Raw genomic sequence first — 72089 nt, 5'->3', positions numbered from 1 at the left:
TGTATCCTGTAACTCCCCTCCTGTCCCAACCCTGTACTATAAGATATGTATACTAAGTACATTGTATCCTGTAACTCCCCTCCTGTCCCAATCCTGTACTATAAGATATGTATACTAAGTACATTGTATCCTGTAACTCCCCTCCTGTCACAACCCTGTACTATAAGATATGTATACTAAGTACATTGTATCCTGTAACTCCTCCTGTCCCAACCCTGTACTATAAGATATGTATACTAAGTACATTGTATCCTGTAACTCCTCTCCTGTCCCAACCCTGTACTATAAGATATGTATACTAAGTACATTGTATCCTGTAACTCCCCTCCTGTCACAACCCTGTACTATAAGATATGTATACTAAGTATGTTGTATCCTGTAATTCCCCTCATGTCCCAACACTGTACTATAACATATGTATACTAAGTACATTGTATCCTGAAACTCCCCTCCTGTCACAACTCTGTACTATAAGATATGTATACTAAGTACATTGTGTCCTGTAACTCCCCTCCTGTCACAAATCTGTACTATAAGATATGTATACTAAGTCTATTGTATCCTGTAAATTCCCTTCTGTCCTAACCCTGTAGTGTAAGATATGTATACTAAGTATAGTGTATCCTGAAACTCCCCTCCTATTACAACCCTGTACAGTAAGATATGTATAAGTACATTGCATCCTGTAACTCCCCTCCTGTCACAACCCTGTACATTAAGATATGTATTCTAAGTACATTGTATGCTGTAACTCCCCTCCTGTCACAACCCTGTACTATAAGATATGTATACTAAGAACATTGTATCCTGTAGCACCCCTCCTCTCCAAACCCTGTACTATAAGATATGTATGTGAGGTGCATTGTATCCTGTAATTCCCCTCCTGTCCCAACCCTGTACTATATACATACTAAGTATATTGTATCCTGTAACTCCCCTCCTGTCCCAATCCTGTACTATAAGATAGGTATGCTAAGTATATTGTATCCTGTAACTCCTCTCGTGTCCCAACCCTGTACTATATGATATGTATACTAACTACATTATATCCGGTAACTCCCTCCTGTCCCAACCCTGTACTAAAAGCTATGTATACTAAGTACATTGTATCCTGTAATGCCCCTCCTGTCCCAACCCTGTACTATATGCATATTAAGTACCTTGTATACTGTAACGCCTCTCCTGACCCTACCTTGTACTATATGTATACTAAGTACATTGTATCCTGAAACTCCCCTCCTGTCACAACCCTGTACAATAAGATATGTATACAAAATACATTTTAACCTGTAACTCCCCTCATGTCCCACACCTGTACTATAAAATATGTATACTAAGTACATTTTATACTGTAACTCCCCTCTTGTTTCAACCCTGTACTATAAGATATGTATACTAAGTACATTGTGTCCTATAACTCCTCTCCTTTCCCAACCCTGTACTATATGTATACTAAGTACATTATATCCTGTAACTTGCCTCATGTCCCACCCCTGTACTATAAGTTATGTATACTAAGTACATTGTATCCTGTAACTCCCCTCCTGTCACAACCCTGTACTATAAGATATGTATACTAAGTACATTGTGTCCTGTAACTCCCCTCCTGTCACAACCCTGTACTATAAGAAATGTATACTAAGTACATTGTGTCCTATAACTCCCCTCCTGTCAGTACTCTGTACTATAAGATATGTATACTAAGTACATTGTATCCTGTAGCTCCCATCCTCTCCTAACCCTGTACTTCTAGATATGTATGCAAAGTGCATTGTATCCAGTAACTCCCCTCCTTTCACAACCCTGTACTGTAAGATATGTATACTAAGCACATTGTATCCTGTAGCTCCCCTCCCCTCCTCTCCCATCCCTGTACTATAAGATATGTATGCGAAGTGCATTGTATCCTGTAACTCCCCTCCTGTCCAAACCCAGTAATATATGTATACTAAGTACATTGTATCCTGTAACTCCCCTCCTGTCCCAACCCTGTACTATAAGATATGTATACTAAGTACATTGTATCATGTAACTCCAGTCCTGTCCCAACCCTGTACTATAAGATATGTGTACTAAGGACATTGTATCCTGTAACTCCCCTCCTGTCACAACCCTGTACTATAAGATAAGTATACTAAGTACATTATATCCTGTAACTCCTCTCATGTCCCAACCTTGTACTATAAGATATATATACTAAGTACATTGTATCCTGTAACTCCCATCATGTCCCACCCCTCTACTGTAAGATATGTATACTAAATACATAGTATCTTGTAACTCCCTCCTATCACAACCCTGTACTATAAGATATGTATACTAAGTACATTGTATCCTGTAACTCCCCTCCTGTCACAACCCTGTACTATAAGATATGTATACTAAGTACATTGTATCCTGTAACTCCCCTCCTGTCACAACCCTGTACTATATGTATACTAAGTACATTGTATCCTGTAACGGCCCCTCCTATTCAACCCTGTACTATAAGATATGTATACTTAGTACATTGTGCACTGTCACTCCCCTCCTGTCACTACCCAGTACTATAAGATATGTATACTAAGTACATTGTATCCTGTAACTCCCCTCCTGTCACAACCCTGTACTATAACATATGTATACTAAGTACATTGTATCCTGTAACTCCCCACCTGTCCCATCCCTGTACTATAAGATATGTATACTAAGTACATTGTGTCCTGTAACTCCCCTCCTGTCACAACCCTGTACTATAAGACATGTATACTAAGTACATTGTATCATGTAAATGCCCTCATGTCCCAACCTTGTACTATAAAATATGAATACTAAGTACATTGTATCCTTTAACTCCTCTCCTGTCACAACCCTGTACTGTAAGCAATGTATACTAAGTACATTGTGTCCTGTAACTCCCCTCCTGTCAGTACTCTGTACTATAAGATATGTATACTAAGTACATTGTTTCCTGTAACTCCCCTCCTGTCCCAGCCCTGTATTGTAAGATATGTATAGTAAGTACATTGTATCCTGTAGGTCCCCTGCTCTCCAAACCCTGTACTTTAAGATATGTATACAAAGTGCATTGTATCCTGTAACTCCACTCCTTTCACAACCCTGTACTATAAGATATGTATACTAAGCACATTGTGTCCTGTAACTCCCCTCCTGTCATAACCCTGTACTATAAGAAATGTATACTAACTACATTGTGTCCTATAACTCCCCTCCTGTCAGTACTCTGTACTATAAGATATGTATACTAAGTACATTGTATCCTGTAGCTCCCATCCTCTCCTACCCATGTACTTCTAGATATGTATGCAAAGTGCATTGTATCCTGTAACTCCCCTCCTTTCACAACCCTGTACTGTAAGAAATGTATACTAAACACATTGTATCCTGTAGCTCCCCTCCTCTCCCAACCATGTACTATAAGATATGTAAGCAAAGTGCATTGTATCCTGTAACTCCCCTCCTGTCCAAACCCGGTACTATATGTATACTAAGTACATTGTATCCTGTAACTCCCCTCCTGTCCCAACCCTGTTCTATAAGATATGTATACTAAGTACATTGTATCTTGTAACTCCCCCTCATATCCCAACCGTGTACTATGAGATATGTATACTAAGTACATTATATCATGTAACTCCAGTCCTGTCACAACCCTGTACGATAAGATATGTGTACTAAGGACATTGTATCCTGTAACTCCCCTCCTATCCCAACCCTGTACTGTATGTATATTAAGTACACAGTATCCTGTAACTTCCATCCTGTCCCAACCCTGTACTATATGTATACTAATTACATTGTATCCTGTAACTCCTCACTTGTCAAAACCGTGTACTATAAGATATGTTTACTAAGTACATTATATTCTGTAACTCCCCTCATGTCCCAGCCCTATACTATAAGATATGTATACTAAGTGCATTGTAACCTGTAACTCCCATCATGTCCCACACCTGTACTATAGGATATGTATACTACGTACATTGTATCCTGTAACTCCCCTCCTGTCACAACCCTTTACTATAAGAAATGTATACTAAGTACATTGTGTCCTGTAACTCCCCTCCTGTCACAACCCTGTACTACAAGATATGTATTCTAAGTAAATTGTATAATGTAACTCCCCTCAAGTCCCAACCTTTTACTATAAGATATGTATACTAAGTACATTGTAACCTGTAACTCACCTCATGTTCCACACCTGTACAATAAGATATTTATACTAAGTATATTGTATCTTGTATCTCCCCTCCTGTCACAACCCTGTACTATAAGATATGTATACTAAGTACATTGTATCATGCAACTCCCTTCCTGTCACAATCCTGTATAATAACATATGTATACTAAGTACATTTTGTCCTGTAACTCCCATCCTGTCACATCCCTGTACTATATGTATACTAAGCACATTGTATCCTGTAATTTCTAATTGTATCTAACTCCTATCTCAACCCTGTACTATAAGATATGTATACTTAGTACATTGTGCACTGTCACTCCCCTCCTGTCACAACCCAGTACTATAAGAGATGTATACTAAGTACATTGCATCATGTAAATCCCCTCCTGTCACAACCCTGTACTATAATATATGTATATTAAGTGCATTGTATCCTGTAATTTCCCTCATGTCCCAATCCTGTACTATAAAATATGTATACTAAGTAAACTGTATCCTGTATCCTGTAACTCCCCTCATGTCCCAACCCTGTACTATAAGATATGTATACTAAGTACATTGTATCCTCTAACTACCCTCGTGTCCCACCCCTGTACTATAAGATATGTATACAAAGTACATTGTATAATGTAATTCCCCTCCTGTCACAACCCTGTACTATATGTATACTAAGTACATTGTATCCTGTAACTCCCCACCTGTCCCATCCCTCTAGTATAAGATATGTATGCTAAGTACATTGTGTCCTGTAACTCCCCTCCTGTCACAACCCTGTACTATAAGACATGTATACTAAGTACATTGTATCATGTAAATGCCCTCATGTCCCAACCCTGTACTATAAAATATGAATACTAAGTACATTGTATCCTTTACCTCCTCTCCTGTCACAACCCTGTACTGTAAGCAATGTATACTAAGTACATTGTGTCCTGTAACTCCCCTCCTGTCCCAGCCCTGTATTGTAAGATATGTATAGTAAGTACATTGTATCCTGTAGGTCCCCTCCTCTCCCAACCCTGTACTTTAAGATATGTATACAAAGTGCATTGTATCCTGTAACTCCCCTCCTTTCACAATCCTGTTCTATAAGATATGTATACTAAGTATATTGCATCTTGTAGCTCACCTCTTCTCCCATCCCTGTACTATAAGATATGTATGTGAAGTGGACTGTATTCTGTAACTCCCCTCCTATCCCAACCATGTACTATATGTATACTAAGTACATTGTATCCTGTAACTTAACTCCTGTCCCAACCCTGTAGTATAAGACATGTATAGTAAGTACATTGTATCCTGTAACTCTCCTCATGTCACAACCCTGTACTATAAGATATGTATACTAAGTACATTATATCCTGTCACTCCCCTCCTGTCCCAACCCTGTTCTATAAGATATGCATACATAGTACATTGTGCCCTGTAACTCCCCTCCTGTCACAACCCAGTACTATAAGAGATGTATACTAAGTACATTGTATCATGTAAATCCCCTCCTGTCACAACCCTGTACTATAATATATGTATATTAAGTGCATTGTATCCTGTAACTTCCCTCATGTCCCAACCCTGTACTATAAAATATGTATAATAAGTAAACTGTATGCTGTATCCTGTAACTCCCCTCATTTCCCACCCCTGTACTATAAGATATGTATACTAAGTATATTGTATCCTCCAACTACCCTCGTGTCCCACCCCTGTACTATAAGATATGTATACTAAGTACATTGTATAATGTAATTCCTTCCTATCACAACCCTGTACTATATGTATACTAAGTACATTGTGTTCTGTAATTCCCCTCCTGTCACAACCCTGTACTATAAGACATGTATACTAAGTACATTGTATCATGTAAATGCCCTCATGTCCCAACCCTGTACTATAAAATATGAATACTAAGTACATTGTATGCTTTAACTCCTCTCCTGTCACAACCCTGTACTGTAAGCAATGTATACTAAGTACATTGTGTCCTGTAACTCCCCTCCTGTCAGTACTCTGTGCTATAAGATATGAATACTAAGTACGTTGTTTCCTGTAACTCCACTCCTGTCCCAGCCCTGCATTGTAAGATATGTGTAGTAAGTACATTGTATCCTGTAGGTCCCCTCCTCTCCCAACCCTGTACTTTAAGATATGTATGCAAAGTGCATTGTATCCTGTAACTCCCCTCCTTTCACAACTCTGTACTATAACAAATGTATACTAAGTACATTGCATTCTGTAGCTCACCTCTTCTCCCAACCCTGTACTATAAGATATGTATGTGAGGGGGATTGTATCCTGTAACTCCCCTCCTATCCCAACCCTGTACTATAAGATATGTATAGTAAGTACATTGTATCCTGTAACTCTCATCATGTCACAACCCTGTACTATAAGATATGTATACTAAGTACATTATATCCTGTAACTCCCCTCCTGTCCCAACCCTGTACTATAAGATATGTATACTAAGTACATTGTGTCCTGTAACTCCCCTCCTGTCCCATCCCTGTACTACAGGGTATGTAAACTGAGTACATTGTATCCTGTAACTCCCTTACTGTCCCAACCCTTTATTATATGCATGCTAAGTACATTGTATACTATAATTTCCCTCCTGTCCCATCCCTGTACTATATGTATACTAAGTACATTGTGTCCTGTAACTCCCCTCCTGTCACAACCCTGCACTATAAGATATGTACACTAAGTACATTGTATCCTGTAATTCCCCTCAGGTCCCAACCCTTTACTATAAGATATGTATCCTAAGTACATTGTATCCTGCAACTCCAATCCTGTCACAACTCTGTACTATAAGATATGTATACTAAGTACATTGTGTCCTGTAACTCCACTCCTGTCACAACTCTGTACTATAAGACATGTATACTAAATGCATTGTATCCTGTAAGTTCTCTCCTGTCCCAACCCTGTAGTATAAGATATGTATGCTAAGTATATTGTATCATGTAACTCCCCTCCTATTCCAACCCTGTACTGTAAGATATGTATAAGTACATTGCATCCTTTAACTCCCCTCATATCACAACCCTGTACATTAAGATATGTATACTAAGTACATTGTATGCTGTAACTCCCCTCCTGTCACAACCCTATACTATAAGATATGTATACTAAGTACATTGTATCCTTTAGCTCCCCTCCTCTCCAAACCCTGTAGTATAAGATATGTATGCAAAGTGCATTGTATCCTGTAATTCCCCTCCTGTCCCAACCCTGAACTATATGTATACTAAGTATATTGTATCCTGTAACTCCTCTCGTGTCCCAACCCTGTTCTACAAGATATGTATACTAAGTACATTATATCCTGTAACACCCTCTTGTCCCAACCCTGTACTAAAACATTGTATCCTGTAATACCCCTCCAGTCCCAACCCTGTACAATAAAATATGTATACTAAGTACATTGTATCTTGTAACTCCCCTCATGTCCCACCCCTGTACTATAAGATATGTATACTAAGTAAATTGTATCCTGTAAATCCCCTCCTGTCACAACCCTGTACTATATGATATGTATACTAAGTACATTGTGTCCTGTAACTCCCCTCCTGTCACAACCCTGCACAATAAGATATGTGTACTAAGTAGATTATGTCCTGTAACCCCCCTCCTGTCACAACCCTGTACTATATGACATGTATACTAAGTACATTGTATCATGTAAATCCCCTCCTGTCACAACTCTGTACTATAAGATATGTATACTAAGTACATTGTATCCTGTAACTCCCTCCTGTCCCAACCCTGTACTATAAGATATGTATGCAAAGTGCATTTTATCCTGTAACTCCCCTCCTGTCCTAACTCTGTACTATATGTATACTAAGTACATTGTATCCTGTAACTCCCCTTCTGTCCCAAACCTGTACTATAAGATATGTATACTAAGTACATTGTATCCTGTAACTCCCCTCATGTCCCAACCGTGTAGTATAAGATATGTATACTAAGTACATTATATCCTGTAACTCCCCTCCTGTCCCAACTCTGTACTATAAGATATGTTTACTAAGTACATTGTATCCTGTAACGCCCCTCCTGTCCCAACCCTGTACTATATGTATATTAAGTACACTGTATCCTGTAACTCCCCTCCTGTCCCAACCCTGTACTATATGTATACTAAGTACATTGTATCCTGTAACTCCTCTCTTGTCACAACCATGTACTATAAAATTTATATACTAAGTACATTATATCCAGTAACTCCCCTCATGTCCCAGACCTGTACTCTAAGATGTGTATACTAAGTACATTGTAACCTGTAACTACCCTCATGTCCCACTCCTGTACTATAAGATATGTATACTAAGTACATTGTCTCCTGTAACTCCCCTCCTGTCACAACCCTTTACTATAAGATATGTATACTAAGTACATTGTGTACTGTAATTCCCCTCCTGTCACAACCCTGTACTACAAGATATGTATACTAAAAAAATTGTATCCTGTAACTCCCCTCATGTCCCAACCTTGTACTATAAGATATGTGTACTAAGTACATTGTAACCTGTAACTCCCCTCTTGTCCCACACCTGTACTATAAGATATTTATACTAAGTATATTGTATCCTGTAACTCCCCTCCTGTCACAACCCTGTCCTACAAGATATGTATACTAAGTAAATTGTATCCTGTAACTTCCCTCATGTCCTAACCCTGTACTATAAGATATGTATACTAAGTACATTGTATCCTGTAACTCCCCTCCTATCTCAACCCTGTACTATAAGATATGTATACTAAGTACATTGTGCCCTGTATCTCCCCTCCAGTCACAAACCTGTACAATAAGAGATGTATACTAAGTACATTGTATCATGTAAATCCCCTCCTGTCACAACACTATACTATAATATATGTATAGTGCATTGTATCCTGTAACTCCCCTCATGTCCCAACCCTGTACTATAAAATATGTATACTAAGTACAATGTATCCTGTAACTTCCCTCCGGTCAGAAGCAAGTACTATAAGATATGTATACTAAGTACATTGTGTCCTGTAACTCCCCTCCTGTGAGTACTCTGTACTATAAGACATGTATACTAAGTACATTGTTTCCTCCCCTCCTGCCTCAACCCTGTAATATAAGATATGTATACTAATTACATTATATCCTGTAACTCCCCTCCTGTTCCAACCCTGTACTGTAAGATATGTATACTAAGTACATTGCATCCTGTAACTCCCCTCCTGTCACAATCCTGTACTTTAAGATATGTATACTAAGTACATTGTATGCTTATCTCCTTTCACAACCCTGTAATGTATGGTATGTATAATAAGTACATTGTATCCTGTAGTTTCCCTCCTCTCCAAACCCTCTACTTTAAGATATGTATGTGAAGTGCATTGTATCCTGTAACTCCACTCCTGTGCCAACCCTGTACTTTATGGATACTATATACATTGCATCCTGTAACTCCCTTCCTGTCCCAACCCTATACTATAAGATATGTATACTAAGTACTTTGTATGCTGTAACTCCCATCATGTCCCATCCATGTACTATAAGATATGTATACTAACTACATTATATCTTGTAATTCCCTCTCCTGTCCCAACCCTGGACTATAAGATATGTATACTAAGTACATTTTATCCTGCAACTCCCCTCTTGTCCCAACCCTGTACTATATGTATATTAAGTGCACTGTATCCTGCAACTCCCCTCCTGTCCCAACCCATTAATATATGTATACTAACTACATTGTAACCTGTAACTCCTCTCTTGTCAAAAACCTGTACTATAAGATATGTATTCTAAGCACATTGTATCCTGTAACTCCCCTCATGTCCCAACCCTGTATTATAAGATATGTATACTAAGTACATTTTATCCTGTAACCCCCCTCCCGTCACAACTCTGTACTATAAGATATGTATACTAAGTACATTGTGTCCTGTAACTCCCCTCCTGTCACAACTCTGTACTATAAGACATGTATACTAAGTGCATTGTATCCTGTAAGTTCTCTCCTGTCCCAACCCTGTAGTATGAGATATGTATACTAAGTATATTGTATCATGTAACTCCCCTTCTATTCCAACCCTGTACTGTAAGATATGTATAAGTACATTGCATCCTTTAACTCCCCTCATATCACAAACCTGTACATTAAGATATGTATACTAAGTACATTGTATGCTGTAACTCCCCTACTGTCACAACCCTGTACTATAAGATATGTATACTAAGTACATTGTATCCTATTGCTCCCCTCCTCTCCAAACCCTGTAGTATAAGATATGTATGCAAAGTGCATTGTATCCTGTAATTCCCCTCCTGTCCCAACCCTGTACTATATGTATACTAAGTATATTGTATCCTGTAACTCCACTCGTGTCCCAACCCTGTTCTACAAGATATGTATACTAAGTACATTATATCCTGTAACACCCTCCTGTCCCAACCCTGTACTAAAAGGTATGTATACTAAGTACATTGTATCCTGTAATACCCCTCCAGTCCCAACCCTGTACTATATGTATATTAAGTACAATGTATCCTGTAACGCCCATCCTGTCCCAACCCTGTACAATAAAATATGTATACTAAGTACATTGTATCTTGTAACTCCCCTCATGTCCCACCCCTGTACTATAAGATATGTATACAAAGTACATTGCATCCTGTAAATCCCCTCCTGTCACAACCCTGTACTATATGATATGTATACTAAGTACATTGTATCCTGTAACTCCCCTCCTGTCCCAACCCTGTACTATAAGATATGTGTACTAACTAGATTATGTCCTGTAACCCCCCCTCCTGTCACAACCCTGTACTATATGACATGTATACTAAGTACATTGTATCATGTAAATCCCCTCCTGTCACAACTCTGTGCTATAAGATATGTATACTAAGTACATTGTATCCTGTAACTCCCCTCCTGTCCCAACCCTGTACTATAAGATATGTATACTAAGTACATTCTATCCTGTAGCTACCCTCCTCTCCCAACCCTGTACTATAAGATATGTATGCAAAGTGCATTTTATCCTGTAACTCCCCTCCTGTTCCAAATCTGTACTATATGTATACTAAGTACATTGTATCCTGTAACTCCCCTTCTGTCCCAACCCTGTACTATAAGATATGTATACTAAGTACATTGTATCCTGTAACTCCCCTCATGTCCCAACCGTGTAGTATAAGATATGTATAATAAGTACATTATATCCTGTAACTCCCCTCCTGTCCCAACTCTGTACTATAAGATATGTATACTAAGTACATTGTATCCTGTAACTCCCCTCCTGTCCCAACCCTGTACTATATGTATATTAAGTACACTGTACATTGTGTCCTGTAATTCCCCTCCCGTCACAACCCTGTACTACAAGATATGTATATTAAGTAAATTGTATCCTGTAACTCCCTTCATGTCCCAACCTTGTACTATAAGATATGTGTACTAAGTACATTGTAACCTGTAACTCCCCTCATGTCTCACACCTGTACTATAAGATATTTATACTAAGTACATTGTATCCTGTAACTCCCCTCCTGTCACAACCCTGTCCTACAAGATATGTATACTAAGTAAATTGTATCCTATAACTTCCCTCATGTCTAACCCTGTACTATAAGATATGTATACTAAGCACATTGTATCCTGTAACTCCCTTCCTGTCACAATCCTGTACTATAAGATATGTATACTAAGTACATTTTGTCCTGTAACTCCCATCCTGTCACAACCCTGTACTACATGTATACTAAGTACATTGTATCCTGTAACTCCCCTCCTATCTCAACCCTGTACTATAAGATATGTATACTAAGTATATTGTGCCCTGTAACTCCCCTCCTGTCACAAACCTGTACAATAAGAGATGTATACTAAGTACATTGTATCATGTAAATCCCCTCCTGTCACAACACTATACTATAATATATGTATAGTTCATTGTATCCTGTAACTCCCCTCATGTCCCAACCCTGTACTATAAAATATGTATACTAAGTACAATGTATCCTGTAACTCCCCTCCTGTCAGAACCCAGTACTATAAGATATGTATACTAAGTACATTGTGTCCTGTAACTCCCCTCCTGTGAGTACTCTGTACTATAAGACATGTATACTAAGTACATTGTTTCCTGTAATTCCCCTCCTGCCTCAACCCTGTAATATAAGATATGTATACTAAGTACATTATATCCTGTAACTCCCCTCCTGTTCCAACCCTGTACTGTAAGATATGTATATTAAGTACATTGCATCCTGTAACTCCTCTCCTGTCACAATCCTGTACTTTAAGATATGTATACTAAGTACATTCTATGCTTTAACTCCCCTCCTTTCACAACCCTGTAATGCAGGGTATGTATGCTAAGTACATTGTATCCTGTAGTTTCCCTCCTCTCCAAACCCTGTACTTTAAGATATGTATGCGAAGTGCATTGTATCCTGTAACTCCACTCCTGTGCCAACCCTGTACTTTATGTATACTATGTACATTGTATCCTGTAACTCCCTTCCTGTCCCAACCCTATACTATAAGATATGTATACTAAGTACTTTGTATGCTGTAACTCCCATCATGTCCCATCCATGTACTATAAGATATGTATACTAACTACATTATATCTTGTAACTCCATCTCCTGTCCCAACCCTGTACTATATGATATGTATACTAAGTACATTTTATCCTGCAACTCCCCTCTTGTCCCAACCCTGTACTATATGTATATTAAGTACACTGTATCCTGCAACTCCCCTCCTGTCCCAACCCATTACTATATGTATACTAACTACATTGTAACCTGTAACTCCTCTCTTGTCAAAAACCTGTACTATAAGATATGTATTCTAAGCTCATTGTATCCTGTAACTCCCCTCATGTCCCAACCCTGTACTATAAGATATGTATACTAAGTACATTGTGTATTGTAACTCCCTTCATGTCCCACTCCTGTATTATAAGATATGTATACTAAGTACATTTTATCCTGTAACCCCCCTCCCATCACAACCCTGTACTATAAGATATGTATACTAAGTACATTGTAACCTGTAACTCCCCTCATGTCCCACACCTGTACTATAAGATATGTATACTAAGTACATTGCATCCTGTAACTCCCCTCCTGTCACAACCCTGTACTATAACATATGTATACTACGTACATTGTGTCCTCTAACTCCCCTCCTGTCACAACCCTGTACTACAAGATTTGTATACTAAGTAAATTGTATCCTGTAATGCCCCTCATGTCCCGACCTTGTACTATAAGATATGTATACTAAGTACATTGTATCCTGTAACTCCCCTCATATCCCACCCCTGTAGTATAAGATATGTATACCAAGTACATTGTATCCTGTAACTCCCCTCCTGTCACAACCCTGTATTATAAGATATGTATACAAAGTACATTGTGTCCTGTAACTCCCCTCCTGTCACAACTCTGTACTATATGTATACTAAGTACATTGTATCCTGTAACTCCCCTCCTGTCCAACCCCTGTACTATAAGTTATGTAGACTAAGTGCATTGTGTCATGAAACTTCTTTCCTGTCACAACCCTGAACTATACGACATGTATACTAAGTACAATGTATCATGTAAATCCCCTCCTGTCACAACTCTGTACTATATGATATGTATACTAAGTACATTGTATCCTGTAACTTCCCTCATGTCCCAACCCTGTACTATAAAATATGTACACTAAGTACATTGTATCCTGTAACTCCCCTCCTGTTACAGCTCTATACTATAAAATATGTATGCTAAGTACATTGTATCCTGTAACTCCCCTCCTGTCCCAACCCTGTACTATAAGATATGTATACTAAGTATATTGTATCCTGTAACTCCCCTCCTCTCCCAACCCTGTACTATAAGATATGTATACTAAGTACATTGTAACCTGTAACTCCCCTCATATCTCACACCCATACTATAAGATATGTATACTAAGTACATTGTATCCGGTAACTCCCCTCATATCCCAACCGTGTACTATAAGATATGTATAGTAAGTGCATTATATCCTGTAACTCCCCTCCTGTCCCAACCCTGTACTATAAGATATGTTTACTAAGTACATTGTATCCTGTAACTCCCCCCCTGCCCCAACCCTGTACTATATGTAAATTAAGTACACTGTATCCTGTAACTCCCCTCCTGTCCCAACCCTGTACTATATGTATATTAAGTACACTGTATCCTGTAACTCCTCTCTTGTCAAAACCCTGTACTATAAGATATGTATACTAAGTACATTATATCCTGTAACTCCCCTCATGTCCCAACCCTGTACTATAAGATATGTATACTAAGGACATTGTAACCTGTATCTCCCCTCATGTCCCTCACCTGTACTATAAGATATGTCTACTAAGTACATTGTATCCTGTTACTCCCCTCCTGTCACAACCCTTTACTATAAGATATGTATACTAAGTACATTGTGCCCTGTATCACCCTCCTGTCATAACTCTGTACTACAAGATATGTATACTAAGTAAATTGTATCCTCTAACTCCCCTCATGTCCCAACCCTGTACTATAAGATATGTATACTATGTACATTGTAACCTGTAACTCACCTCATATCTCACACCTGTACTATAAGATATGTATACTAAGTACATTGTATCCTGTAACTCCCCTCCTGTCACATCCCTGTACTATAAGATATGTACACTAAGTACATTGTGTCCTGTAACTCCCATCCTGTCACAACTCTGTACTACAAGATATGTATACTAATTAAATTGTATCCTGTAACCCCCCTCCTTTCACAACCCTGTACTATATGTATACTAAGTACATTGTATCCTGTAACTCCCCTCCTGTCTCAACCCTGTACTATAAGATATGTATACTAAGTACATTGTGTCCTGTAACTCCCCTCCTGTCACAACTCTGTACTATAATATATGTATACTAAGTACATTGTATCCTGTAATTCCCCTCATGTCCCAACCCTGTACTATAAAATATGTATATTAAGTACATTGATCCTGTAACTCCCCTCCTGTCACAACCCTGTACTATAAGATATGTATACTAAGTACATTCTAAGTAACAAATACTATTTAACTATCAAGCAGAATCACACTGATCTGAAACAAATAATGTAAAGATCACGTATCTCACATATATAGGCTCCTTTGTAATATCTAATGTCTATAGTTAATGTGCAAGTATGTTTCATCTAATATATTTAAAAATGATGTGCTATCTTTTATTGTATATTCGTTCTTGCATGTGAAAACATTCATTGTTGCTCTGTAATAAGCTACTGTAAGCAAATGTAATATGCTAAGTGTCTCTGGAGATTTTTTTCCTTGGTCTCCCCTGAAAATTGGCAGCCAGCCAGGTGGACATCCCAGTGAAATAAATAAAATCTAGCATCTAATGCAGAACATTTAACTTGACTAATGAAGGTGTTTTACAAAACGATGTAACCCATATTTTCACAAAGTTATATAACTGTTATTATTTTTGGAAGTGAATGTTTGCATCTAAATGTGTTATTAAAATTGTGGCGATTTGTTTTCATCCTATAATTTCTCGAAATGTGCAGGTAATTTTTAGAGCTTTTGTCCTTGGACCGCGTTGCAATAGCTTGACCTGCTGCTTAGAAACACCTCATGGAATAGGCTGAGAGTTTCAAGCAGCTTGATGTCATGGAAAACATGCCCAAACTTCAAACCACTGTGTTTGGAATTCTGGATACTGGCATAATAGTCCTTAATCCTAATCTAAGACAGCTGAAAATGCAGGCTGATATGACTATCAAAGAGATAGGCCAAATTTCTTTTTGGTACACTGACCTACTTGAGAAACTACCAGAAGGAAAGACTCCACAAGTCAGAGCAAATCAGGAAAGAGCACCACTAACTTCATTTTTGTCAGATCCCCCCCCCCCCCGCACCATGGACCCATCACATGAGTCCTCCTGTTTCCACAGTATATCACTAACTTCACTGCAGCCATAAAAGTCCATTAATGCCATATGTCATGCTGAAGATCTTGCCATTTCAGCTCACCATAAAGATGTTCCTTCCACATAAGAGTCATTACAACAGCAGCCACAAACTGATTCATCTTTGAGAGGATTATAGCCTTTCTTCCAAGAAGATTCAAACATTAGAGAACTTAATATCACTTTTTTATAGCCCATTATACTCAAAGTTTATTACCAGAGGCAGGACTCCACAGGTGAGCCTCACAATGACAAAGTGTGAGGACTGCAGTTGTGAGAGATGGTAACTAGTTGTTAGAGGAAGTATGCTGGCCTTTAGGATAAATAATGACTTCAAATATGAAGGAGTAGTTGTACTGGATGGGGACTATAAGGCGGAAGGATCCCTGAAAAGCAGTGAGAAGTCCTTTTCCACATAGTAGAAAGACAGTGTTTCATGCTTAAAGACTTTTAGTCACTTAATAACTCTAAACAACCTGTACATACCTTTTATCCTCTTTAACTCATTCCCTCCAGTAGAGCTCTTTTGAGTGTATACCTTTAACTCCACCCTTTAAAAAATGACCTTAAAATTCTAACAAATACTTATTGACAGAGGTCATATATCAATACAATTGTGTTTGCATTCATATATTCTTCAATATAAAATATTCTGTTATCTTGTGTGTATCATGGTTTTGGAATTATTAATGCAAATATGAACAGGCAATATTTGACGCCTAGAGGAGCAGTAGGAGGTGACTGCAGAAATGCCTGGAGAAGTCACTCGGCTGCAATGAGTTAACACAATAATTCTGGACAAAACCAAAAAGTAATGCGGAGGCAAAGGCCCAAAATCAATAACAGATTTTAATATTATAAACATATGAACTTGCTAGTATAGCATGATTTGGATTAGTATGCATTTTCAGAAGGACTTAAGCTCTGAAACTCAAATATCTGTCATTATTTAGTGGCTTCATTCTTCAGCAGTTTGCCAGAAAAAAACAAATTCTATGAGGAACAGACAAAAGTACAACACAAAAATATGTACATTCTTATCTGTGTGCAAAAGCATTTTTCTCAGTTAAAGACTTATTGACTTGATAATTGTTAGGGATATCTCTGACATAACCCTATTGATGTCAAAGTGTAAATGTCAATGAGGTGATTAAAATATAATGTACTAGATGGCTTTACCAATGGGGAAAGATCAGGATTTCGTATATGCATTAATGCGTCATATTGGAAAATGTTTTGTGCGAAGGATGAGGGAATAAGTTCATAGGTAATCAGGAAACATCTCATCAAGGAAACCATTGAAGAGCATACGTCAACACCCCCAAGACATGGCCTTAGGTAATCAGTAAACATCTCCACCAGGAAACCATTGAGGAGTGTACAGGAGGGGATTTACATGATACAATGTACTTAGTATACATCTCTTATAGTACAGGGTTGTGACAGGAGGGAGTTACAGGACACAATGTACTTAGTATACATATCTTATAGTACAGGGTTGAGACAGGAGGGGAGTTACAGGATACAATGCACTTAGTATACATATAGTACAGGGTTGTGAAAAGAGGGGGGTTACAGGACACAATGTACTTAGTATACATATCTTACAGTACAGGGTTGTGACAGGAGGGGAGTTACAGGATACAATGTACTTAGTATACATATCTTATAGTACAGGGGTGGGACATGAGGGGAGTTACAGGATACAATGTACTTAGTATACATATCTTATAATAAAGGGTTGGGACATGAGGGGAGTTACAGGATACAATTTACTTAGTATACATATCTTGTAGTACAGGGTTGTGACAGGATGGGAGTTACAGGACAAAATGTACTTAGTATACATATTTTATAGTACAGGGTTGGGACATGAGGGGAGTCATAGGATACAAAGTACAATGCATAGTAAACATCTCATAAGAAAACCATTGAGGAGCATACCTCAACACTCTCAAGACATGGCCTTAAGTAATCAGTAAAAATCTAAAGGAAACAATTGAGGAGCATACCTCAACAACCCCAAGACATGACTTTAGGTAATCAGTAAACATCTCATCAAGGAAACCATTTTTGCAGCATACATCAACACCCCCAAGACATGGCCTTAGATAATCAGTAAATATCTCATCAAGGAAACCATTGAGGATCATAACTCAACACCCCTAAGAGGTGGCCTTAGGTAATCAGTAAACATCTCATCAAAGAAATCATTGAGGAGCGTACCTCAACACCACCAAGACATGGCCTTAGGTAATCAGTAAACATCTCATCAAGGAAACCATTGAGGAGCATACCTCAACAGCCCCAAGTCATGGCCTTAGGTAATCAGTAAAATTCTCATCAAGAAAAGCACTGAGGAGTGTACCTCAACACCCCCAAGACATGGCCATAGTTAATCAGTACACATCTCATAAGAAAACTATTGAGGAGCATACCTCAACACTCCCAAGACATGGCCTTAAGTAATCAGTAAAAATCTAAAGGAAACAATTGAGGAGCGTACCTCAACAACCCCAAGACATGACCTTAGGTAACCAGTAAACATCTCACCAAGAAAACCATTTTTGGAGCATACTTCAGCACCCCCAAGACATGTCCTTAGGTAATCAGTAAATATCTCATTAAGGAAACCATTGAGGAGCATAACTCAACACCCCTAAGAGGTGGCCTTAGGTAATCAGTAAACATCTCATCAAGAAAACTATTGAGGAGCGTACCTCAACACCACCAAGACATGGGCTTAGGTAATCAGTAAACATCTCATCAAGGAAACCATTGAGGAGCATACCTCAACACCCCCAAGACATGGCCTTAGGTAATCAGTAAACATCTCATCAAGAAAACCATTGAGGAGTGAACCTTAACACCCCCAAGACATGGCCTTAGGTAATTAGTAAGCATCTCATCAAGGAAACCATTGAGGAGCATACTTCAACACCCCCAAGACATGGTCTTAGGTAATCAGTAAACATCTCTTCAAGGGAACCATTGAGGAGCATACCTCAACACCTCAAGACATAGCCTTAGGCAATCAGTAAACATCTCATCAAGAAAACCACTAAGGAGCGTGCCTCAACACCTCCAAGACATAGCCTTTGGTAATCAGTAAACATCTTGTCAAGGTAACCAATCAGAGGCATACCTCAACACCCCCAAGACATGACCTTCGGTAATCAGTAAACATCTCATCAAGGAAACCATTGAGGAGCGTACCTCAACACCCCCAAGACATGGCCTTTGGTAATCAGTAAACATCTCATTAAGGAAACCATTGAGGAGTATACCTCAACAGCCCCAAGGCATGGTCTTAGGCAATCAGTAAACATCTCATCAAGGAAACCACAGAGGAGCGAGCATACCTCAACACCCCCAAGACATGGCCTTCGGTAATCAGTAAACATCTCATCAAGAAAAGCATTGAGGTCTGTACGTCGACACCCGCAAGACGTGGCCTTAGGTAATCAGTAAACATCTCATAAAGAAACCATTGAGGAGCATATCTCAACAATCCCAAGACATGGCCTTAGGTAATCAGTAAAAATCTAAAGGAAACAATTGAGGAGTGTACCTCAACAACCCCAAGACATGACCTTAGGTAATCAGTAAACATCTCGTCAAGGAAAACATTTTTGGAGCGTACTTCAACACCCCCAAGACATGGCCTTAGGTAATCAGTAAATATCTCATCAAGGAAACCATCAAGGAGAGTACCTCAACATGTCCAAGACATGGCCTTAGGTAGTCAGAAAACATCTCATCAGGAAATCATTGAGAAACGTACCTCAACACCCCCAAGACATGGCCTTAGGTAATCAGTAAACATGTCATCAAGGAAACCATTGAGGAGCATACCACAACACCCCCAAGACATGGCCTTTGGAAATCAGTAAACATCTCATTAAGGAAACCATTTAGGAGTGTACCTCAATACCCCCAAGACATGGCCTTAGGTAATCAGTAAACATCTCATTAAGGAAACCATTGAGGAGCGTAACTCAATATCCCCAAGACATGGCCTTAGGTAATCAGTAAACATCTCATCAAGGAAACCATTGAGGAGCGTACCTCAACACCCCCAAGACATGGCCGTAGGTAATCAGTAAATATCTCATCAAGAAAAGCATTGAGGAGAGTACCTCAACACCTGCAAGACATGACCTTAGGTAATCAGTAAACATCTCGCCAAGGAAACCATTTTTGAAGCATCCTTCAACACCCCAAAGACATGGCCTTAGGTAATCAGTAAATATCTTATCAAGAAAACCATTGAGGAGAGTAACTATACACCCCTAAGAGGTGGCCTTCGGTAATCTGTAAACATCTCATAAAGGAAACCATTGAGGAACATACCTCAACACCCCCAGAACATGGCCTTTGCTAATCAGTAAACATCTCATTAAGGAAACCATTGAGGAGTGTACCTCAACACCCCCAAGACATGGCCTTAGGTAATCAGTAAACATCTCATAAAGGAAACCATTGAGGAGCATACCTCAATACCCCCAAGGCATGGCCTTAGGTAATCAGTAAACATCTCATCAAGAAAAGCACTGAGGAGTGTACCTCAACACCCCCAAGACATGATATAAACAAAAAGAAGGGAACCAACGCTTTTTATAAGCACTCCCTGACCTGTCCAAACATAAAACTGAAATTTATGGTACTGGAGCAAGTCAAGCCTGATGCCAGGGGGGGTGATTGGGAATCAACTTTAGAATATCGAGAACTCCTCTGGCAATTAAAGTTAGATGCTGGGAGACCCCCTGGGCTCAACGGTTTGATCAGTATCAAGCCGCTATTGAAACTAAGAAGGGCAAGACTTTAGTTTGACATTCCCCACACAATTACTTATGGCAGGTACTCATACACATGGGCATGATTTTCACTTAATGCTACACTATACAAAGTCTATGTTAAGGAAAGACCTATTGTACAGCATAGTTTAACTTGGTTAAGATATAGTGTTCTTTTTCCAGCAGGGTTGTCAACAAGACCAAGAAAAGGAAAATATTGTCATACCCATACTAGGCATTAGCCTTATATTATACTTACACGAACAACAGTTGGTACGTCAAGTCACTCCATCTTATCCCAATTTTCAAAAGAAGTGCAACTTTTTGCACAAAGCAAGTTTTATCACAAAGTTAAACACTATGGAAACAGTGCACAATGTTTTGTTTATTTTTAAGCTATTAGCATTTTTAGCAGTGACAGATGCATTAATGCATTATTTTAAGCAATCTATTATATATTTTTTTATATATTTTGTTTTAAAGGAATTTTTAAGCATGTGGAATAGTGCATAGTCTCTTTAAAATGTTAATTGGTAGTGCTTTCTAATTAACGTAGGATTTTCAAGGTATATAAGACACCTGATTCAACAACATGGTGTCACTTGATAAAGCTCAGAATTCCTCTGAGCGAAAGCGCTTGTGTTTTATTATTCTGTGGTTCTGAATAAAGGAATTATTTGAATTCGTTTGGTGCCTAACTGGATTTACTGAATCTGCCTTGGTGAACTTACAACAAGCTGTTCCCATTTCCTGGCTGTGTGTGCATTTACTTCCTAATCAGTAAACATCTCATCAAGGAAATCATTGAGGAGCGTACCTCAACACCCCCAAGACATGGCCTTAGGTAATCAGGAAACATCTCATCAGGAAACCATTGAGGAACGTACCTCAACACCCCCAAGACATGGCCTTTGGGAATCAATAAACATCTCATTAAGGAAACCATTGAGTAGCGTAACTCAATACCCCCAAGACATGGCCTTAGGTAATCAGTAAACATCTCATCAGGAAACCATTGAGGAGCGTACCTCAACATCCCCAAGACATGGCCTTAGGTAATCAGTAAACATCTCATCAAGGAAACCATTGGGGAGTGAACATCATCACCCCCAAGACATGGCCTTAGGTAATCAGTAAACATCTCATCAGGGAACCATTGAGGAGCGTACCTCAACACCCCCAAAACATGGCCTTAGGTAATCAGTAAACATCTTGTCAAGGAAACCATTGAGTAGCGTACTTCTAATCCCACAAGACATGGCCTTAGGTAATCAGTAAACATCTCATTATGGAAACCACTAAGGAGCATACCTCAACACCCCCAAGTCATGGCTTTAGGTAATCAGTGAACATCTCATCAAGGAAACCATTGAGGAGCAAACCTCAACACCCCCAAGGCATGGTCTTAGGTAATCAGTAAACATCTCAGCAAGGAAACCACTGAGGAGTGAGCATACCTCAACACCCCCAAGACATGGCCTTCGGTAATCAGTAAACATCTCATCAAGAAAAGCATTGAGGACTGTACGTCGACACCCGCAAGACATGGCCTTAGGTAATCAGTAAACATCTCATAAAGAAACCATTGAGGAGCATACCTCAACACTCCCAAGAGATGGCCTTAGGTAATCAGTAAAAATCTAAAGGAAACAATTGAGGAATGTACCTCAACAACCCCAAAACATGACCTTAAGTAATCAGTAAACATCTCGTCAAGGAAACCATTTTTGGAGCGTACTTCAACACCCCCAAGACATGGCCTTAGGTAATCAATAAACATCTCATCAAGGAAACCATTGAGGAGTGAACCTCAACACCCCCAAGACATGGCCTTAGGTAATAAGTAAACATCTCATCAAGGAAACCATTGAGGAGTGTACTTCAACACCCCCAAGACATGGTCTTAGGTAATCAGTAAACATCTCGTCAAGGAAACCATTGAGGAGTGTACCTCAATACCCCCAAGACATGGCCTTAGGTAATCAGTAAACATTTCATCAAGGAAACCATTGGGGAGCGTACCTCAACCCCTCCAAGACATGGCCTTAGGTAATCAGAAAACATCTCATCAGGAAACCATTGAGGAACGTACCTCAACACCCCCAAGATGTGGCCTTAGGTAATCAGTAAACATCTCATCAAGGAAACCATTGAGGAACTTACCACAACACCCCCAAGACATGGCCTTTGAATATCAGTAAACATCTCATCAAGGAAACCATTGAGGAGTGTACCTCAACACTCCCAAGACATGGCTTTAGTAATCAGTAAACATCTCATCAAGGAAACCATTGAGGAGCGTACCTCAACAACCCCAAGACATGGCCTTATGTAATCAGTAAACATCTCATCAAGAAAATCACTGAGGTTTAAATGTACCTCAGCACCCCCAAGACATGGCTTTAGGTAATCAGTAAACATCTCATTAAGGAAACCGTTGAGGAGTGTACCTCAACACCCCAAGACATGTCCTTAGGTAATCAGTAAACATCTCATCAAGGAAACCATTGAGGAGCATACCTCAATAACCCCAAGACATGGCCTTAGGTAATCAGGGAACATCTCATCAGGAAACCATTGAGGAACGTACCTCAACACCCCCAAGACATGGCCTTTGGGAATCAGTAAACATCTCATTAAGGAAACCATTGAGTAGCGTAACTCAATACCCCGAAGTCATGGCCTTAGGTAATCAGTAAACATCTCATCAAGGAAACCATTGAGGAGCGTACCTCAACATCCCCAAGACATGGCCTTAGGTAATCAGTAAACATCTCATCAAGGAAACCATTGGGGAGTGAACATCATCACCCCCAAGACATGGCCTTAGGTAATCAGTAAACATCTCATCAGGGAACCATTGAGGAGCGTACCTCAACACCCCCAAGACATGGCCTTAGGTAATCAGTAAACATCTTGTCAAGGAAACCATTGAGTAGCGTACTTCTAATCCCACAAGACATGGCCTTAGGTAATCAGTAAACATCTCACTATGGAAACCACTAAGGAGCGTACCTCAACACCCCCAAGTCATGGCTTTAGGTAATCAGTGAACATCTCATCAAGGAAACCATTGAGGAGCAAACCTCAACACCCCCAAGGCATGGTCTTAGGTAATCAGTAAACATCTCAGCAATGAAACCACTGAGGAGCGAGCATACCTCAACACCCCCAAGACATGGCCTTTGGTAATCGGTAAACATCTCATTAAGAAAAGCATTGAGGACTGTACGTCAACACCCGCAAGACATGGCCTTATGTAATCAGTAAACATCTCATAAAGAAACCATTGAGGAGCATACCTCAACACTCCCAAGAGATGGCCTTAGGTAATCAGTAAAAATCTAAAGGAAACAATTGAGGAATGTACCTCAACAACCCCAAAACATGACCTTAAGTAATCAGTAAACATCTCGTCAAGGAAACCATTTTTGGAGCGTACTTCAACACTCCCAAGACATGGCCTTAGGTAATCAATAAACATCTCATCAAGGAAACCATTGAGGAGTGAACCTCAACACCCCCAAGACATGGCCTTAGGTAATAAGTAAACATCTCATCAAGGAAACCATTGAGAAGTGTACTTCAACACCCCCAAGACATGGTCTTAGGTAATCAGTAAACATCTCGTCAAGGAAACCATTGAGGAGTGTACCTCAATACCCCCAAGACATGGCCTTAGGTAATCAGTAAACATTTCATCAAGGAAACCATTGAGGAGCGTACCTCAACCCCTCCAAGTCATGGCCTTAGGTAATCAGAAAACATCTCATCAGGAAACCATTGAGGAACGTACCTCAACACCCCCAAGATGTGGCCTTAGGTAATCAGTAAACATCTCATCAAGGAAACCATTGAGGAACTTACCACAACACCCCCAAGACATGGCCTTTGAATATCAGTAAACATCTCATCAAGGAAACCATTGAGGAGTGTACCTCAACACTCCCAAGACATGGTCTTAGTAATCAGTAAACATCTCATCAAGAAACCATTGAGGAGCGTACCTCAACAACCACAAGACATGGCCTTATGTAATCAGTAAACATCTCATCAAGAAAATCACTGAGGTTTAAATGTACCTCAGCACCCCCAAGACATGGCCTTAGGTAATCAGTAAACATCTCATCAGGGAACCATTGAGGAGCGTACCTCAACACCCCCAAGACATGGCCTTAGGTAATCAGTAAACATCTTGTCAAGGAAACCATTGAGTAGCGTACTTCTAATCCCACAAGACATGGCCTTAGGTAATCAGTAAACATCTCATCAAGGAAGCCATTGAGGAGCATACCTCAACACCCCCAAGACATGGCCTTAGGTAATCGTTAAACATCTCATCAAGGAAACCATTGAGGAGCGTACCGCAACAACCCCAAGACATGGCCTTAGGCAATCAGTAAATATCTTGTCAAGGAAACCATTGAGGAGCATACCTCAGCAACCCCAAGACATGGCTTTAGGTAATTAGTAAACATCTTATCAGAAAACCATTGAGGAGCGTACCTCAACACCCCCAAGACATGGCCTTATGTAATCAGTAAACGTCTCATCAGGAAACCATTGAGGAGCATACCTCAACACCCCCAAGGCATGGCCTTAGGTGATCAGTAAACATCTCATCAAGGAAACCATTGAGGAGGATAACTCAACACCTCCAAAACATGGTCTTAGGTAATCAGTTAACATCTCATCAAGGAAACCACTGACGAGCGATCGTCTCAAGGAAACCATTGAGTAGCTGCTTCTAATCCCACAAGACATAGCCATTGAGGAGCATACCTCAACACCCCAAGACATAAACCATTGAGGAGCCGCACAACACAACCCCAAGACATGGCCTTAGGCAATCAGTAAATATCTTGTCAAGGAAACCATTGAGGAGCATACCTCAGCAACCCCAAGACATGGCTTTAGGTAATTAGTAAACATCTTATCAGAAAACCATTGAGGAGCCGCATTCAACACCCCCAAGACATGGCCTTATGTAATCAGTAAACGTCTCATCAGGAAACCATTGAGGAGCATACCTCAACACCCCCAAGGCATGGCCTTAGGTGATCAGTAAACATCTCATCAAGGAAACCATTGAGGAGGATAACTCAACACCTCCAAAACATGGTCTTAGGTAATCAGTTAACATCTCATCAAGGAAACCACTGACGAGCGATCGTACCTCAACACCCCCAAGACTTGGCCTTAGGTAATCAGTAAACATCTCATCAAGGAAACCATTGAGAAGCATACCTCAACACCCCCAAGACATTGCCTTAGGTAATCAGTAAACATCTCATCAAGGAAACCATTGAGGGGCATACCCCAATACCCCCAAGGTATGGCCTTAGGTAATCACTAAACATCTCTTCAAGGAAACCATTGAGGAGTGTACCTCAACACCCCCAAGACATGGCTTTAGGTAATCAGTAAACATCTCATCAAAGAAACCATTGAGGAGCATACCTCAACACCTCCAAGACATGGCCTTAGGTAATCAGTAAACATCTCATCAGGAAACCATTGAGGAGTGTACCTCAACACCCCCAAGACATGGCCCTAGGTAATCAGTAAACATCTCATCAAGGAAATCTTTGAGGAGCGTACCTCAACACCCCCAAGACATGGCCTTAGGTAATCAGTAAACATCTCATCAGGAAACCACTGAGGACTGTACCTCACCACCCCCAAGTCATGGCCTTAGGTAATCAGTAAACATCTCGCCAAGGAAACCATTGGGGAGCATATCTCAACACCTCCAAGACATGGCCTTACGTAATCAGTAAACATCTCTTCAAGGAATCCATTGAGTAGCGTACCTCAACACCACCAAGATATGGCCTTAGGTAATCAGTAAACATCTCATCAGGAAACCATTATGGAGCATACCTCAACACCCCCAAGACATGGCCTTTGGTAATCAGTAATTATCTCATCAGGAAACGATTGAGGAGCGTACCTCAACACCCCCACGACATGGCCTTGGTAAGTGACTTTCTCAAGGTCACCTAGTAGGCTAATGATGGGTGAGGGAATCAAACCTTATACTACATGAGCCAAACCAGTCATAGCCTTAATTCTTTGTACTAAGTGTCATTTTATGTACATGTTGAAATTCCTAGGACTGTAGCTGTGATTCTTGGAATCGTATAACTGCACAGATAACTATTGGGAAATATATAAAGAAAGTCTAAGGTTATAGTATCTTTGAGTATCTCCTCTACTTTGAGGCACAGTGTTGCTCTCCTACTCTGGACACAATAGAAGAGTCTTTGTGGGTTCTGTTCAAGCAGCTTTATTTTATACAAGCACATCACGATAGACGTTTACTGACTTTAACTTAAATAATATATATACAAACTAACTGCTGGAATTATACATGCTTGCTCTCTGGCTGCACTCTCAAAATGGCACTAGGAATGGCACATACTCAACCTTTATACATGCACATTACGTCTTTGACATGTTTCTTAAAGATACAACAAGTACAACATGCACTTTGATCTACCTCCTCCCTCTTGTAAAATAAAACATGCACTGTTATGAATCTATTTGGCATGCAGATATCACATATGGTTCCCTGTCATGCATTTACACAAGATATGATACATATATATACACAGTTAAGTCCATGTTGCTGCATATTTCAAACTGGGCCTGGATACTCGTCCATATTGTGTGGCATAAAACTGGGAATTGGACTTAGCAACTGGAGCTGTCTCTGTACAATGCTCAGTCTTTGAATTGTTTAAAACATTTACAGGAATTAAATCAGAGATAGGTACATACTCTGGAATGGGAACATTTGGTTCACTCTGAGATCTAGAGACTGTGTCATTAAAATGATGTGATGATGATTCTGGTACAGGAAGTAAATGTCTGCGATTTCTCCTGTACTCTATACTCTTGGATTTTACAAGGTAGGATCTCAGCTGGGTGCATATACCTGTAACATGACCAATCTGGTCGAAACCTTTCACCATTTGTATTGTCACTGTTTCTTCTTCCCTCAACAGACGAAGAAATCTGCTTGATTTGTCATAACTGAACTTTTGGATCAAATGCTTCTTGAATAGTTGAGCCTTTATGGTTCTGTTGTTCTTAGTTTTAGGTCTTAATAAACTGGAACTAATAGGTAGTGTCATTCTGGTTTGCCTGGAAAAAAATCTTTGAGCAGGTGAGCCAAGAATATCATCATGGGGTATGTTTTTGAGATTAAGTAAATTCAAAAGGCATCAAGCTTTGACCTTTCTAGTAATTGCTTTGCACTCTGCACTGCACGTTCAGCTAGACCATTTGACTGAGGGTATTCAGGACTGCTAGTGACATGTATAAAGTCCCATTCTTTTGCAAATTTCTGAAACAGCTGAATAGTAAATTGAGTACCATTGTCAGGGATAACTTTGTGTGAACTACCATGGACTGAGAAATGATCTTTCAACTTAGTAATAACAGTAGTGGATGTAAAGTTAGGTAGTAAGTCAATCTCAAACCATTTCGAATAGGAGTCTACCGATACTAAGTAGTGTTGGTTGTTCCACTTGAAGATATCAGTGGCTACTGTTGACCAAGGTAGTTCAGGGACTTGACTTTGATGAAGTGGTTCTTTTTGCAGATGTGGTTTAGTACTGTTGCATACTGAACAAGAAAAAAGTACTTTATCAATGTCTTTCAGTAATTATGACCAAAATGCTAATTCTCTCGTGCGTCCCTTAGTGGATGTGGAACCTGGGTGACCATGATGCAAAATCTGGAAATATTCTTGTTGTAAAGAAGCAGGAACAACAAATTTAAGAACTTTGATAATAATGCCATCTTTCATTAACATTTCATCTCTATAAGGAAAGTAGGTTTGCACTTCAGGTGGTACACTAGATTGCTTTGACGGCCATCCAACATTAATGTAGTGACTGAGCTTTTGTAAAATCAGATCAGTTTTAGTGTGGTCTCTTAACTCATCAAATGTAGTAGTAGAAAACAGATGTCACGTCAAAGTCAAAATTCTCTGTGTCAAACTGTACCATCATATTTCTGGGCAATTTGGATAAAGTATAAGCCACATAGAGTAGTTTGGCTTTTGTATAGACCATTTTGAAGTTGTGCATTTGTAATATGGGCATCATTCTTTGTAAACTTGCTGGAGCAGAATGCATAGGTTGTTTACAATAGTAACTAGAGATCTGAAGTAGTTAACTTCATTTTATCTGCAACCTGTGGGTATTCGGATCCGTATCGGATCTGAGCCGGCAACATTTTTTCTAGCATCTGCTCCAAGCTCTGAGCTCCTCCCCCTACCCATAATGTACTACCATCTCCTACCTTCCCCAGATCTCGTTTGCCACGCCAGTAGTGTGCATCATGGCCTCCTTTGCTCTGAGCTCAGGGATAGTAAGTTTTATTAATACTTAGTCTCTTAGTGTGTCTGAGTTGATTGTTTCCCTTCCTCCCCCACTAATATATCGCTTGTTCGTCGGTTAGTCAAAAAAAAAAAAAAAAGTTTTTGTTGTAAAACTCGGTAGAGTAGTTGTTAGGCCTGCCCTTCCCCTACGTGTGTTTTGTGTGTGGTGATTTAGTAGGTAGTGGTTTTTGATGCAGGACCATGGCTGATCAGCCAGAATCTGTGTTTATGAAATGCACAGAGTGTGGCCATAAGCTCTCCCCAATTAATGGTCACACTCTGTGTGTTATTTGTTTGGGAGCGTCACATTTGTCAACACAATGTGCTATCTGCACTGGGTTCAATCCTAGAGCCCTCAGGGATCAGAAGGCCTACTTAGTAGCAAAAGGCCTTCTGCCCGCATCCATGCTGGAATCTGCCATGACCTCGGTACCTAGTACTCAACCTCCCACCCAGACAGGGACTCAAACTCTCTCTTCTTCTGGTGCTGGGTCAAGCAAGGAAAAAGCTACAGTCAGTGTAGCTGACAAGGAGAAGGACAGAAAAAGGAGCAAGGAGGATAGGGACAAGAAAAGGGACAGACCTTGCAAGAGATCCCCGGAGAGGGAGCTCTTCCTTAGTCCCCCTTCTAAGTCCATGAGGCCAGTTTCTCCACGGCTTCAGTCTCTTTGTTTTTCACCAGAACCGTTGGAACCTTCGGATCCAAGGCCTTCCTCCCCCTCATTGCGCAGACCAGCCAGATCCAAGTCAGTGGCTTCTTCGCGATTGACTCAGAGCTTATCAGACTTAGACATGGACAGGATGATGCGGAGATTCATTCAAACCCAAATACAGATGGGAGTCTTGCCAGGCCCCACTCCCTCTAGAGGAGGGGGGACCTTCATGCCCTTTTTCCACCCCATCTCTCCTTCCCCGATCTGTGCTTCGGCTTCGGGGCTCTTGCATCTGAGGATTTTCAGAGCTGGTAGCTCGGCGCTGATGGTTCCCCCAACCTCGACTCCAGCTGTTACCTTGAGTTCCTCAGATCCAACTAGTTCGGATCCGAGTGACTCTCGGAGCCATGGACAGGGAGTTGGACCTGAGGGAATAAATTCTTCAGCTCTGCCTTTTTCAGATCTAAACCATTTCCTCGGACCTCAGGCTACCTTTGCTTCAGCTCTGGTCCCTGCTTCAGATCCGGGTAGGGCGTTTTCCTTGCTGTGTGCCAATGAGGTGTGCTCTCCTTCTGCCTTTGAAGTGGTGGAGAGGGTTCTCTTCCAGGGATTGTGACCCCAGCCCATCCCCTCGGATTCCACCCAGACACCCCTGGATTTGGCGACAACTCCATTCATTCTGTCTCAGGGACAGCCCGTGCCAAAGGATCCCCAGGTTATTTCCTCTGAGGAACCCCCTGCGGCTCATGAGTCCTCTTCTGAGAGTCCCACTGAAGAGGGTCACCGTAAGCGCAAGTGCAAAAGGAGGCACTCGGTCTCCTCCGATTCCCTTAGTATGGACACTGACTTAGATGAAGGTGAAGGTTCCCCCAGGTCACCTCCCGAAGACGTCTCCTTCTGAGAAATCATGGCGATCTTCCACCAGAGGAGAGGTTGGTCAGCCCCAAAACCTTCTAGGGATGAGTCAGTGTTCCTGGAGGCCTTTGGCACAGGCCCATCTACTTCCTGGGTGTCCCCGCCAGTGGACCCCTTGGCTGACTTTATCACTATGCGGTGTGGAAGGAGCCTGACATGGTAGAGCCCATCCCCAAATGCCCCGACAAAATTTTATCTCCCCCTTCTGACAGGCAACCTTGGTCAAAAGGAGCCCCAGTTGATGCTATGTTGGTTGCAGCAGCCACCAAGAAGGAACTAGCACAGGAGAGTTCCTCAGTCCACCCTCCAGACAAGGAGTCCAGGTTGGTGGATAGGTTTGGGAAGCGCATTTATTCCTCAGCGACCTTTTCAATTCGTGCGCTGAACTATTTGGCACATGTGATCCGGCTTCAGTGAGACCTTGCATCGGAATTCGCTGAGTCGCCCCCAGAGACTTTATTGCTGCAGGACAAACAGTTGTTCTCTGCAAAAATGTCTACTCTGAAGTCAGTCTCAAACACGTCTATGTGGCTCCTTTCCCATGCCACGGAAGGAGCAGCTAGGGTGGCCGGGACAGGCATAGCCAAGAGGCATCATGCCTGGCTCAGGTTGTGTCAGCTTGCGGACCCTTTCAAGGCATCATTTATTAATGCTCCCTATGACGGTTCTTCCCTTTTTGGGAAGACAGTACGTGACACACTTGTCCAGAGTGAAAAGGACGGGAAGACTTTGTCTGCCATTGGGATCCACTTCTCTAACCTTCAGGGGTCCTTCTCTAGGAATAAAAGAGGGCAAAAGAAGATGTGGTTCTGAAAATCACAGTTTTCCCGGAATTCTCAGGACAACTATTCCCCCAGAGGCAGAGGGGGACAGGATCAACGCTCACCCAGCGGTAGAGGGGGTCCCAGGAATTTTGGGTGTAGGGACCCTTTTTCTGAAACACCCAGTCAGCAGCCCTGAGGGGTTGCCCAGCTGTCCTACTCTGGAGGCAGTCGGGGAAGATTGTCCTTACACCCAGCGGCATGAGAGTCCATTACAACAGATCGCTGGGTGTTACAGATTATATCCAGAGGTTACACTATCCCATTTGTTGCCCTTCCAAATGTTCCAAAACACCTCCCGGATGTTCCACCTACTCACAGGGTGGTCACAGCTCTAGAGGTTTCAAAGCTGCTTTTCAAATGAGCCATCAAACAATTCCCCCCCAACCAGTCCGGATCAGGCGTCTACTCAAGGTTCTTTTTAGTGCCAAAAAAGATGGGGGACCTCAGGCCCATTCTAGACCTGTCAACTTTGAACCTGTCTGTAGCCAAACAGAAATTCCGGAGGTCACCCTACAGTCCATTCGACCTTATCTCTGAGAGTGAGACTAGATGTGCTCATTAGACCTCCAGGATACTTACTACCTCATCAACATCCACAGAAGCTCCAGGAGGTTTCTGCGCTTCCAGCTGGGAGCCAGTCATTTTCAGTTCAGAGCACTACCCTTTGGTCTCACCACAGCCCCCAGGGTGTTCACCAAGGTAATGGCAGTTGTAGCGGCTCACCTGAGGCTTCAGGGTATTCAGTTATTTCCTTTCCTGGATGGCTGGCTCTTCATTGCGCCCAACAAGCATCTGCTTTTTCTGGCCCGAGACTACTTCATTCAGTTGGTAGATCTATTGGGGATTACAGTCAGTGTTCAGAAATCCCAATTGCAACCAGTACAAGTTTTAGACTTCATTGGGGCATGGCTAGACACCTTGCAGATGAAAGTATTCTTAACTCCAGACAGGATCTTACACCTCAGGTGCCACATAGCTCAGATAGTGAACTTCAAGTCTCCAAAGGCGAATGAGGTTCTACGGGCACTGGGCTCCATGGATGCCTCCATATCAATTCTCCCTTGTGCGTGCCTTCATATGCAGGTTATTCAATGGACTCTGGCTGTTCAATGATCTTGGCTAGACCTGTCCATGGAATTTCCGATCAGGAACAGTCACGTCTGCAGGATGTCCCTTCTTTGTTGGTTAATTTCATCAGAGATACTAGAAGGACGCCCCTTCATGTCATCTCCAGTCCAAGCCACGTCAGAGACCAAGTTTCACATAAATTTTCTAGAGATGAGGGCAGTGCTTTTAGCGTTGGAAGCCTTTCACACTGTCCTTCTTCTCAGATTGATTGCAATTCAGTTGTCTGGTATATCAACAAGCAGGGGGTAACCAGATCCTACCCCCCTATGTCGCGAGGCCAAGAGAGTGTGGGAATGGGCGATCTCCACCGGTCGGTTTCTGATAGCAATGCACATCCCGGGGTGCTCCAACATTTTAGTGGACAGATTGAGTCAGGCTATTCTAATGCTGTACGAGTGGTCTCTGAAACAGTCAGTAGCGAAGGAGATATTCCTTGCATGGGGTCAGCCTTGCTGCGATCTCTTTGCATCTCTTTCCAAAGTAAAGTGCAGAGAGTTCTTCTCTCTGATTCCCTCACCAGGGGAAGCCCCCAGAGACACTCTCATCCATGCTTGGACCCCCGGGCTTCAGTATGCTTACCCACCATTGCCACTCATTCTGAAGTTTCTTCAGAAAGCTTGCTGACTGCGGTGCAAAGTTATCCTCTTGTCCTGTTCTGGCCTCATCAGGTTTAGTTCCCATTCCGTTGGTCTCATCTCTTAGCTCCTCCGTAGGTTCCAGATCCCTGCCCGGATCTAATCTCCCATCCTTTGGGTGTCCGTCCGCCCAACCTGGGCAGCCTCAAACTGACAGCTTGGTTGTCCAGTTCCGTTGATTGCCAGGACTCCCGGTCTTTCATCCCTGGTAAAATCCATTCTGGTGGCTTCTCTTAAAGATTCCACTAGGAAACTTTATCGCAGTAAATGGAAGCATTTTTCCATTTGAGCCTCACCGAGAAACCTAGATCCCTTTACAGCCCCTGTTCCAGCGGTGTTGGTTTTCTTATCTGGCATTTTTCAGCAAGGAGCTAGCTCCTCCACAGCACAGTGAAAGTACAATTGGCAGCCATTTCTAATTTTCATGTTGGTGAACACAACATTGTCTTAGCCTCTTCTAGTCTGTGTAAGGCCTTTCTTAAAGGCACTTTTCTGTTGCACCCTCCTGTCAAGGATTCAGTGCCCCCCTTGGGATCTTACCTCTGCCCTACAGGCATTGGTGGCTCCTCGATTCGAACCTGCAGCTTTGGTGGATTTAAACTTTTTATCCTGGAAGACAACTTTCCTAGTCACCATCACATTGGCTAGGAGGGTTTCTGGGCTTCAAGCTCTGTCTGCCGTGCTTCCTTATTTGGTCTTCCATAAGGATAGGGTCTCTTTCTGTACTAATCCTTCCTTCTTACCCAAAGTTGCATCTGAAGCAAACATAAACGAGTCCAGTAATCTGCCTGTTTTCTTTCCTAACTTCCAAAATAAGGGTGAATACAAACTTCATTTGTTAGATGTTCATAGACATCTTCGCTTCTATCTTCATAGAACAAAATCATTCCGCAGGACTGACCAGTTGTTTGTTTCCTTTTCCAAAGCCTTTCTGGGAAAGGCTATTTCTAAGGTTTCTTTGGCCAGATGGATCACTCTTTGCATTTCGCATGTCTACAAAGCAAAAGGTTTATCTCCTCCTGGTATTGTTAAAGCTCACTCTACCAGATCCATGGTGACTTCTGCTGCTTTTTGGTCTAGGGTTCCTTTGGATGACATTTGTGCAGCAGCGACCTGGGCCAATTCACATACCTTCATTTCCCATTACAAATTAGATCTGATTTCTAGGGGTAGAGCATCCTTTGGCTCTACGGTGCTCAGGAATATCCTTCCATAGGGACCTCCCAGGATTGGAGTAGCTGGGGACTCTGTCCTACAGGTTGCAGATAAAATTAAGTTAACTACTTCAGATAAAGAAGTTATGTACTCACCATAACATTCCATCTGAGTAGTTATACTTCATTTTTCTGCAACCTTCCCTCCCTCCGTCCCCTGGACCTTGTCCTGTCTATACAAGTTTGGTTCATTGGGCTGAGTTGCTTATGTATTTAGTTGCAGCAAACTCGATCTGAGGGAAGGTAGGAGATGGTAGTGCATTATGGGTAGGAGGAGGAGCTCGGAGCTTGGAGCAGATGCTAGAAAAAAAGTTGCCGGCTCGGATCTGATACGGATCCGAATACCCACAGGTTGCAGAAATATTAAGTATAACTACTCAGATGGAATGTTATGGTGAGTACATAACTTCTTTGTTCCTAAACAGTTTCAATCTGAATAGCTTAACAATAAATATAATCATGAAACTTGGAACATGCAAATACTATTGCCAGAAGTTCTTTCTCAATTTGAGCATACCGCATCTCAGTTTTGTTCTAGATGCATAGGCTACTGGTCTGCCCTCTTGGAGTATAACTGTGCCTCGACCAAATTTTGAAGCATCACAGGAAAGACTGACTGGTTTGTTCACATCATAGTATCTTAATGTAGATGGGGTGGCAATTTTCTGCTTGAGGTCTTCAAATGCCTTCTGATGGTGTTCCAGCCATGACCATGCAATATTTTTTGTGTTAGCTCTCTTAAAGGTGCTGTCAACTCACTGAAGTCTGTTATAAACGTGCCTAAATAGCTAAGCATGTCTAGGAAATGCTGTAGAGCTTGAACATTGTCTGGTGCTGACATCTCAAGGATAGCTGCTTGTTTAGTTGGATCTGGTCTAGACCAGTACTGGTAAATAAATGACATACATGTGTAACTTCTGGAAGCCTGAATTTGCACATCAGAGGGTTGAGCTTCAAGTTCACTTCATGTACTCTGTCTCAAACTCACTTTAGGTTTCTGTCATGCTCTGCTTCACCATTGCCTCCAACCAGTAAATCATCTACTATTATGGCACAAGGGTAACCTGAAAAAATTTGCTCCATTGCACATTGAAAGACTTCACTTGCAGAATTTATTCCAAATGGCATCCTTAGGAATCTGTATCTGCCAAATGGGGTACCGAAAGTGGTTAGTATTGAGGATTTGTGATCAAGCATCACGTGGCAAAATAAACTTTTTGCATCCAAGACAGAAAAAACAGTGACATTTGGTATCAGAACTGTGACCTCTTTGACTGTGTGCATTAGATGATACAGTCTCTTCAATGCTTTCTTCAAATCTCTTGGGTCAATACATATTCTGATTTCATCTGAGCCTTTTTTTGTGAGTTGCTATCATAGACGACACCCATTCAGTTGGTTTGGTAACTGAACAAATTACACCTTGCTGCACCATTTTATCCAAATGAGCCTTGACTTTATTCTGCATAGCTATCAGAACTCCTCTTGCAATTCTGATCACTCGAGTGACCTCTGGGTCTAACCTCATAGAATACACCACTGGAAGTTTGCCCAACTTGTCATTGAAAACATCAGCTTTATTTTATACAGATCACAATAGAAGATTACTGACTTTAACTTAAGTAACTTATATACAAACTAAGTGCTGGAATCATACACGCTTAATCTCTGACTGCACTTTCAAAATAGCGCTAGGAATGGCACATGCTCAACCTTTATACATGCACGTTATGTCTTTGGCTTGCTTCTTAAAGATACAGCACACAGCACGTGCACTCTGATCTATGTACAGTGACCTTAGAATTAGTATATATATATATATATATATATATATATATATATATATATATATATATATATATATATATAGCAGCAGATGTGTAGGTCCACTTCAGTTACACCCCCAACATCATTTGTAGTGCAATTTTTAAAGTATGATGTCTGGCTATATCAGAATTCCCACTTCCAGTTACAAAGCAGAGTAAATATATTACTTTATGTTTTTTGGATGCAATATTTGTGCAAACATCAATAAAGTTATACATTTAATGGAAGAAAAACAATATTCCACAAAGCTAATAATTATTCAAATCCAAAAATGTCTTGTCGGTATAAGTGGAACACAAACCATCATCTCCTGCACAAAAAAATAAACTTGTTTCAGCACCCAGTCATATCCATAACAGATGATTCCATTCATCCATTTCTAACAAGGTGCGTGCACCTCGTACAGCAGCCAAAGAACAGTCCTCCTCATCCTCAGAGGTTACTTGGCACACAGTGAACAGAAGTAATTTGCTAGGTCTTTTTTTCTGTATCACCCACTCTGCATTCATATGGATAATTTAGAGTCACCAATTCACTTACTACATGTCTTTGGGATGTAAAAGGAAACTGGAATACTCAGAGAAAACCCACAGAAATCCAGGAATCACATGTAGACTCTGCAAAGAAGACAAGCCAGCTGAAGACTGAAAAGTTGAAGCTCTTGCTCTGAGGTAACAGTGTTACTCTCTGCCCCATTGTGCCATAAGAAGGCTGAAACATGTCCACAGCTAGTGGGGTTTGTCTTTATTGGCCTGAATTTGTCCATAACAGACTTAAAAAGGTAAAACGTCATGGGCACCTGATATCCTTAAGGGGTCATTTGCATATATCCCATGTTACCTCTAATACAAGAGGTTTTAAGGAATCACACAGTGAAAAATCTAGCTTGGCTGGGTTTTTCTTTTAGTTTTTACTGATTGGGTTTTCTGTGTGACCTTGTTACTCATTGTTTTTAGAACCCTAACAGATCTTCAAAGCAATGAAATTATACATGCATTCAGCTTTAATGTACTTGGTGTGTGTTACAATGCATCCCATGAGTTTCACAAAACATTATCACCTCTAAGCTTCAGTCATTTAAATAAATCCTTCAAAATGGCCTGACTACTCACAGCTAGGCAAAGAAATCTTTCAGAATATTCTTTCAAAAGTTGATTATGTCATTGATTTTAGCTGTCATTAAAAGAAATCTTCAAATATTATATGAATAAAATCTTTAGACTTATTTCACTGGTAGACACAAATTATCAGTAGTGTTTGCTTCCTATAATTAAAAGTTTCGAATTTCTACTTTTAATCCTAATACACATTTTTTGTCAAAAATAATTCCCACCTCTCTATATTTGTCACTGTTAGGAACTCTCTCTCTCTGCTTTGTCAGATTTCTGACAAATACAGGTATCTGTCATCTGTAAGTTTGCAACACATCAAATGAAGTGAGAGAAAAGGCTTTCTCTGCAGCATTGCACTGTGATAGACGTGCACAGACCTTGCCACCCTCAGAAGAAAATTACTTCATAAAAATCCGAATGCGTGTTTTTTCAATAATGGGACTCAACAGTCATAAGGACACATTACGGGACAATCGCTTATCTTCCTTGTTCTTTTCATTTCCTCATTAATGCACTCAGTATAATGGATTTCATTTTTAGTAGATTACATGCACTCACAAAAAACCCTCTTGTTTAAAGATTTAATATTTCCTGCCTACTAAAAAATGACATCATTAATTCTCTGAAAAATGTTACTCTGTTATTAATATGAAATGAAATCACATGCTGACCACTTTGCTGCAAAAACGAGCAGTTTCATTCCTGAGTGCAAACCTTATTTTCTTCTTGTTTAACTGCCTAAACATGTTATTCTTTAAGGGTCATAGTTCATGTGTGTTCGAACAGCAGCTAACTTCATTTTGCCAGATGGACTAGAAACTGGTTTAGAAGGGTCTTTGCATATGACTTTGCTGCTTAACAAATAAATGAAGTGGCAGATAAACAAAAAGAAACACTGAAGGTCAGGAACTGAAGATCAGTATATACAAAACCAGGGAAAAAGAGAGAAGTGAAAGAGATGAGGAAAACAGTAGAAAAATGTCTGTAGGAAGAAAACAGACACTTTTAAAAACGTGCAAAACATGGCACTGCATCAGACTGATGGAATAATGATCTATTGGCTCATTTTGGCTGTTCCATATCATTTATTTTCATTTTAATTTGTATTCATTCATTTATTTATTATTTATTTATGAGGAAGGTGTACTGGATATAATGCAGCTCATTTTTAGTCACAACCCAGTCACAGATTATAAAATTATACAACAACAACAGGTAGAAGAGTGCATTAGGAATAACAGAATCACAGTGAAGAAACTGGTAACTTCTGAAAAAAGATGTAATTGTTGAAACCTTCAATACATACAACAGACTAGACAAGAAAACAGTAGGGGTTAGAGCACTGTATGGGCCTACTACAGGTGTTCACATGCTAGTACCTTGGAACACACCTGCTCATTGCTACTTGCTTGAGAAAGCAGGTGCTCAAACTCCTAGTTGCCCACTCTCTCAATCCTACATAGCCCTCCCAACACCAGAACCTGTAAAACTATATACCCTACTAGAATCTAATCTAACCATAAAATTCCTGTCTAGCCCCCAACCCAAGTCCTCATTCCTTTATCTTAAACATCCACTCCCTCTCCCTAATCCTAAAGCCCTCAATCACTTCCTAAACCTAGAACTCCAACCCCCTAAACTTAAATTTCCGGATCTCTCCGTAACTCTAACCCTAAAACTCCCCTCCTGCTCCCTAAGCCTAACATGACCCTCTTGCATCCTAAGCCTAAAATCACCCTTCTGGTTAAAATATCTACCTTACAGACACAAGGTGCAGGGTTTGATTCTCATATGGGGTAATTAGCTAGGCTTAAATGGACACAAGGGCAGTTAGCTGTTTGCCTGAACTCATATTTGAGTTGAATGTAAGCAGCAAGCCACATAAGTTACAAGGCACTTGAGTTCCTGGCTTCAAGACAGTGGTTTTGGAGCCCTTGGGAATCAATCAGCTGCAGTAATACCACATAATATGTCTGATTATAGTTGATGTTGCAAGTACTTGTTAGCCAGTTGAAAGGACTTTACATGTATTACAAGGCAAAAAACTGACAAAATCTTTAAATACATCTTATCTTGTTCCAAACAGGTAGGGGTAGGTGCTTATACCTAGGGCCAAACCATAATTATAGTGCAGTTGAAGAGGGCAGAGTCAGGTAAAGAGCTGAGAAGGGACATTAGATTACTTATCAAAATATTTACATACATCGTGTATTGTTCTATACAAAGAGTTCTGGATAATGTCATCTAGATGGTGAAACAAATGAGAAGCAAAATAATACAGTGTGGTACAAATATATGAGTTTAGTTTGTGAAACCTATTTTATTCACATACATATTGGTAAAACTTGAGCTGTTTACATAAAGAAGTGAAAGTATGGAAAAATCGAAGGGTACAGGGAAGGAAGTTGCAGATGTAACGTCCAACGTGAAGGAAGACCCTGTCAGGGCAGAACAGAAAGTTAAGGAGAGTGAAAGATGTAAGTAAACAGGAATCTGAAAACTGAAGAGGCCTGGGGAATGATTTAACAGCAAATAAGTGACATAGTGCTTTACATTGTTCTATGTAGTGGACCTTTTAAATGAAAGTGCCAGAAAGTAAAGTCATTTTAAGGAGGACTGGGAGGTAATCAGTCTGTTTAATTGCAAGATAGTAGTGTGACTGATTACCTACACTGACAATAAAATGACAGATCCAATTCTGTATGAATTGAAGTTTCACATTTTTTGACAAAAATGGAGCCAAGTCTGTAGGAGCAAAAATGAGTATATGTAAGTTCATAGGTAAGTACTAGGCTATCTGCCCGAGGGCATCTATAAGCCTAGCCAGAATGTGTTGGCTTTCACCACCCCCTTAGATTAGTTCCCTGTGCCTCGGTCCAGCAGAGCCATTAGTTCCCTGTGCCTCTGTCCAGCAGAGCCAGTGCAGTGATCCCCAGGGTAAATTTTCTGTTTTCCATCCAGTCATTAAGGTTTCTGTTGAAGAATGTTAGTGAGGGGCTCTGCCTAATGTAGATTGGAATCCTTTTCCAAAGGATGGGGAGTCTCTGGGACAGGAATCTATCCCTCCAGCATGTCCTATTTATCATTGTGGTGAGGTTTAGATCCCTAGAGCATGTGGCTCTTGGGGATTTGTTTTTTTTTAGGTGGAGCATGTCCATCAATTCTGGGTTGGACATGGCCTTGTATGTCAGGCAGAGATCACCTCTGAGTAAGCGGTATGCAACCGAGTACAGCTGGAGTTTCTTCAGTCGGGCTGCATAGGGCATATGTTTAAGGCCAGTGATCCTCTTGGTGAGGTACTTCTGTGGTCTTTCCAGCTGTTGCAGGTGTCTTGTAAGGTATATCCCAAATGGGGCACTCTATGATGCTGTACTCTATGATGGGTCTGATGAGTGATGAGTAGAGGGGCACAATAACCTCTTTTGTTCTAGACGCAAACCCTTTTGTGATTAGGTGGCCCACATAGAAGGATTTTTCTAACCACCTTGGCAATGTGATTATCATAGGAGAGATTACTATCTACTTGGGTCCCCAGATCCCTTATTACATTTTCTGTATTTAGGGGACTACAACATATGTGGTAGTTCACTGGTACTTTGTTTTTTCCAGAGGGGATGACTATGCACTTTTTGGCATTTAGCTGGAGCCCATGATTTTGATACCAGGTATCCGTCTCAGTGAGACCCTTCTGGAGGATGTCTGTATCAGCTGGAGAGTCAATTATGGCCCCCAGTTTGCAGTCATCTGTGAACTTGGTCAGCCATAGTCCTTCTGTGCTTACCTGTACCTCTGAGAAGTATATACCGAACAGGAGGGGTCCTAGGACTGAGCCCTGGGGGCGCCACTTGTAACTGGTTTAGAGTTAGACCTAGAGCCTGCAACTCTCACCGTGTGGGTTCTTTCCATGGCAACCCATCTCATGACGTAGGGGTTTATGTTCAGGCTGGTGAGCTTGTCTATAATACCAAAATGGGGAATGGTGTTGAAAGCCTTTGCGTGGTCTAGGTAGGATGTGTGGGCCTCCTTTCCCTCATCTAAAGCCTTGGTAACTGTCTCAAAGAAGTCCACCAGGTTTAGGAGGCATGATCTGCCCTTAACAAAGCCAAACTGGGTAGGGTCCAATGTTTGAAGCATTCACTTTCCTATTACTCTATCCTTCTTAGAATATGGGAGTTTGTAGGGAATATGTGTCAGGGAGATGTATTTACTTACCTTGCAAATGTGCATAGATAATATTTGTGAGGGACTGAAACCAAAGTTCAAGATATTTTATATATTCAACTATTTTCAGGGAATATCCATTGAGACCAGTAAAATTCCAGCTGAACACAGAAAAGTTAACATATCCATGCCGCAACAGGTAGGACACTTGCCTTTGGGGCAGAAAGCTGTGAGTTCTATTCCCACACCGGGTAGCACAATTTCTGCCATTCAGTGAAACATAAGGAGGTGCTGTACTTCTGAGTGTGTCCTGAGCTGGTGTTTATGACTACAAAATACTATGACACTGGATTATTTGAGGCAGATGAAATACAGCCCTTTTGAGATTACACAGAAGAAATATTTAACAAATGAGTAATTTGGGACAAGCTGGTCCCAAGCTGTGGGAGTGGTTACTGACTTGAAACTGTAGTTTTATTGGCCATTTTGGGTCAATTCCAAAACTCTTCCATCTTCCTCTCTTAAAACCCTCTTTTGCGCATTTTTGCGCATAGCGCAACAACGGGCAGAACCGCCTAATTGGGTTTAAACTATTCCTGGCTCCACAAAGTCTGCTCTTCACTTTTTCCCTTAGAACTGCTCTATCTCTCAGTTTAAACACCATATTCTCATTCTAAGGCCCTTCACTGGTCCAATTAAGTAATCCTACAAGTTAGCACTATTAAACCATAAGCACTACTTACTCTTATACTCTCTACGATTACCCTGTCCTCTATTGGTCTGTCTTAAATTCAGTTTCCCTGTTACTCTAGCATGTCCAAAGGTCAGTCAATGGTTTCCTCTCCAGTCCAGCTGGTGAATCTGGGAATTTTGAGGCAATGTTACAACTGTCTCATGTACACAGACAACTCTCTCCTCCTCCAAACAGGTTCAAATATATGTGAGAGATGCAACTATTTAGCCAAACTGGAAGCTGAGCTCTCTCATCTCAAAACTGGTGTAACCAGTCAGGAGGAGAAGGTAACCTCACACAACACAATTCCAGTATCACATAGTCCCACCACATCAGCGAACCAAACACATAAATACACAAAAACATACTCGGAGGTTCTAAATAAAAATCTACCTAAGCAACAGAGACCTCCAAAGCAGACATCCAAGCAAACGCTACCTCAAAACAAAACACACACAACACATAACCCACAAAGTCAGTGTGCCAAGCAGCCACAGCCCTTAAGGCTGAATAACACACCTGATACTCTTGTTATAGGTGACTCTATTGTCAGACACACTGACGTCCCGCTCACCAGGCTGAATAAAGAGATGGTCACGGTGAGCTGCCTGTCGGGTGCTAGGATCCGACACATAACGCAAGCACTCAGGTCACTCCAAAGCAAATACAAATATGACTCAGTCATTGTTTATGCTGGTGTGAATGACCTGAGACGTACCTCCCTGGACTACATGAAAAGAGACATAGAGGAGCTCTCTGATCATGTAGCCCAGGCTGGTATGACCCTGATCTTGAGCAGCATCTTACCCTCACCTAGAATGATGCCACAGTACAAAGACAAAATGATCGATTTTAACAATTGGCTAAAATTTTGGTGTCATTGAAAGGGGATCCAGTGTCTGTCAGCCTGGGATGACATGCTCGACAAGCCACGTTGCTTCACTAGGGATGGCTTGCACCTGTCACCACTGGACTTTCGGATATTGGCAAAGGCTCTTGCCACCCCCATAGTGCCTTTTTTAGGCAAGGCTCAAAAGTCAAACCCACCCCCATAGACAGCACAAGGAACAAGAAACTAAGGGTAATGCTGCTAAATGCCAGAAGTCTTAACCTCAAGATGCACGCACTCGAAGCTCTCCTCAGTATGGAGAACATCGATATCTGTGCAGTGACAGAAACCTGGTTCAAGGCTCCGGGGAGCACCCCAGCACTACCGGGCTATACCTCATATCATGCTTTTCGGCCCTAAAACCCGGACCGAACCACAAAAGGAGGGGGAGTTTCCATATTTATCAAGGATATCCACACCTCCAGGTTAGTGGCATTGCACGAAGTATCGGAGACCATCCATGTGCAACTAACAGTGGGCAAGACTGCTTTTTCAGTTTATAGCATCCTACAGACCACCCTCTCAAAGTCAGGAATCCCATTCGGCTTTCCTGAAAAGATTGGAGAACATGAAGATCTCTCCGAACACCATTATATTGGGCGACGTCAACTACCCAAACATTGACTGGGAGCACTACTCAAGCCCCAGCACCTTAGCCCAAAGATTCCTGGAAATCATAAACTCAAATGCTATGGAACAACTAGTCACCACTCCCACAAGAGGGGACAACATACTAGACCTGATCATTACCAACATGGGGACTCTATGCTCCACACCAGAAGTATATCCCTCATTGGTAAGATCAGACCATAAATTAATTTCACTGGATGTCCACATCCCGACCCCACATCCAGCCCAGAAAACCACAGTGAAAAACTTCTCAAAAGCGAACTTCTCACTTCTCAAAACCGAAGTGGAATCCTTCAAGGCCCCAGGGCCAGTGAAAACTACAGCCCAAACTGCAGAATCCTATATAAATGCATTCTACGGACATCTCCAGGAATGCATGGATCATGCTATCCCAAACAAAACCAAGACCCAATCATCCAAAGGCAGGCGTCCAGTCTGGTGGACCCCTGCCATAAATAAACTGTACAACAGAAGGAGGAAGCTACTACATGATAGAGCAACATTCCTAATAGGGAAGGCATCTCTGATCAGTACTAGCAAAAATTACGATCCTCATAAAATCCTCCAAGGCCAGCTTCGAGAGAAAAATTGCACAGGACACCAAAGACAATCATAAGGCTTTTTCAGTTATGTTAGAAACCTGGGATGCAACTCCCAGACTTGTTCTGAGTTGATTCTTAACGACAAAAGATACACTGAACCCACAGACATCGCCAGTATCCTGGCAGACAGGTTCAGTGCAAACTTCTCCACCCTCCCCCAAAAGAGCAAGTATCTATCCCGGCAGAGGGCTGCCTCCCAAACATCTCAGATGCTCAGGTGAAGGCTGCCATCTCCAAAGCAAAAAACACTGCTTCCATGGGACCAGATGGCATCCCAGGTTGCCCCTACATGAACTACAAGAGGAACTAATCCCTCAAATAAAACAGCTATACAATCTCAGCCTCACTACAGGATATGTGCCCACAGAATGGCGTACAGCAACAGTGGTCCCACTCCACAAAGGTGGAGCCTCTACGGACCCTGGAAACTATCGCCCCATAAGCCTGACTAGCTTAGTCTGCAAGGCTATGGAGAGGATCATCATGGAGCTCATAAACAAAGACATTGGGGACCTACAGACACTAGATCCTACCCAGTTCGGCTTTGTCAAGGGCAGATCCTGCCTTTTGAACCTGGTTGACTTCTTTGAAACAGTCACCAAAGCCATAGATGAAGGGAAGGTAGTCCACACAGCCTATCTGGACCTTGCAAAGGCATTTGACACAATACCCCACTCGGCATCATAGATAAGCTATCCAGCTTAAATATAAACCCCTATGTCACAAGATGGGTCGCAAACTGGCTCAAAGACAGAACCCACAGAGTGAGAGTTGCTGGAGCCATGTCAGACTCAAAACTGGTCACAAGTGGCATCCCACAGGGTTCTGTCCTGGGACCACTCTTGCTCGGTATATACTCTTCCGAGGTACAGGCAAACATGGGAGGACTATGGCTCACCAAGTTCGCAGACGACTGCAAACTGGGCGCCATAATCAACTCTCCAGCTGACACAAACATCCTTCAAAAACGTCTCACAGAGACAGATAACTGGTGCCAGTGCCATGGTTTAAAGCTAAATGCCAAAAAATGTATAGTCATACCCTTTGGCAAAAACAATGTGCCCACAAATTACCACATAGGCGGAAACCCATTAAGTACAGAGAAAGTTATTAGGGACCTGGGGACCCAAGTTGATAGCAATCTCTCCTTTGAAAACCACATTGCCAAAATGGTTAGAAAGACCTTCTACATAGCCCACCTCATCACGAAGGGTTTCACATCTAGATCAAGAGAGGTAATCGTGCCCCTTTATTGATCCCTCATCAGGCCCATCATAGAATACAATGCCCCTTTGGGATGTACCTTACCCGACACCTGCAGCAATTAGAAAGACCCCAAAAGTATCTTACCAAGAGGATCAAGGGTCTCAAACAGATGCCATATGCTGCTCGGTAAAAAAACTCCAGCTCTACTCAGTTGCATACCGCCTACTTCGAGGCGATCTATGCCTGACATACAAAGCTATGTCAAATCCAGAATTAATGGATATGCTCCACCTCAGTAAATCTAAATCCCTTAGAGCCACACGCTCGAGGGACTTGAACCTCAGCACAGAAATAAATAGAACTTGCTGGAGGGACAGGTTCATAACCCAGAGGCTCCCTTCGCTCTGGAATAGAATTCCAGTTCATGTGAGGCAGAGCACCTCACTGAATCTCTTCAAGAAGAATCTCGATAAGTGGATGGGGGATCGTAGGTTTGTCCCAGGGATTACTCCCGTGTCACTATTAGACAGAGGCACAGTAAACTAAACCTTAAAAAGGGCACAGTATACTCAAATCAAGGGGTGGCGTAAGCCATACAGAATCGGGCTAGGCTTATAATTGCCCCAGGGCAGATAGCCTAGTATGAACCTATGAACCTATGAACCTATCAGAAGGGGACATGTTTTGTGCTGACAAAAATATTCACGGAATGACAAGTGTAACTCTGTATGTGTGAAATGAATGCAGGGATTGGGCAATCTGTTAAACTCCAAGAGCTGCCGAAGGCTGTTTTCAACTTTCATGCAATAAGCTATTAATCTGGCAATGTCAAACAGGAATCCCATTTATCAGATTTTGCAGATTAGCAGAATCATTTCACTGTTTGGATTCCTAGTTTCCTTTGGGGAAAATGCCCTTTTCTAACCTGTTTTATTCCCAACCTATGACAAGCTTGCTGCTTTCGGAAAACACTTCTCACTCACTGCCTTCCTCTTATTTATTTATTTATTGGCATTTCATTACTGGGAAAGTCTGACTGAGCAGATACCCATTTTTAGAGGAGGCCTGCCTGGGGAGAAAATCATAGGCTCATAGGATCATAGAATGTTACTAGGCTATTAGCCTTGAGGCCCTTATAAGCTTAACCAAGAGTTTATACCATGTTTAGACAAATCATCACACAAACTTCATGATTCTTTAAGGCTCCCACATCACATAAATTCTTCTTCTTGCCACTACTGTATGTGTGGTACATTTGATAACCACATGATATTCCTGCTTGCTATAATGAGTTTCTCATTAATCTGCTCTAATCTGAATGCTGATGGCATGCATGATTCTGAGATTAAGATACTAAGAGTTGTAAAAACAAATGTCTGTAAATATATTAGTTTTCTTATCTCTGTGCATATATTATTGCCTAATTTACTATAGGATTTAACCTGATTAAGAATAGTAAACTTCTAACACCAGTAGTGTGGAATTGTAATATTCTCCTGTCAGTAATATTGTGTCAGTACAAGTATTTTCTATCAAGTTGATGAACAGGTCAAATCAATCTATTGTATTCCATAGTTTTACTTGATTTATGCATCATGAATGTTTCTATGAAGTTAAGTAATTGCGATGTCTGCATCACTTTGAATGTTACTGTAAATTATGAAATTCTCACCCTGGGTCTTTGTTGAAATGGGGTTTTCATGCCCAGGTGGACTGTCCCAGAAAACAAATGCAAATTATGTGTTCATAGGTTCATAGGTTGATACTAGGCTATCTGCCCTAGGGCATTTATAAGCCTAGCCATAGGTTCATAGATTCATAGATTAGTACTAAGCTAACTGCCCTTGCAAGCCATTTTAAGCCTAGCCAATTATCCCTTGTGAGACTCAAACCCAGTACCTTGTGTTTGTAAGGCAAACACTTTAACCATTAGGCCACCCTCCCAACCCCTGAGTGTGTTTGGCTTTTGCCACCCTTTTAGATTAGTTGACTGTGCCTCGGTATAGTAGGTCACAGAAGATAGCCCTTTTAAGGTTAGTTTACTGTGCCTCAGTCTAGTAGGGACACAGAAGAGATCCCAGGGGTAAACCTACAATCTCCCATCCACTCGTCAAGAATTCTCTTGAAGAGGGTCATTGAGGGGCTCTGCCTAACATGGATTGGGATTTTGTTCCAGAGTGAGGGGAGCCTCTGGGATATGAATCTGTCCCTCCAGCATGTCCTATTTATTTCTGTGCTGAGGTTTAAGTCCCTGGAGCGTGTGGCTGTAAGGGATTTGGATTTCCTGAGGTGGAGCATGTCCATTAATTCTGGTTTGGACATAGCTTTATACGTCAGGTACAAATTGCCTCTGAGTAGGCAGTAAGCAAATGAGTAGAGCTGGAGTTTCTTTAGCCTAACTGCGTAGGACATCTGTTTGAGTCCCTTGATCCTCTTGGTGAGGTACTTTTGGGGTCTTTCCAGTTGCTGCAGGTGTCGGGGAAGGTACATCCCAAATGGGGCATTGTATTCAATTATGGGCCTGATGACTGATGAGTAGAGGGGCACAACGACCTCTCTTTATCTAGATGTGAACCCTTTTATGATAAGGTGGGCTCTATAGAAGGTCTTTCTAACCACTTTGGCAACGTGATTGTCAAAGGAGAGATTGCTATGTACTTAGGTCCCCAAATCCCTAATTACTTCTTCTGTACTTAATGGATTACCACGTATGTGGTAATTTGTGGGCACTTTGTTTTTCCCAAAGGGGATGACTATGCACTTTTTGGCATTTAACTTTAGGCCATGGCTCTGGCACCAGTTATCCGTCTCTGTGAGACCCTTTTGGAGGATGCTTGTGTCAGTCGGTAAGTCGATTATGGCACCCAGTTTGCAGTCATTCATAACTTGGTCAGCCATAGTCCTCCCGTGTTAGCCTGTACCTCAGAGAAATATATACCGAACAAGAGATGTCCCAGGACTGAGCCTTGTGGGATGTACTTGTAACTGGTTTAGAGTCTGACATGGCACCTGCAATTCTGACCATGTGGGTTCTATCCCTGAGCCAGTTTACAACCCATCTTGTGACATAGGGGTTGATATTTAAGCTGGTGAGCTTATTTATGATGCCCGAGTTAGGTATTGTGTCAAAGGCTTTTGCGAGGTCCAGGTAGGCTGTGTGGACTACCTTCCCTTCATTTATGGCCTTGGTGACTGTTTCAAAGAAGGCGACCAGGTTCAAGAGGCAAGATCTGCCCCTAACAAAGCCGAATTGGGTAGGATCCAGTGTTTGGAGGTTCCCAATGTCTTTGTTTATGAGTTTCATGATGATACGCTCCATAGCTTTGCAGACCAGGCTAGTCAGGCTTATAGGGCGATAGTTTCTGGGGTCTGTTGTGGCACCACCTTTGTGGACTGGGACCACTGTTGCTGTACGTCATTCCTTGGGTACATATCCTGTAGTAAGGCTGAGACTGAACAGTGACTTTATTTGAGGGTTCAGTTCTTGCTTGAAAGTTGGCTGGATTGAAAATTGGCTATCCAATAGATGCAAGTAATGAAAGTTGCCAGTACTCTCTCTCTGAATATAAAGTTGTAACTAATGGGGTACCACAGGATCAGTTCTGGGCCCTCTCCTGTTCAGCATTTTTTTCTGTAGACATCCAAGTCAATATAGTAGACTTCCTCTTATCCGGTCTCACTGAGACCGGACCTTAGGCTGGATAAACGAATGACTGGTTAATCAGAAAAAGCATGCAAAATAGCATTTATAGGTTATAAATCAGCTAGAATAACAGGATTTGTGTCAGTATGTATTTTTCTAAAGAACATGAAGTCTAAAACTCAAATGTTTTTCATTATTTATCATAGAAGAGGCAGAAGTGCTGTTCTTCTCTGTTGTCTTTTGCTAGGGCTATGGCCAGTTAAAGAGGAGGCTGGTTAAAGAGAGGCCAGATAAGAAGGAGTCTACTGTATTATTGAAGTGTGGTTGACCAAGTTTGCTGATGACTGCAAGCAAGGCACTGCTATTCATACATCCACTGGTACTAAACAACTCTAAAAAGTTTTGTAATATGCACATACATGGTGTACTGAAAATGGTCTCAAGATAAATGCAAAAAAGTAGAACACAGTACCTTCAGCAAAAATGTTGTTCCTACCTCATTTGTCATAAATGGTCCTCCTCTTCAAACAGATACTGCCATAAGAGACATGGATATGTATTTAGATAGCACTTCTCTCTCCTCTTCAAACAGATACTGTCATTAGAGACCTGGATACGTATTTAGCGAGTGCTTCTCTCTCCTCTTCAAACAGATACTGTCATTAGAGACCTGGATACGTATTTAGCGAGTGCTTCTCTCTCCTCTTCAAACAGATACTGTCATTAGAGACCTGGATACGTATCTAGCGAGTGCTTCTCTCTCCTCTTCAAACAGATACTGTCATTAGAGACCTGGATACGTATTTAGAGAGTGCTTCACTCTCCTCTTCAAACAGATACTGTCATTAGAGACCTGGATACATATTTAACGAGTGCTTCTCTCTCCTCTTCAAACAGATACTGTCATTAGAGACCTGGATACATATTTAGCGAGTGCTTCACTCTCCTCTTCAAACAGATACTGTCATTAGAGACCTGGATACGTATTTAACGAGTGCTTCTCTCTCCTCTTCAAACAGATACTGTCATTAGAGACCTGGATACATATTTAGCGAGTGCTTCTCTCTCCTCTTCAAACAGATATTGTCATTAGAGACCTGGATACGTATTTAGCGAGTGCTTCTCTCTCCTCTTCAAACAGATACTGTCATTAGAGACCTGGATACATATTTAACGAGTGCTTCACTCTCCTCTTCAAACAGATACTGCCATACGAGACATGGATATGTATTTAGATAGCACTTCTCTCTCCTCTTCAAAAAGATACTGTCATTAGAGACCTGGATACGTATTTAGCGAGTGCTTCTCTCTCCTCTTCAAACAGATACTGTCATTAGAGACCTGCATACGTATTTAGCGAGTGCTTCTCTCTCCTCTTCAAACAGATACTGTCATTAGAGACCTGGATACGTATTTAGCGAGTGCTTCTCTCTCCTCTTCAAACAGATACTGTCATTAGAGACCTGGATACATATTTAGTGAGTGCTTCACTCTCCTCTTCAAACAGATACTGCCATACGAGACATGGATATGTATTTAGATAGCACTTCTCTCTCCTCTTCAAAAAGATACTGTCATTAGAGACCTGGATACGTATTTAGCGAGTGCTTCTCTCTCCTCTTCAAACAGATACTGTCATTAGAGACCTGGATACGTATTTAGCGAGTGCTTCTCTCTCCTCTTCAAACAGATACTGTCATTAGAGACCTGGATACGTATTTAGAGAGAGCTTCTCTCTCCAATTCAAGCAGATACTGTCATTAGAGACCTGGATACGTATTTAGCGAGTGCTTCTCTCGCCTCTTCAAACAGATACTGTCATTAGAGACCTGGATATGTATTTAGCGAGTGCTTCTCTCTCCTCTTCAAACAGATACTGTCATTAGAGATCTGGATATGTGATTGGCAAAATCATGTGGACAGACTCTCATGTACTGTGTTGTTAGGAGGAAAGACACTCATGTACTGTGTTGGTAGGTGGACAGACTCTCACGTACTGTATTGGTAGGTGGACAGACTCATATGTACTGTGTTGGTAGGTGGACAGACTCTCATGTACTGTGGTGGTAGGTGGACAGACTCTCATGTACTGTGTTGGTAGGTGTACAGACTCTCACATACTGTGTTGGTAGGTGTACAGACTCTCAAGTACTATGTTGGTAGGTGGACAGACACTCGTACTGTGTTGGCAGGTATACAGACTCTCATGTACTGTGTTGGTAGGTGGACAGACTCATACTGTGTTGGTAGGTGGACAGAATCTCACATACTGTGTTGGTAGGTGGACAGACTCTCAAGTACTGTGTTGGTAGGTGGACAGACTCTCATGTACTATGCTGGTAGGTGGACAGACTCTCACATACTGTGTTGGTAGGTGGACAGACTCACATGTACTGTGTAGGTAGGTGGACAGACTATCATGTACTGTGATGGAGGGTGGACAGACTCTCATGTACTGTGTTGGTAGGTGGACAGACTCTCACGTATTGTGTTGGTAGGTGGACAGACTCATACTGTGTTGGTAGGTGGACAGACTTTCACACACTGCGTTGGTAGGTGGACAGACTCTTAAGTACTGTGTTGGTAGGTGGACAGACTCTCACGTATTGTGTTGCAAGTGGACAGACTCTCATGTACTGTGTTGGTAGGTGGACAGACTCTCATGTACTGTGTTGGTAGGGGGACAGACTCTCACGTACTGTGGTGCTAGGTGGACAGACTCTCACGTACTGTATTGGTAGGTGGACAGACTCTCATGTACTGTATTGGTAGGTGGACAGACTCTCATGTACTGTGTTGGTAGGTGGACAGAATCTCATGTACTTTGTTGGTAGGTGGACAGACTCTCACGTACTGTGTTGGTAGGTGGACAGACTCACATACTGTGTTGGTAGGTGGACAGACTCTTATGTACTGTGTTGGTAGGTGGACAGACTCTCATGTACTGTGGTGGGAGGTGGACAGACTCTCACATACTGTGTTGGTAGGTGGACAGACTCTCACGTACTGTGTTGGTAGGTGTACAGACTCTCAAGTACTATGTTGGTAGGTGGACAGACACTCGTACTGTGTTGGCAGGTATACAGACTCTCATGTACTGTGTTGGTAGGTGGACAGACTCATACTGTGTTGGTAGGTGGACAGAATCTCACATACTGTGTTGGTAGGTGGACAGACTCTCATGTACTGTGGTGGAGGGTGGACAGACTCTCATGTACTGTGTTGGTAGGTGGACAGACTCTCACGTATTGTGTTGGTAGGTGGACAGACTCACATGTACTGTGTAGGTAGGTGGACAGACTCTCATGTACTGTGGTGGAGGGTGGACAGACTCTCATGTACTGTGTTGGTAGGTGGACAGACTCTCACGTATTGTGTTGGTAGGTGGACAGACTCATACTGTGTTGGTAGCTGGACAGACTTTCACACACTGTGTTGGTAGGTGGACAGACTCTTAAGTACTGTGTTGGTAGGTGGACAGACTCTCACGTATTGTGTTGCAAGTGGACAGACTCTCATGTACTGTGTTGGTAGGTGGACAGACTCTCATGTACTGTGTTGGTAGGGGGACAGACTCTCACGTACTGTGGTGCTAGGTGGACAGACTCTCACGTACTGTATTGGTAGGTGGACAGACTCTCATGTACTGTATTGGTAGGTGGACAGACTCTCATGTACTGTGTTGGTAGGTGGACAGAATCTCATGTACTTTGTTGGTAGGTGGACAGACTCTCACGTACTGTGTTGGTAGGTGGACAGACTCTTATGTACTGTGTTGGTAGGTGGACAGACTCTCATGTACTGTGGTGGTAGGTGGACAGACTCTCACATACTGTGTTGGTAGGTGGATAGACTCTCACGTACTGTGTTGGTAGGTGGACAGACTCATACTGTGTTGGTAGGTTGATAGACACTAACATACTGTGTTGGTAGGTGGACAGACTCTCAAGTACTGTGTTGGTAGGTGGACAGACTCTCACGTACTGTGTTGGTAGGAGGACAGACTCTCATGTACTGTGTTGGTAGGTGGACAGACTCTCAAGTACTGTGGTGGTAGGTGGACAGACTCTCATGTACTCTGGTGGTAGGTGGACAGACTCTCACGTACTGTGGTGGTAGGTGGACAGACTCTCATGTACTGTATTGGTAGGTGGACAGACTCTCATGTACTGTGTTGGTAGGTGGACAGACTCTCACGTACTGTGTTGGTAGGTGGACATGCTCTCACGTACTGTGTTGGTAGGTGGACAGACTCTCATACTGTATTGGTAGGTGGACAGACTCTCATGTACTGTGTTGGTAGATGGACAGACTCATATACTGTGTTGGTAGGTGGACAGAGTCTCACATACTGTGTTGGTAGGTGGACAGACTCTCACGTACTGTGTTGGTAGGTGGACAGACTCAAATACTGTGTTGGTAGGTGGACAGACTCTCAAGTACTTTGTTGGTAGCTGGACAGACTCTCATGTACTGTGTTGGTAAGTGGACAGACTCTCATGTACTATGTTGGTAGGTGGACAGACTCTCATGTACTGTGGTTGTAGGTGGACAGACTCTCATGTACTGTATTGGTAGGTGGACAGACTCTCATGTACTGTGTTGATAGGTGGACAGACTCTCACGTACTACGTTGGTAGGTGGACAGGCGCTCACATATTGTGTTGGTAGGTGGACAGACTCTCGTACTGTATTGGTAGGTGGACAGACTCTCACGTACTGTGTTGGTAGATGGACAGACTCATATACTGTGTTGGTAGGTGGACAGAGTCTCACATACTGTGTTGGTAGGTGGACAGACTCTCACGTACTTTGTTGGTAGGTGGACAGACTCTCAAATACTGTGTTGGCAGGTGGACAGACTCTCAAGTACTGTGTTGGTAGGTGGAAAGACTCTCATGTACTGTGTTGGTAAGTGGACAGACTCTCATGTACTGTGTTGGTAGGTGGACAAACTCTCATGTACTGTGGTTGTAGGTGGACAGACTCTCATGTACTGTGTTGGTAGGTGGACAGACTCTCACGTACTGTGTTGGTAGGTGGAAAGACTCTTATGTACTGTGTTGGTAGGTGGACAGACTCTCACATACTGTGTTGGTAGGTGGATAGACTCACATACTGTGTTGGTAGGTGGACAGCCTCTCACATACTGTGTTGGTAGGTGGGCAGACTCTCAAGTACTGTGTTGGTAGGTGGACAGACTCTCACGTACTGTGTTGGTAGGTGTACACACTCTCACACACTGTGTTGGTAGGTGGACAGACTCTCAAGTACTGTGTTGGTAGGTGGACAGACTCTCACGTCCTGTGTTGGTAGGTGGACAGACTCTCATGTACTGTGTTGGTAGGTGGACAGACTCTCATGTACTGTGTTGGTAGGTAGACAGACTCTCACGTACTGTGTTGGTAGGTCGACAGACTCATATACTGTGTTGGTAGGTGGACAGACTCTCACATACTGTGTTGGTAGGTGGACAGACTCTAAAGTACTGTGTTGGTAGATGGACAGACTCTCACGTACTGTGTTGGTAGGTGGACAGACTCTCACTTACTGTGTTGGTAGGTGGGCAGACTCTCAAGTACTGTGTTGGTAGGTGGACATACTCTCACGTTCTGTGTTGGTAGTTGGCCAGACTCTCATGTACTGTGTTGGTAGGTGGACAGACTCTCACGTACTGTGTGGGTAGGTGGGAAGACTCTTATGTACTGTGTTGGTAGGTGGACAGACTCTCATGTACTGTGGTGGTAGGTGGACAGACTCTCACATACTGTGTTGGTAGGTGGACAGACTCTCAAGTACTGTGTTGGTAGGTGGACAGACTCATACTGTGTTGGTAGGTGGACAGACTCTCACATACTGTGCTGGTAGGTGGACAGACTCTCAAGTACTGTGTTGGTAGGTGGACAGACTCTCACGTGCTGTGTTGGTAGGTGGACAGACTCTCATGTACTGTGTTGGTAGGTGGACAGTCTCTCATGTACTGTGGTGGTAGGTGGACAGACTCTCATGTACTGTGGTGGTAGGTGGACAGACTCTCACGTACTGTGTTTGTAGGTGGACAGACTCACATACTGTGTTGGTAGGTGGACAGCCTTTCACATACTGTGTTGGTAGGTGGACAGACTCTCACATACTTTGTTGATAGGTGGACAGACTCTCACATACTGTGTTGGTAGGTGGACAGACTCTCAGGTACTGTGTTGGTAGGTGGACAGACTCTCACGTACTGTGTTGGTAGGTGGACAGACTCTCATGTACTGTGTTGGTAGGTGGACAGACTCACATACTGTGTTGGTTGGTGGACAGACTCTCATGTACTGTGTTGGTAGGTGGACAGACTCTCATGTACTGTGTTGGTAGGTAGACAGACTCTCACATACTGTGTTGGTAGGTGGACAGACTCACATACTGTGTTGGTAGCTGGACAGACTCTCACATACTGTGTTGGTAGGTGGACAGACTCTCAAGTACTCTGTTGGTAGGTGGACAGACTCTCACGTACTGTGTTGGTAGGTGGACAGATTCTCACATACTGTGTTGGTAGGTGGACAGACTCTCAAGTATTGTGTTGGTAGGTGGACAGACTCTCACGTAATGTGTTGGAAGGTGGACAGACTCTCATGTACTGTGTTGGTAGGTGGACAGACTTTCACGTACTCTGTTGGTAAGTGGACAGACTCTCATGTACTGTGTTGGTAGGTGGACAGACTCTCACATACTGTGTTGGTAGGTGGACAGACTCTCATGTACTGTGTTGGTAGGTGGACAGACTCTCGTACTGTGTTGGTAGGTGGACCAACTCTCATGTACAGTGTTGGTAGGTGGACAGACTCTCATGCACTGTGTTTGTAGGTGGACAGACTCTCATGTACTGTGTTGGTAGGTGGTCAGACTCACATACTGTGTTCATAGGTGGACAGACTCTCATGTACTGTGTTGGTAGGTGGACAGACTCTCATGTACTGTGTTTGTAGGTGGACAGACTCTCATGTACTGTGTTGGTAGGTGGACAGACTCACATACTGTGTTCATTAGTGGACAGACTCTCATGTACTGTGTTGGTAGGTGGACAGACTCACATACTGTGTTGGTAGGTGGACAAACTCTCATGTACTGTGTTGGTAGGTGGACAGACTCATGTACTGTGTTGGTAGGTGGACAGACTCTCATGTACTGTGTTGTTAGGTGGACAGACACTCATGTACTGTGTTGGTAGGTGGACAGACTCACATACTGTGTTCATAGGTGGACAGACTCTCATGTACTGTGTTGGTAGGTGGACAGACTCTCATGTACTGCGTTTGTAGGTGGACAGACTCTTTTGTACTGTGTTGGTAGGTGGACAGACTCACATACTGTGTTCATAGGTGGACAGACTCTCATGTACTGTGTTGGTAGGTGGACAGACTCTCATGTACTGTGTTGGTAGGTGGACAGACTCATGTACTGTGTTGGTAGGTGGACAGACTCTCATGTACTGTGTTGGTAGGTGGACAGACTCTCATGTACTGTGTTGGTATGTGGACAGACTCACATACTGTGTTGGTGTGTGGACAGACTCCCATGTACTGTGTTTGTAGGTGGACAGACTCTCATGTACTGTGTTGGTAGATGGACAGACTCACACACTGTGTTGGTAGGTGGACAGACTCTCATGTACTGTGTTGGTAGGTGGACAAACTCATGTACTGTGTTGGTAGGTGGACAGACTCTCGTTTACTGTGTTGGTAGGTGGACAGACTCTCACATACTGTGTTGGTAGGTGGATAGACTCACATACTGTGTTGGTAGGTGGACAGCCTCTCACATACTGTGTTGGTAGGTGGACAGACTCTCATGTACTGTGTTGGTAGGTGGACAGACTCACATACTGTGTTGGTAGGTGGACAGACTCTCATGTACTGTGTTTGTAGGTGGACAGGCTCTCGTACTGTGTTTGTAGGTGGACAGACTCTCATGTACTGTGTTGGTAGGTGGACAGACTCTCATGTACTCTGTTGGTAGCTGAACAGACTCTCATGTACTGTGTTGGTAGGTGGACAGACTCACATACTGTGTTGGTAGGTGGACAGACTCTCATGTATTGTGTTGGTAGGTGGACAAACTCTCATGTACTGTGTTGGTAGGTGGACAGACTCACATACTGTGTTGGTAGGTGGACATACTCTCATGTACTGTGTTGGTAGGTGGACAGACTCTCATGTACTGTATTGGTAGGTGGACAGACTCACATACTGTGTTGGTAGGAGGACAGACTTTCATGTACTGTGTTGGTAGGTGGACAGACTCTCGCGTACTCTGTTGGTAGGAGGACAGACTCTCATGTACTGTGTTGGTAGGTGGACAGACTCTCATGTACTGTGTTGGTAGGTGGACAGACTCTCATGTACTGTGTTGGTAGGTGGACAGACTCTCAAGTATTGTGTTGGTAGGTGGACAGACTCTCACGTACTGTGTTGGAAGGTGGACAGACTCTCATGTACTGTGTTGGTAGGTGAAAAGACTTTCACGTACTATGTTGGTAGGTGGACAGACTCTCATGTACTGTGTTGGTAGGTGGACAGATTCTCACGTACTGTGTTGGTAGGTGGACAGACTCTCATGTACTATGTTGGTAGGTAGACTGACTCTTGTACTGTGTTGGTAGGTGGACAGACTCTCATGTACTGTGTTGGTAGGTGGACAGACTCTCACGTACTGTGTTGGTAGGTGGACAGACTCTCATGTACTGTGTTTGTAGGTGGACAGACTCTCATGTACTGTGTTGGTAGGTGGACAGACTCACATACTGTGTTCATGGGTGGACAGACTCTCATGTACTGTGTTGGTAGGGGGACAGACTTACATACTGTGTTGGTAGGTGGACAGACTCTCATGTATTGTTTTGGTAGGTGGACAAACTCTCATGTACTGTGTTGGTAGGTTGACAGACTCACATACTGTGTTGATAGGTGGACAGACTCTCATGTACTGTGTTGATAGGTGGACAGACTCTCATGTACTGTATTGGTAGGTGGACAGACTCACATACTGTGTTGGTAGGAGGACAGACTCTCATGTACTGTGTTGGTAGGTGGACATACTCTCACGTACTCTGTTGGTAGGACAGACTCTCATGTACTGTGTTGGTAGGTGGACAGACTCTCATGTACTGTGTTAGTAGGTGGACAGACTCTCACATACTGTGTTGGTAGGTTGACAGACTCTCATGTACTGTGTTGGTAGGTGGACAGACTCTCACGTACTGTGTTGGTAGGAGGGCAAACTCTCATGCACTGTGTTGGTAGGTGGACAGACTCGTACTGTGTTGGTAGGTGGACAGACTCATGTACTGTGTTGGTAGGTGGACAGACTCTCATGTACTCTGTTGGTCGTAGGACAGACTCTCACGTACTCTGTTGGTAGGAGGACAGACTCTCATGTACTGTGTTGGTAGGTGGACAGACTCTCATGTACTGTATTGGTAGGTGGACAGACTCTCACGTACTGTGTTGGTAGGTGGACAGACTCTCATGTACTGTGTTTGTAGGTGGACAGACTCTCCTGTACTGTGTTGGTAGGTGGACAGACTCTTATGTACTGTGTTGGTAGGTGGACAGACTCATACTGTGTTGGTAGGTGGACAGACTCTCACGTACTGTGTTGGTAGGTGCACAGACTCTCATGTACTGTGTTGGTAGGAAGACAGACTCTCACATACTCTGTTGGTAGGAGGACAGACTCTCATGTACTGTGTTGGTAGGTGGACAGACTCTCATGTACTGTGTTGGTAGGTGGACAGACTCTCACGTTCTGTGTTGGTAGTTGGACAGACTCTCATGTACTCTGGTGGTAGGTGGACAGACTCTCACGTACCGTGGTGGTAGGTGGACAGACTCTCATGTACTGTATTGGTACGTGGACAGACTCTCATGTACTGTGTTGGTAGGTGGACAGACTCTCACGTACTGTGTTGGTAGGTGGACATGCTCTCACGTACTGTGTTGGTAGGTGGACAGACTCTCATACTGTATTGGTAGGTGGACAGACTCTCATGTACTGTGTTGGTAGATGGACAGACTCATATACTGTGTTGGTAGGTGGACAGAGTCTCACATACTGTGTTGGTAGGTGGACAGACTCTCACGTACTGTGTTGGTAGGTGGACAGACTCAAATACTGTGTTGGTAGGTGGACAGACTCTCAAGTACTTTGTTGGTAGCTGGACAGACTCTCATGTACTGTGTTGGTAAGTGGACAGACTCTCATGTACTATGTTGGTAGGTGGACAGACTCTCATGTACTGTGGTTGTAGGTGGACAGACTCTCATGTACTGTATTGGTAGGTGGACAGACTCTCATGTACTGTGTTGGTAGGTGGACAGACTCTCACGTACTACGTTGGTAGGTGGACAGGCGCTCACATACTGTGTTGGTAGGTGGACAGACTCTCGTACTGTATTGGTAGGTGGACAGACTCTCACGTACTGTGTTGGTAGATGGACAGACTCATATACTGTTTTGGTAGGTGGACAGAGTCTCAGATACTGTGTTGGTAGGTGGACAGACTATCACGTACTTTGTTGGTAGGTGGACAGACTCTCAAATACTGTGTTGGCAGGTGGACAGACTCTCAAGTACTGTGTTGGTAGGTGGAAAGACTCTCATGTACTGTGTTGGTAAGTGGACAGACTCTCATGTACTGTGTTGGTAGGTGGACAAACTCTCATGTACTGTGGTTGTAGGTGGACAGACTCTCATGTACTGTGTTGGTAGGTGGACAGACTCTCACGTACTGTGTTGGTAGGTGGAAAGACTCTTATGTACTGTGTTGGTAGGTGGACAGACTCTCACATACTGTGTTGGTAGGTGGATAGACTCACATACTGTGTTGGTAGGTGGACAGCCTCTCACATACTGTGTTGATAGGTGGACAGACTCTCAAGTACTGTGTTGGTAGGTGGACAGACTCTCACGTACTGTGTTGGTAGGTGTACACACTCTCACACTGTGTTGGTAGGTGGACAGACTCTCAAGTACTGTGTTGGTAGGTGGACAGACTCTCACGTCCTGTGTTGGTAGGTGGACAGACTCTCATGTACTGTGTTGGTAGGTGGACAGACTCTCATGTACTGTGTTGGTAGGTAGACAGACTCTCACGTACTGTGTTGGTAGGTCGACAGACTCATATACTGTGTTGGTAGGTGGACAGACTCTCACATACTGTGTTGGTAGGTGGACAGACTCTAAAGTACTGTGTTGGTAGATGGACAGACTCTCACGTACTGTGTTGGTAGGTGGACAGACTCTCACTTACTGTGTTGGTAGGTGGGCAGACTCTCAAGTACTGTGTTGGTAGGTGGACATACTCTCACGTTCTGTGTTGGTAGTTGGCCAGACTCTCATGTACTGTGTTGGTAGGTGGACAGACTCTCACGTACTGTGTTGGTAGGTGGGCAGACTCTTATGTACTGTGTTGGTAGGTGGACAGACTCTCATGTACTGTGGTGGTAGGTGGACAGACTCTCACATACTGTGTTGGTAGGTGGACAGACTCTCATGTACTGTGTTGGTAGGTGGACAGACTCATACTGTGTTGGTAGGTGGACAGACTCTCACATACTGTGCTGGTAGGTGGACAGACTCTCAAGTACTGTGTTGGTAGGTGGACAGACTCTCACGTGCTGTGTTGGTAGGTGGACAGACTCTCATGTACTGTGTTGGTAGGTGGACAGTCTCTCATGTACTGTGGTGGTAGGTGGACAGACTCTCATGTACTGTGGTGGTAGGTGGACAGACTCTCACGTACTGTGTTTGTAGGTGGACAGACTCACATACTGTGTTGGTAGGTGGACAGCCTTTCACATACTGTGTTGGTAGGTGGACAGACTCTCACATACTTTGTTGATAGGTGGACAGACTCTCACATACTGTGTTGGTAGGTGGACAGACTCTCAGGTACTGTGTTGGTAGGTGGACAGACTCTCACGTACTGTGTTGGTAGGTGGACAGACTCTCATGTACTGTGTTGGTAGGTGGACAGACTCACATACTGTGTTGGTTGGTGGACAGACTCTCATGTACTGTGTTGGTAGGTGGACAGACTCATGTACTGTGTTGGTAGGTAGACAGACTCTCACATACTGTGTTGGTAGGTGGACAGACTCACATACTGTGTTGGTAGCTGGACAGACTCTCACATACTGTGTTGGTAGGTGGACAGACTCTCAAGTACTCTGTTGGTAGGTGGACAGACTCTCGTACTGTGTTGGTAGGTGGACAGATTCTCACATACTGTGTTGGTAGGTGGACAGACTCTCAAGTATTGTGTTGGTAGGTGGACAGACTCTCACGTACTGTGTTGGAAGGTGGACAGACTCTCATGTACTGTGTTGGTAGGTGGACAGACTTTCACGTACTCTGTTGGTAAGTGGACAGACTCTCATGTACTGTGTTGGTAGGTGGACAGACTCTCACATACTGTGTTGGTAGGTGGACAGACTCTCATGTACTGTGTTGGTAGGTGGACAGACTCTCGTACTGTGTTGGTAGGTGGACCAACTCTCATGTACAGTGTTGGTAGGTGGACAGACTCTCATGTACTGTGTTTGTAGGTGGACAGACTCTCATGTACTGTGTTGGTAGGTGGTCAGACTCACATACTGTGTTCATAGGTGGACAGACTCTCATGTACTGTGTTGGTAGGTGGACAGACTCTCATGTACTGTGTTTGTAGGTGGACAGACTCTCATGTACTGTGTTGGTAGGTGGACAGACTCACATACTGTGTTCATTAGTGGACAGACTCTCATGTACTGTGTTGGTAGGTGGACAGACAGACTCTCATGTACTGTGTTGGTAGGTGGACAGACACTCATGTACTGTGTTGGTAGGTGGACAGACTCACATACTGTGTTCATAGGTGGACAGACTCTCATGTACTGTGTTGGTAGGTGGACAGACTCTCATGTACTGTGTTGGTAGGTGGACAGACTCATGTACTGTGTTGGTAGGTGGACAGACTCTCATGTACTGTGTTGGTAGGTGGACAGACTCTCATGTACTGTGTTGGTATGTGGACAGACTCACATACTGTGTTGGTGTGTGGACAGACCCCATGTACTGTGTTTGTAGGTGGACAGACTCTCATGTACTGTGTTGGTAGATGGACAGACTCACACACTGTGTTGGTAGGTGGACAGACTCTCATGTACTGTGTTGGTAGGTGGACAAACTCATGTACTGTGTTGGTAGGTGGACAGACTCTCGTTTACTGTGTTGGTAGGTGGACAGACTCTCACATACTGTGTTGGTAGGTGGATAGACTCACATACTGTGTTGGTAGGTGGACAGCCTCTCACATACTGTGTTGGTAGGTGGACAGACTCTCATGTACTGTGTTGGTAGGTGGACAGACTCACATACTGTGTTGGTAGGTGGACAGACTCTCATGTACTGTGTTTGTAGGTGGACAGACTCTCACGTACTGTGTTTGTAGGTGGACAGACTCTCATGTACTGTGTTGGTAGGTGGACAGACTCTCATGTACTCTGTTGGTAGCTGAACAGACTCTCATGTACTGTGTTGGTAGGTGGACAGACTCACATACTGTGTTGGTAGGTGGACAGACTCTCATGTATTGTGTTGGTAGGTGGACAAACTCTCATGTACTGTGTTGGTGGGTGGACAGACTCACATACTGTGTTGGTAGGTGGACATACTCTCATGTACTGTGTTGGTAGGTGGACAGACTCTCATGTACTGTATTGGTAGGTGGACAGACTCACATACTGTGTTGGTAGGAGGACAGACTTTCATGTACTGTGTTGGTAGGTGGACAGACTCTCGCGTACTCTGTTGGTAGGAGGACAGACTCTCATGTACTGTGTTGGTAGGTGGACAGACTCTCATGTACTGTGTTGGTAGGTGGACAGACTCTCATGTACTGTGTTGGTAGGTGGACAGACTCTCAAGTATTGTGTTGGTAGGTGGACAGACTCTCACGTACTGTGTTGGAAGGTGGACAGACTCTCATGTACTGTGTTGGTAGGTGGAAAGACTTTCACGTACTATGTTGGTAGGTGGACAGACTCTCATGTACTGTGTTGGTAGGTGGACAGATTCTCACGTACTGTGTTGGTAGGTGGACAGACTCTCATGTACTATGTTGGTAGGTAGACTGACTCTTGTACTGTGTTGGTAGGTGGACAGGCTCTCATGTACTGTGTTGGTAGGTGGACAGACTCTCACGTACTGTGTTGGTAGGTGGACAGACTCTCATGTACTGTGTTTGTAGGTGGACAGACTCTCATGTACTGTGTTGGTAGGTGGACAGACTCACATACTGTGTTCATGGGTGGACAGACTCTCATGTACTGTGTTGGTAGGGGGACAGACTTACATACTGTGTTGGTAGGTGGACAGACTCTCATGTATTGTTTTGGTAGGTGGATAAACTCTCATGTACTGTGTTGGTAGGTTGACAGACTCACATACTGTGTTGATAGGTGGACAGACTCTCATGTACTGTGTTGATAGGTGGACAGACTCTCATGTACTGTATTGGTAGGTGGACAGACTCACATACTGTGTTGGTAGGAGGACAGACTCTCATGTACTGTGTTGGTAGGTGGACATACTCTCACGTACTCTGTTGGTAGGACAGACTCTCATGTACTGTGTTGGTAGGTGGACAGACTCTCATGTACTGTGTTAGTAGGTGGACAGACTCTCACATACTGTGTTGGTAGGTTGACAGACTCTCATGTACTGTGTTGGTAGGTGGACAGACTCTCACGTACTGTGTTGGTAGGAGGGCAAACTCTCATGCACTGTGTTGGTAGGTGGACAGACTCGTACTGTGTTGGTAGGTGGACAGACTCATGTACTGTGTTGGTAGGTGGACAGACTCTCATGTACTCTGTTGGTCGTAGGACAGACTCTCACGTACTCTGTTGGTAGGAGGACAGACTCTCATGTACTGTGTTGGTAGGTGGACAGACTCTCATGTACTGTATTGGTAGGTGGACAGACTCTCACGTACTGTGTTGGTAGGTGGACAGACTCTCATGTACTGTGTTTGTAGGTGGACAGACTCTCCTGTACTGTGTTGGTAGGTGGACAGACTCTTATGTACTGTGTTGGTAGGTGGACAGACTCATACTGTGTTGGTAGGTGGACAGACTCTCACGTACTGTGTTGGTAGGTGCACAGACTCTCATGTACTGTGTTGGTAGGAGGACAGACTCTCACATACTCTGTTGGTAGGAGGACAGACTCTCATGTACTGTGTTGGTAGGTGGACAGACTCTCATGTACTGTGTTGGTAGGTGGACAGACTCTCACGTACTGTGTTGGTAGGTGGACAGACTCTCATGTACTGTGTTGGTAGGTGGACAGACTCTTATGTACTGTGTTGGTAGGTGGACAGACTCATACTGTGTTGGTAGGTGGACAGACTCTCATGTACTGTGTTGGTAGGTGGACAGACTCTCACGTTCTGTGTTGGTAGTTGGACAGACTCTCATGTACTGTGTTGGTAGGTGGGCAGACTCTCACGTACTGTGTTGGTAGGTGGACAAACTCTCATGTACTGTGGTGGTAGGTGGACAGACTCTCATGTACTGTGTTGGTAGGTGGACAGACTCATGTACTGTGTTGGTAGGTGGACAGACTCTCACGTACTGTGTTGGTAGGCAGTATGTTGGTTCCCTTGTTAAAGAAGGAGAATATCCTCTGTACTTACAAGACTTTCCTGTCCCATTCAGGAATTGAAAGACATAGTAGGACAATGCTAGCTTCACATAAGGGCCCATTCCATTTTATTTTATTTATTTATTATATTTATTTTATTTAACATTTGTTTACCGGAAATGTCTGACTGGGACACAGCCCTAAGAAAGGGCCAATTCTTTTTCACAGGGTGGATTAATAAGGGCCCATTCCATTTCATAGGGTGGTGTAATAGGAGCCCTTTCAAGGGTGTAATACAAGGGGGCCATTTCATTTCAGAGGGTGGACTAATAAGGGACCATTCCATTTCATAGAATGGACTAATAAGGGCCGATTCCATTTCATAGGCTGGACTAATAAGGGCCCATAATATTTCATAGGGTGGACTGATAATGGCCCATTCCATTTCACAGGGAGGTCTTCTACATTTTGTGCTGTTGCACCACATCTGCTTGTTCTTAGGTATTTGATGGTTGAAGATGGAATATATGTATGTATTTTATGGGGAAAATCTGTATACTGCATACTAAACAGCTCATGACTGCTTTGTGTCTGTTATCAGTTAGTATTTGGTGGCTTAATTCAAAATCAGAGATGAATGTTTTCTGTAATTTTGTTGTACAATAGGAAATAGGTACTGTAATACTGCATGAAATGAAAGTGACTAGCCAACGCAGGCAATTTTTGGTGGGGGGGATTTCATGTGAGGGACTTTCATTGATGAACTTAGCATGTTCCTTAAAAGAGTTGTTATTTCTACAGCCATCCTGTTCTAGGCCAGAGATGAAGAAAGATAAGGAGGGCAGATAGCCATCGTTAAGGTGGATAATCTTCAAGGGAATTTCATCCTAGGCTGAGTATATAAACATAACGGGGACATTCTTACCTTTTTTTTTTCAACTCAGCTGGGGAATTGAAAATGTCAGCTGATACTGAAACAACATTACAACATTAATACATGTGTGTGTGGGGGGTTCCACCTTACATTTAATTTTTGGAAAGGGAGTTCAGTCCTTAAGTCAGAAAGGAGTTACGGTCATGAAAGGTTTGAGTATAAGACACTCAAGTTTATTTGAAACTATATAATCCTTGGTCTGTATTGAAGAACAGAGACTTAGGATACACTTTTTTAGCATGAATTTGGGGAATCACTCAAAAGACTAAACTACTGGATTTAACTACATCTTTGCGGCATCATCTGGGAGGACATCAGCTTTCCCCGTGTGTACTGTCTGATCATGCTATAGTAGTCCTGGAATGGTCATCACTCTGTGGACAGAGACCAGTGGCATAGTAGTCCTGGAGTGGTCATCACTCTGTGAACAGGGACCAGTGGCATAGTAGTCCTGGAGTGGTCATCACTCTGTGAACAGGGACCAGTGACATAGTAGTTCTGGAGTGGTCATCACTCTGGAACAGGGACCAGTGACATAGTTGTCCTGGAGTGGTCATCACTCTGTGAACAGGGACCAGTGACATAGTAGTCCTGGAGTGGTCATCACTCTGTGAACAGGGACCAGTGACATAACAAAGGAGGAAAGATCCTCGACGATGACTGATAAGGACTGTATTATCTTTGTTAAAGGAGAGGGTGGTTAAAATCAGAACCCAATAGGTTCTACATCTATTATGACTTGGTGGAAAAGCTCCAAAGGACACTGAGATGCAGATAACATGAGACAGTATTCTAAAACAGAGAGGGATATTAAAGACTGCACAAGTGATCTGGGGATGGAATTGTAAGAATGCGTAAAAAAATAAATAAATAAAATGCTGCAGTTGGTGCAGGAATGTAATGGACCCCATGTAACCTTTGCAACTACTTTTAAGTGTTGGAATGATTTTTTTTCTATGTAGGAGAACATTTCAAGCCTGGGCTATGAAGAGAGACGTGGGAGACATTAGACACTTAAATTTAAATAATGAAAGCTAATGCTTACACTCCACTTATCAAGGTTAGAGAGTGTAGACGAGGGAACACAATCAGAATCATTATTATTAAAGGTGTACCACAAGAATCCATTCTTCCCCCTCCTCCATATTTATTTACAAATATCCAGTGAACTTCCCCATCTCCCATTCATCCACAGACAACATGGTCATTTACGAAACAAGTCACACTCTCACCAACAGTGAATCTCATTTCCAGTGAGAACAGAAGCATAGCAAGGGTGGGGTGAATGGGGGGCATTTACATCAGGCATACAGTATACTGTTGGGAAATGCAGTTCCTGCATTCTTTCTCTATTGGTATTTCTGAATTCTGGTACAGACAGGCACTTAGGGCTTCTTGTGTGTGAAGCTGTAAGAAGCCAATATCATTTTGCTACAGTTTAAAAAATTAAAAAATATATTTATAAGTCTTAACAACTGGCTTACTTCAGTAAAGTATTTTTTCTGTTTTTTTTTTTTTTTGATTGGAAGAGTTGAGAGCCATGCATCTATCTATAATAAACGAATTGACATGTCTGCAATAATCTTATTGCTACAAATATAGGAACTAGCTTGCTACAGAAAAGTGCTTTTCCCTTTTTTTTTCCTCTTCAGTGTAACAACTGGGGGAGGAGGTGGCATGTCTGCAGTAAGTAGATTGTTATAGATGGAGATGTAGTAATCAGCTTGTACAGTGAAGTCCTTTTTTTTTCTTTCTTTTTCTTTTTTGTTTAATGGAAGAGCTGGGGGTGGTAATTGGCTTACTACAGTAAAATCCTTTTTTTGGTCTTCACTTGAAGAGCTGGGGGACTACACTGGGGACTGGCAATGGGCACTAGTTAAGTCAGCTACGGCTCTGAGGCAGATGTACATGATCTCCACCAACAAATGGTTCATAAACCATAAACTACTTTTCAAACCCTCAAAACTATGCTTTTGAAACTCCACAGAAAATTCACAAAGCAGCTGACTCGCTAACTATCTTTGAGTTATGAACCATAGATAAGGTTACGACTCGATCCATCTCTGAACTTCCATTTCCAAGTAGACAGAATGATAACAAAAATAAACTTACTCCTCTTTTGGACCAAAAAGGTCTCCCCTATTTTATCTCAACCAGATGGTACAGCCACATGCAAATGATTCCTCCTGTCTTGACTAGAATATGGACTACTCATTTTCACACCTATCTCCAAGAAAATCCCATCACACTCCAGCTCCAGACTATCTTCAGCAGCATTTGCTGATACATTGCAAACGCATCGTTCCATGAACATCACTGGATTACCTTAGAGAAACCCAACTGACTAGCCATTAAACAAAGATGTAACCTGCTCTTAAGATCCTAGCTGTACAAACCTCTCTAACTCCAAATATTTACAACCCTTGCAGTTAAGCTTCGTGAAAAAAAACATCCTCACACAACCTGAGACACTACTCATAAGCCGCACTAGCTATCATTACCAGAACCAAACTCTACAGCACTGCACACACATTCTCCTCTCAGGCACCTATTCTTTTGCAAGCTCCCCCCATCAATCTAAAGGAAACCAACACTTTCTCCAAATTTAGAATGCAACTCAAAAACACATTTCTACACACCATATAACACAGCAATCCTGTATCTTTTTCACTTCTCCTCTCACAGAATTATTGAAGGTTGACCCACTTTAAATATTAATGTAAATATTGTACATCAGACTCTGTTTATTTATTATACTTTTCCCAAGCAGTATCTCCTTTTCTGGTCAATGAAAACTCACTACACATGCCTCTTTACTGGCCGGTGACATTTCCAATGAAATTGTCTGTATGGGTAGTACACTAACACTACTCACAGTATTTAAAAGAGATGAGTTATTTGGGAAATACCTGTACCCACAGCAGTACTAAATAGCAATGTTGCTGCATGCTGAGTTCTGCCCCCTGTTTGTGAAGTCTATTGTGGACAGGTCCATAACTGGCCATGTAAACATTGTAATGGTCGCCATGGTAAGTTCCAGTTGTCACAGTGCTAATAATGTATGATCAGGTGACTTTCTTTTCAGGCCTTTAAGCCTGCATGCACCTTGTAAACATTCAGACAGAGACACTGGCAACCTGCTTTGTGTGTCACTGAAGGGAGACTTTCACGATATGATTTAATTGTACCACATAAGAGCCTGAAGAGTGGAATTCCCCTAATACAGTCTTACCTCCAGCCCTAAGAAAGTTATGAGTTGGATAATACTTCCAGGAAATGTATCACAAATGTGATTCTTGACATCTTTTTCACTAGCTCAGAGTGACACAACTTCTGTGTTAGAATATCACCCCATCTGCTCAGCATGGTGGGTCTGTTCAGTACAAAATGAAATGATTCACAGAAATCCTTCTGTGTTCAGATTATGACAACTGTTTTCAAATCATAAAATCCCAACACGCATTGCAGTTTAACTTCCTGGGGGGGGGGGGGTGCTGAACCATTCTTGTTCTTGCTCTCAGCTACAAGGATATCCCTGTCACGAAAACACATTACTGCTGCCTACAGAGTTTGGCTAATCAAAGATTACATTTCTTGAAGTTTGTGTGAAATACTTAACACAAATTATACCATGATCCCCCCAAAACGTGCATGCTGATTGGCCAGCGTGCCCGTTGTAAATCGAGTTATACTAATGGAAAAAGGTCCGGTCGCCCGGACTTTTTTCCATTAGTATAACTCGATTTTTTAAAACACTGTCTCGCTATGTTAAACCCATTTAACATAGCGAGACAGTGTTTGTGTTAACGGAGAAAGCAAGATCTCCATTCTTTTTTTTTAGTGCCTCGCTATGTTAAATGAGTTTAACATAGCGAGACAGTTTTAAAATAAGCAACGGAGATGTCCATTGCTTATTTCAAATCTGTCTCGCTATGTTAAACTCATTTAACATAGCGAAACACAAAAAAAAAAGCAACGGAGATCTTGCTTTCTCCGTTGCTTTTGCCCACAGTTCTGATGTACTGCGCAGGCGCGCAGTACATCAGAACTGCCGCGGATGCCAGACATCTGCGGAAGGGCAGTAAACAGGCATTATACTATGCCATTATTTAAGAAAAGTAACAGTTTCTTTTCTTAAATAATGTCATGGTATAATAGCAATAACCCACTTCTGGGTGTGGGTAATGCTAAATTTACCCACGGTTGGCTTTGTTTGGATCCTCGGGCTTCGCCCTCGGGACCAAACCACGCCAACCGTGGGTAAATTTAGCATTACCCACACCCAGGCGTGGGTTATTGCTATAATATTACATGACACATACCTTATCAGTCTCCAAGGTCCTTTTATCTAGAGTAATCACAGGTCCCTCTGATGCCTTGAATAAGTAAATAAAAATGACACTTTCTATTTAATAAAAAGTACCTAGTTGCTCATTAGCTATCACTTGGTCTGCCTGGTAATGCAGCTTTACACAACTCTTCAGGAAACATTTACAAGCAGAGAGCCGATGAGGGGCATTGAAGTCTCAGAAGGGGGGCATTTATTTAAATTGCAGCTGCAGTGAGCCAACAGGAACCAGTTTACAGTTAAGAGCAGTCAAGGTTAAGAGCATTGAACTTTTACCAGGGTGTTATCTATTGTTATTTCACAATCACGTAACCCAAGCATGAAGAGGATTATTCATGGCTGACTTTGATCTGATCCCATTACAAGTGAAGTTATGTTTCTGCCAATTTTGTAAATCAGGTGATGTTATACTTACAGTGGTCTGTTTTAAAGAATGTATCTAGTTTTGCTCTAGGTCTGTTTTTTCACAAGCATAATAAAGTATTGGCAATTCCACCAATTTATCTTTAAAATAAACACTATAATACTCAGGAAAATGTTCAACTCTTATTTATAAACAAACAAAATATTACTTTGGCCTAATTGTATATATCAGTTAAGCAGCTTTCCAGTCTAAACTAGAAAGGCAACCAGTCAACCACACATGTGCACATGTGAAGACTTTTGCAAGCATTTGTAGTTTCAGGAAATACAATGTCTGAAACACTGAGCTTAGTGCCCTTTCTATTCCTGATTATTTTCCAAACAACCATAGGCAAATGTCACAGAAACGTTACTCTAACACTTTTATCTGGCCATGCAGTATGGAAGACATATGATGTCTACAGTTAACTCACATTAGGGCTGGCCTTAATGTTAAGTTATTTTGCCACCTCATGCATCGTTATGATTAATATTAAAACAGAGCACCTCTCTAATGATTGTGCTGACAAGGGAAATGACAACTGTGACAATGATATATATTTTTTTACATTCTTCAGAAACCATTGAATAAATATATATACATGACTACAGAAACACAAAACATGCTATAAGCTATTTTAAAGAAAAGCTTTACTCATTTCACTGTTCATTAAAAAGACAATAAATCATCAAGTTCAGATTTAATTAAGTACCTCACTTCTAAGCTGTGTACAAAAAACACTGAACAACAAGAAAAATGAACATGTGTAAAAAACACAAAAAAAATAATCACTATCACATACCTAAAACTTTCTGACAAAACAAAATAACTGATGCAGTTAAGTATTGTAAATGAATTATTGAAACAAGTGCAATACGGCATGTTAAAAAGTGGCCAAGGGAAAAAAAAAACAAACACCAGAAAACTGAAGAAAGCCCCAAAAGGATCGAAACCTAACAAAGAAAAGAAGGTAAAACTAGTCTGCAGGATAATCCACACTAGAAATTAAAGTTGCTACATGAAAAAACACACCAAAGATAAAATGCAGTAGAAATTTATTCAAAACAGTAAGCACATTCATCCCCTTAGTATAAAATGGGACTTCCTCAGAGTGACAGGCAATAGTAAATATCCATTATATATACCATTCCTGTGATAAAATACCTTCCCCAATAATTAAATTAATCACTATTCTATAATAAATAGT

Source organism: Protopterus annectens, chromosome 2.part1 (genome assembly GCF_019279795.1).
Source record: "Protopterus annectens isolate FY-2018-M chromosome 2.part1, PAN1.0, whole genome shotgun sequence".
Classification (NCBI taxonomy): Eukaryota; Metazoa; Chordata; order Ceratodontiformes; family Protopteridae; genus Protopterus; species Protopterus annectens.
Note: the sequence above shows the minus strand (reverse complement) of the source record.